This window comes from Oncorhynchus clarkii, chromosome 29 (genome assembly GCF_045791955.1).
Source record: "Oncorhynchus clarkii lewisi isolate Uvic-CL-2024 chromosome 29, UVic_Ocla_1.0, whole genome shotgun sequence".
Taxonomy (NCBI): Eukaryota; Metazoa; Chordata; class Actinopteri; order Salmoniformes; family Salmonidae; genus Oncorhynchus; species Oncorhynchus clarkii.
In genome coordinates this window covers 20207949-20279708 of record NC_092175.1, presented here as the reverse complement: position 1 = coordinate 20279708, position 71760 = coordinate 20207949, and the positions used below count along the sequence as shown (strand labels likewise).

Here is a 71760-nt window from a genome sequence, read left to right as displayed (position 1 = left end):
CGGATTTCAATGGGAGCCGCACTTTCCCAGTCAGCGCATTAGATCAAAGATCATTACCTGTTAATCACAACACATGAGCGCGAGGGTTTCTGTTCCCTTCCCTTGGCTTCGCTACTCTATTCTGGGCTTAGTCCGGCTTTACAGGAGGCAGCTACCGGATTGGCCGGACAAACCTCCACGGCCTCCCTGAGAACTGGAGGATGCCCTCCACTCACCCATTCCACCCGCCCTGTTTCCCTCCCTTGTGATGGGAGACAACTGCTAGCTTGAGAATAGTATTTGAGCTGTTGTTGCTTTAGCTTGTCTGAAATGACTCCACAGTCTGATCAGTCAAATACTAATAGCCCTTTTTTAAATTTGTCTTTATAAAGAGAGTTTCAAGGCTACCTAGTCTTCTATATGGCCCACTATGTTTAATACTGCTACAGTGTGTCTATGTAATAGAAATGGGAGCAGCCTTGAGGATATGCTGAGGGTCTTTACTGTGATGTTGTGCAGTGTCTCTCCCCAGAGCCAAGGGTCAGGCCAGCTAGGTCCAGCAGAGCCATGGTCTAATAACCCCTCTCTAATCCCATTTCGTGCTGCACCACGTTAGGTCACATCCTCCACCCGAGCGTGGCCAAACAACGTTGAGCTCCTGCTCTCCACGAGGGATGGAGACAACACTCTTAAGGCTGGATGGAGACTGGCTGGATGAGGGAGACCTTATATCCTCTTCTGTTCCGACGCCAGACAACGGCGCCCTGATGTCAGGACACCCATCCGGACCATCATTTGTGGATGAGGTTAATAACGTGCAATGGCAGGAAGTATGTAGTGAGGATGATCCTGAAATTGCATTGTGTTTGTGAAAGTATTTTTGATAAGCATGCCCCACTAAGAAAATATACTGTGTGGTCATGTGTGCCCCATGGATCGATGATGAGCTAAGAAATCTAGTGACCAAGATAAAGAAAGGATATTATCGTCACTTTTTTTTTTTTTTTTTTTTAATTTGACCTTTATTTAACCAGGCAAGTCAGTTAAGAACAAATTCTTATTTTCAATGACGGCCTAGGAACAGTGGGTTAACTGCCTGTTCAGGGGCAGAACGACAGATTTGTACCTTGTCATACTCGATGAAGTCAAGAGCGATGGGGGGAAAAAAACGATGAAGAACTTTGAATGTTATGTGTAGGATTTCAAACCTGTCTGCCTCTTGTTTAATCAGAGGGTATATTCATTAATATACGGTGCCAGTCAAAAGTTTGACACACCTACTCATTCAAAAAAGTGCTAAACAAATCAAAATATGTTTTAGATTTTAGATTCTTCAAAGTAGCCACCAATATTTTGCATAGCGGACTTGATAATATGTAAAAACATGATGTCAAACCAGATTAAAATGGTTCCACACAAAGAAATAGCATGCTGAAAGTCCTTGTAGTGAGCTGTAGCCTGTGTGAAGCCCATGTCAACCAAATGCGTTGTCATGACCTCTCAGTCTGGACCTTGATGACAGCTTTGCACACTCTTGGCATTCTCTCAACCAGCTTCACCTGGAATGCTTTTCCAACAGTTTTGAAGGAGTTCCCACATATGCTGGGCATTTGTTGGCTGCTTTTCCTTCACTCTGCGGTCCAACTCATCCCAAACCATCTCAATTGAGTTGAGGTCGGGTGATTGTGGAGACCAGGTCATCTGATGCAGTACTCCATCACTCTCCTTCTCAGTCAAATACCCTTACACAGCCTGAAGGTGTGTTGGTCATTGTTCTGGTAAAAAACAGATTGAAATAATGCTGCTGTCTCTTTCTGATGATAAGTCACCAGGTATAGATAATCTTGACGGAAAATTGCTTAGAGTTACAGCCAAGCACATATATTAATAGGTGCTTGATGTGTGGGGTGTGCCCAGAAGGAAAGAGTCAAAGGTCATTCCACTAAGGAAAATAAATCTGCCTTCACTGGTCCTAATAGTCGTCCTATAAGCTTGCTGCCTGTATTAAAGTGCAATTCTGCTACGTTTCAACCTCATATTAACAATGTCCAGCACCAAACCAGTGTTTACATATGTGACAACAGCACGTTTCTATTATCTGTAGTTGAATAAGATAAGAAGGTCCTAAACGCTTCTCTGTGACATCACAGGGTAGGATTTAATAGTAAAAAACTGTTTTCTAGCCCAAGTGAGGGTTTTTTGCTCTCCTCATCCCCGCGAATCCCATAGTGCTTGAAAATAATTGTTTTTAAAATGTTTCAAATTTATATATTTTGTAGAAATGTGTCATTTTCACATGTTGACACTGGTATTGTGTGGGAGATAATAATAAATAAGGTTGAAAAGTGTTGGAGTTACCATTTTTTCCATTCTACAAGTATGGCCTAAGCGCAAATGACAGATGATTGGCTAAAGAGTATAGATGACGGGAAGTTAGTGGGTGCTGTGTTTTTAGACTTTAGTGCTGTCTTTAAAGTAATTGATCATGAACTGTTATTAGCTAAACTCAAATATAATTGTTTTATGTCTGCTGCACTATCCTGGATGGAAAGCAATTTTATAAAATGATGCCAGGATGACTACACACGCACACACACACACACACACACACACACACACACACACACACACACACACACACACACACACACACACATGCATTCAATCTGGTCTTCTGATAGGTCCAGACTGAGAGGCCATGACAACGCATTTGGTTGACATGGGCTTCACACAGGCTACAGCTCAATGCAAGGACTTTCAACATGCTCATGATATTTCTTTGTGTGGAACCATTTTAATCTGGTTTGACATCATGTTTTTACATGTTATCAAGTCCGCTATGTAAAATATTGGCTACTGAAAACAGCTTCACAAAGTCCGAGCTCCATGGGGGTGAATCGCCATGGAGCTCGTATGGTATCTATCTGAAACAGCGCTGTCCTGAAATTAGTCCCATAGTACACAATGTCCTTGGGAAATGGCTGCTGTGGCATGGTAGCGTCGTCCACTCCTCTGTATTTACCCTGCTTGTTCAGGGGGCTCCACAAAACACAAAGCGGAGGGGGAGGAGTTGGCAAAAATACGTTGTTTCTGTGCAGTGTCCTGGGTCTTGAAATGCCAGCCTCTGTGCCCAGACCAGCATGGGAGTATGTGGACTGGAGGGAGAGGGTAGAGGAAAGAGGGGGGAAGAGAGAGAAAGGGAGTGAAATGGGGGGGCAGGGGGAAATGCTATACTGAAGGGTCCATGGCCCATTAATCGTTTGTTTGAGTTTCCGCCCTGGTGAGCATGTCATGTCTCCATTAGAAAGGGTTTGTTTCTTCTTCCTGTCCGCCTCTTGGCAGCAGGGGGCTCTCACACATCTCACTTGGCTGTGTGCTGCTGTCTGGTGCCAGGCAGACTATTCTCTCTGTATGTGTGTGCGTGCGTGCACGCGTTTGTAGAGGAGTGGGAATAGGGCATGGATTAATTGCGTTGACTAAGGATTGGGAAGATGAGAGGAGGGCTAGATAGCTGCTTGCTAATTCATTAATCCCAGGTTTTGATTTGTGCAGACATTGTGTCTCAAGTATTCATTTAACTTACTGTATATGTTGTTGATTTGAATTGTACTGTATACAGACTGAGTCAATAGGATATTAAATGATCAAACTGCTATTCCTCACATGAAGGCAAAATATCAATATGAACCAAATGGATAAGACTTCAAAATGGATAAGACTTCAAAATGGATAAGACTTTAACAATAGTATAATTTAAATAACTTGACTCTTCTAAAAGGTCAATTGAGGCTTGTTTTTACATTCGTCAACACAACATAGTGTAAACTAACTACCTGCTAATGCAACTACAACTATACCATAAAGCTGTATCACATACCGTAATATAATATAATGATGTGGTGTTATAACAGCCAGTCTGTGGGTCTAGCCAGTCACCCTGCTGGTCCGGGGAGGCTGACCTGCGCTGCCACCGCCTATCTTGATGTTAGTTTGACCTTTGACCCTGTGCTTTGCTGTAGACAGCGGCCTGTTGACCTGTTCAATGGGTTATTTTATTCCGCTGACCTGTTGAGCCTTCCTCTTTAACATAAAATATGGCCTCCAAGCCAGCAATAGCCAGCCAATTAGGGCCCAGACGGAGATCAGAGTGGCACAATGAGCCGAGACTAATGAAGAGTCTTTATCCGCCTGTCTGATTTAACCTAGCCTACTACCGCCACACAGCCATTCTGCAGATGGTCTGGTTGTATGCACACACACACACACACACACACACACACACACACACACACACACACACACACACACACACACACACACACACACACACACACACACACACACACACACACACACACACACACACACACACACACACACACACACACACACACACACACACACACACTGTCAGGACTGATCATTATTAGTGGCATACTCATTTAATTTATCTGTAATCTACGAGAGGATTGTGATTGTCTATGGTCATTAAGCAGATGCTTTATAAGCAACTTAAAGGGATTACACAAGTTCAATGTATGGTCCACTACTAAGGACTCATACACACTGATGTTCTCCTAACCAGCTGCTAAACTTCGTCAACCAAATCGAGATCACTTTCTTGACCTTATAGCGATATCTCAGAGTGTTTTGCATTTAAGCATGTCAACATAAAAACAGACAACATGAGGATAACACGTCAGCCTATGGTTCAGTTGGCTAGTGATGGGTGGAGAATTGCACCCTGCATTAAGTAAAACTGTCTGGCTATTGATTTCTGATATGTTGGTGGCTGCTGTGGTCTTACTGCTTGAGTGCCCCTTTCCCCCTCCACCTCTCATTCCATGTCGCTAACTCAGCCTGACCTAGTGTGTGTACGTGTATGAAGGACTATCTCCTTTCTCCGCTCATACTCATAATCCCTCCTTTTTCTCTTTCCCTCTCTTTTTCTTTGCACCCCTGACTGACCCTCAGTAACGTTTGTCATCTAGGGACACGGCCACAGCCGGACTAGACAATTGTCTCAGTTTAATAACAGCGGCAGCATCTCTAGAGGTGTTCTTTGACTGGCTCGCCACACATTTGAGGTCCTTGTCAAAAGACAACATCCTTTTCCCCTGCCTCCCGGAGGAGTCCAGAGAGTGCCACCAAGGCCGCAGAGTGTCCTGTGCCTTCCAAAAGCCGGGAACACAATCAATAGCTTACTAGAGTGGAACCATAGTGGGCTGTGAGCTTCCATTTGTCACCTTGTCACGGTGAAACCCAGCTAATGTTCCGCCATGTCTCTGCGTGCTGGATTGATATCTGTTGCGCTTCAAGGCTCGAGGCTGTTGTCATAGTTAACCTCTCAGGTTTGTCGATAGCAAGAATATACTGGCAGCCCTAGTCACCTTACAGTTTATACCTAACTATTGTGTCGATCAACTTGTAGCTATTGTTTAAAGCTTCTAGTTGCGTGAACAACAATCTTTCTAAGATGCTTGTGTACGTCCCCCATTTAATATTGTTTTTGATATGCAGATCTTTGAAATAACAAAATAGAAATGATATACAGTCACCTCCAAAATTATTGGCACCCTTGATAAAGATGAGCAAAAAATGTATTATACAAATACCAAGCTATATTGTATGCTCAATTGTTTTGTGAAAATTTTAATATTTTGTACTAATATAATAGAAAAATAGATTTTGTTTATCAAGTTTTAAAAAATGAGATTATTATAAGATGTTAAGGTTTTCTTCCGGTGAAAGAGAGGAGGACCAAAATGCAGCGTGGTTATATCGATACATCTTTAATAAAGATAATAACGAACAATACAAAACACTAAACGTAACGTGACAAACCGAAACAGCCCTATCTGGTGCAAACAAACACAGAGACAGGAACAATCACCCACGAAACACTCAAAGAATATGGCTGCCTAAATATGGTTCCCAATCAGAGACAACAATAAACACCTGATTGAGAACCACTCCAGGCAACCATAGACTTTCCTAGACTACTATACTACACCACAATCCCATAACCTACAAAAAACCCCAAGACAAAACACACCACATAAATAACCCACGTCACACCCTGGCCTGACCAAAATAATAAAGAAAACACAAAATACTAAGACCAGGGCGTGACAGAACCCCCCCCCCCAAGGTGTGGACTCCCGGCCGCACACCTAAACCCATAGGGGAGGGTCCGGGTGGGCGTCTGTCCACGGTGGCGGCTCCGGCGCGGGACGTGGACCCCACTCCAACAAAGTCTTAGTCCACTTAATTCGCGTCCTTAGATTGGCGACCCTCGCCGCCGACCTTGGCCTAGTAACCCTAACCAAGGGCCCCACTGGACTGAGGGGCAGCTCCGGACTGAGGGACAGCTCGGGACTGAGGGGAAGCTCGGGACTGAGGGGAAGGTTGGTTGATGACTCTGGCAGATCCTGGCTGACTGGTGGCTCTGGCAGATCCTGGCTGACTGGCGGCTCTGGCACATCCTGGCTGACTGGCGGTTCTGGCACATCCTGGCAGATCCTGGCTGACTGGCGGATCCTGGCTGAATGGCGGATCCTGGCTGCTCCATGCTGACTGGCGGCTCTGGGTGCTCCATGCTGACTGGCGGCTCTGGGTGCTCTATGCTGACTGGCGGCTCCATGCAGACTGGCGGCTCTGGGTGCTCCATGCAGACTGGCGGCTCTGGGTGCTCCATGCAGACTGCCGGCTCTGGGTGCTCCATGCAGACTGCCGGCTCTGGGTGCTCCATGCAGACTGCCGGCTCTGGGTGCTCCATGCAGACTGCCGGCTCTGGGTGCTCCATGCAGACTGCCGGCTCTGGGTGCTCCATGCAGACTGCCGGCTCTGGCGGCTCCTTGCAGACTGCCGGCTCTGGCGGCTCCTTGCAGACTGCCAGCTCTGGCGGCTCCTTGCAGAGCTCTGGCGGCTCCTTGCAGACTGCCAGCTCTGGCGGCTCCTTGCAGACTGCCAGCTCTGGCGGCTCCTTGCAGACTGCCAGCTCTGGCGGCTCCTTGCAGACTGCCAGCTCTGGCGGCTCCTTGCAGACTGCCAGCTCTGGCGGCTCCTTGCAGACTGCCAGCTCCTTGCAGACTGGCAGCTCCTTGCAGACTGGCAGCTCCTTGCAGACTGGCAGCTCCTTGCAGACTGGCAGCTCTGGCTGCTCCTTGCAGACTGGCAGCCCTGGCTGCTCCTTGCAGACTGGCAGCGCTGAACAGGCGGGAGACTCCGGCAGCGCTGGAGAGGAGGAAGGCTCTGGCAGCGCTGGACAGGCGAGGCGCACTGTAGGCCTGATGCGTGGTGCTGGCACTGGTGGTACTGGGCCGAGGACACGCACAGGAAGCCTGGTGCGGGGAGCTGCCACTGGAGGGCTGGTGCATGGAGGTGGTACTTGATAGACCGGACCGTGCAGGCGCACTGGTGCTCTTGACCACCGAGCCTGCCCAACCTTACCTGGTTGAATGCTCCCGGTCGCCCTGCCAGTGCGGCGAGGTGGAATAGCCCGCACAGGGCTATGCAGGCGAACCGGGGACACCGTGCGCAAGGCTGGTGCCATGTAAGCCAGCCCAAGGAGACGCACTGGAGACCAGATGCGTAGAGCCGGCTTCATGGCGCTTGGCTCGATGCCCACTCTAGCCCGGGCCGATACGAGGAGCTGGTATGTACCGCACCCGGCTATGCACCCGCACTGGAGACACCGTGCGCTCCACAGCATAACACAGTGCCTGCCTGGTCTCTCGGTAAGTACAGGAAGTTGGCGCCGGTCTCCTACCTGGCTTCGCCATACTCCCTGTGTGCCCCCCCAAGACATTTTTGGGGCTGACTCTAAGGCTTCCATCCACGCCGCCGTGCTCGTCTCTTCAACTCCATTCTCCTATAACCCCCCTCGCACTGCTCCAGCGAATCCCAGGCGGGCTCCGGCACTCTCCCTGGGTCGACCGCCCACCTGTCTATTTCCTCCCAAGTCGTATAGTCCATACTTCGCTGCTCCTGATGCCGCTGCCTGTCACCACACCGCTTGGTCCTGTTGTGGTGGGTGATTCTGTTAAGGTTTTCTTCCGGTGAAAGAGAGGAGGACCAAAATGCAGCATGGTTATCTCGATACATCTTTAATAAAGATAATAACGAACAATACAAAACACTAAATGTAACGTGACAAACCGAAACAGCCCTATCTGGTGCAAACAAAACACAGAGACAGGAACAATCACCCACGAAACACTCAAAGAATATGGCTGCCTAAATATGGCTCCCAATCAGAGACAACAATAAACACCTGCCTCTGATTGAGAACCACTCCAGGTAACCATAGACTTTCCTAGACTACTATACTATAAAACAATCCCATAACCTACAAAAAACCCCAAGACAAAACACACCACATAATAAACCCATGTCACACCCTGGCCTGACCAAAATAATAAAGAAAACACAAATTACTAAGACCAGGGCGTGACAAGATTATTATAAATAAAAACAAACAAAATAAAATCTGCATCAACATTATACTTTTTTAAGTTAGTCTCAGTTTAAGGAACTGTATTGTGGCCTTCCATGGCTTCCTGTCTCGCTGGGGTATAAAAATGAGGTAACACGCATGTACAATCCCTTTGTCATCCATCACCATGGCAAAAGGCAAAGAACTCACAAATAGAATGGGTACAAAAATGGGTACAAAAACAATAGAAACATCTAATACAGTATACAACTTGCCACTATTAGGGAAACAATTAAGAAGTTTAAAACCACTGGAACAGTGGCAAACTTGCCTAGTAGAGGACTTTTGTGTATCTTGTCCCCACTCACAGTGAGGAAGATGGTTCAAGAGACAAAGAAAAGTCCAATGGTCACAGTTGGAGAATTACAGAACTTGGTCTCAAACTCCACCTTCATGCCAATAGGCTATTTGTATTGGTTGCCATTAAAAAGCCTTTATTGAGAGCAACCAACAAATGTAAATGCCTGGAGTTTGCTAAACAGCATTGGCACTTGGATTGGAACTAGTGCTATGGTCAGATGACATGAATATAAAGCTCTTTGGCTGCACACACAGCATTGGTGGGTTTGGCCTGGAAAGAAGGATGCATATGCAGAAAATAACCTCACAACTGTTGTAAAATATGGTGGTGGTTGATGTTATACGGTCCTGTGTGGCTCAGTTGGTAGAGCATGGTGCTTGCAATGGCAGGGTTGTGAGTTGGATTCCCACGGGGGACAAGTAGGCAAATGTAGGCACTCACTACTGTAAGTTGCTCTGGATAAGAGATCCTGGTAAAATGGGGCCACTGGTCCTGGGGCCCATGTTAAGATCAACAGCATCATGAACTTTACCAAGTACCAGGATTTATTTTTACAAAAACCGTGTTGCCTCTGCCAGGAGGCTGAAACTTGGCCTCAAGTGGATCTTTCAGCAAGACAATGACCCCCATCACACATCAAAATCTACAAAGAAATGGCTAACTGAACATTTTGCCATGGCCATCTCAGTCTCCGGACATGAACAACATTGAAACCCTGTAGTTTGAATTGAAGAGGGCAGTTCATAAGAGCAGAGTAGACCAAATAATATCATGGATCTGAAAGATTCTGTGTGGAGGAATGGTCTAATATTCCTCCCAATGAGTTCTCCCATTTCATAAAACATTATAGAAAAAGGCTAAGTGACGGTATCCTCACAAGACTAGGGAGCACAAAGTATTGAAAACGGGGTGCCAATCATTTTGACACCTATCTTTTTTACATTTGTTTGTATTACTTTTTTTCTGTGAGCAATTGAATTAGTATAAAAGTATTTCCCCATTTTTTGAGCCTACAATATACTGTAGCTCAATATTTTCATGATTTATTTTCTATAGTCTCTTTTGCTCATCTTTATCCAGGGTGACAAGAATTTTGGAAGTGAGTTCACAATACTAACCACACTCTCAAACAGAGAGATGCTGAAACACGACGGCAACATGGGAGCCATCCATTATTGTCTCTGATGTCTCTCTCTCGAACTGATTTTCAAATGCTGAGATAAGCCCTTCACGCAGACGAGAAGCAGGCCTGGGTATTTTTACCCAAGGATCCACTTCTGTCCATGGGCTCAGATAATAAAGATGGTCCCAGAGCAAAGATTACCACCGATCCATGCCAGCCCCCCTCATTTTTCACAGCACTTTATTCGGGCAGAAGCTACTTGGTTAAGTACTTGTTAAGTGTGTTATGTACACACAAACATCGCCCTGGTGATGGTCCATTCTAAGTGTGCCTGTCATGTCTGGTGGAGGAGGAATGAAGGAGAACGTGTGGGAGGAGACCAGATCAGATCAGACAACATAATTCACCACTTGGTCACTTTGATCACAAGGGAACATTAACTTTCCCTCAAGAGGCCTTGTGTATTACAATGAGAGCCAGTATTCTCATTATGAACATATCTCTATGATTACTACTCATTTAACCCCTGACGTGCCAACACTTCACTTAGGACAAGTGCGAACAGCCAGAGACACTACTCAGTGGGATGTGTCGTTAAGATACGGTCTCGGTCATGTACTCTAGCTGGAACGGATGTGTGCATATGGATGCATGATGAATAAAACAAAGTCCCTTGTCTTGGGATATGACTATAAACCCATTTGAACATGTCTACAGCAATGTTTTCACTCAGGATTCATCTTTTGTAATATCTCCACACAACTGGATGGGAACTCTTTCGGTTCTAATAACATATTTAGCTTGTTTACTTCTTTCATTGTAAACATGTCACTGAAGTCTATCTTCAAAGGCTCCTTGAACCAGACTGATGGTGGAAGATCTTTGTGCAAGCCGTGCTGAGAACCTTCTTCTGTACACAAGAATGGGGTCAGAGGGGAATGTAATCTCCTCAGATATCTACCTGTCCAGAAGACATCAAACATTTGCCACCAAAGATGATGATGTAGAGACAATAAAGCTGCTGCTGATGATAATGGCTAAGACGAAGATCATCGCCCCCACACTTTGATCTGATAACAAGTTCCTTAAGAAGTCCCCCACCCCCACCCCAATAACCGCTCTTCCATAGACATAAAAGACAAACCATACTTTGAACATTCCACTTTTCTTTCCATGATCTCGGCACCCCTCACGTCATCACAATAACTCCCCTGCAGATGCATGCACCACTGAGAGAAGGGTTAAGAGGGAAAGGGGGCCCTGAAAGAAAGCACTGCTTAACCTTGACCCGTCTGGGGGGATGGGGGGATTCTCCAACGTGTCTGTGTGTGACTACAGCTGCCCCCCTCACCACTTTACACAGTGTTTACATTCTGGGAGAAGTCTTTATCTCCCCTGGGCCTGGGGTCCCTCTGGGTGAGTTTACATAGCGAACACACTGCTGGCCGGGCCAGCAGCAGACGGAGCCTCCCTGGGAAAGAGAGGGGAGAGCGCTGTCACACACTCATCCATCTGCATTCTGGGCCAGCAGCACCGGTCCGAGAAAAGCGGAGCGGACTGGCCTTCTCCAAGACTAAAACACTGCAGAAGTAAGTTACCTGGAGTCTAGGGGCTGGAAGAGCTGGAAGCTGAGCTAGAAAACCTGTATAAACTCCAGCAAGTGGATGTGTTGTCTATGTGCAAGTGGAGATGTTTGAACAGACCCTTTTTTCTTTGTGATCCTGTTGTAGCTGACATTTTGTTATATTATAACTCTAACAGCTGTATGTAAAATAAATAAAATGATAAGGTGCAGGAATTTACTCTGCTGACCCTTGAATGATAGTGAGATTGGAGGGAAGAAGATGAACATACAGTTTCCATTAAAAGGCCCTTTTGCCATAATGAGGAATAGGAGCTACTCTTGGTAGGATCTTGAAGATGTACACATTGAGACAACATGATTGGCATAACGGTGATGTGTGTATGGGTGGTATCCAGACTCCTGCCTATCATTGCTGATGTCTGTCTGCCTGTTTGTTTTCCTATCAATCACATTCTAGCTATCCACTATCCAGCCAAGCCTATCTAGGGCTCTCAGTTAAGATATGGGGCTGTGGCCTCTGTTGCACATTGTTATTGTCACCTGTCAAGTGTTAGTTTAATAACACTAACTATCAGTCAATGCTGCTAACTAATAGGATTATAGAAGTAGGATCAACCTAGACATACTACAGTACAGTGAGAGAACAAGATGTCATGTAGCTGTCACTGAGACAAATGGGGCCTCTTAAACCGCTATCTTTTATAAGAAAGAAAAAACAGTCAAAGTAATGCATAGGTTACAATAGCTATTGTTATGATGATGATCATTTGTTTTTACACAGAACAATCATTTATCTTGACTCAGGGCCCATTTGTTTTACACAGAACAGTCATTTATCTTGACTCAGGGCCCATTTGTTTTACACAGAACAGTCATTTATCTTGACTCAGGGCCCATTTGTTTTACACAGAACAATCATTCATCTTGACTCAGGGCCCATTTGTTTTACACAGAACAGTCATTTATCTTGACTCAGGGCCCATTTGTTTTACACAGAACAGTCATTTATCTTGACTCAGGGCCCATTTGTTTTACACAGAACAGTCATTTATCTTGACTCAGGGCCCATTTGTTTTACACAGAACAATCATTCATCTTGACTCAGGGCCCATTTGTTTTACACAGAACAGTCATTGATCTTGACTCAGGGCCCATTTGTTTTACACAGAACAATCATTCATCTTGACTCAGGGCCCATTTGTTTTACACAGAACAATCATTTATCTTGACTCAGGGCCCATTTGTTTTCGAAGTGCATGGAAGAATCAGACCACTAACAAGATAAAATAGACCCTTCAACCCCCTCTAGAGAATGTTATACACACACACACACACACACGCATGCATGCGCACATACACACATGTCCAAATGCACACCTAGTCTATACACGTTGAGGCTGAGAAGAAGAAAATGACTTTTCTGTTCGAGGCGATAGCTAAGCTGTTAGAAAAGTCAAACAACCTGTCACAAATGAGATAAAAGGAGCAGCTGATTCACTGCCCTGCTTTGGAGATTCCCACTAATGATCTTTGTGATACTATGAAGCACACTGTAGCAAACACCTTTATATGTGGAGTGTAGAGCTAATATTCTGAAATAAACACTCCCCTATGTATTTGCATTTGGCCAGTGAAGCTAAAACGTTTAATTTGGTTCTATACTCCAGCATTTTGGATTTGAGATTGAATGTTTCATATGAGGCGACAGTACAGAATGTCACCTTTTACTTGAGGGTATTTTCATACTTATCTGTTCTACTATTTAGAAATGAGAGCACTTTATGTATGTATTCCCCCCATATGAATTTACCCTCACATAAAAGTGACATCTTGTACTGTCACCCCTTATGAAACATTTCATCTCAAATCTGAAATGCTGGAGTATAGGGCCAAATTGACCAACTTTAGCTTCATCGTCCAAATAAATACGTAGGGGAATGTATGTACACTGCATCCAACAAGTTTACAGAGTCTCAATAACAGAATTTTGGAGTTGAAATCAAATGTTTTATGAGGGGACAGTACAGAATGTCACTTTTTATTGGAGGATATTTTCATATCTGTTTTACCGTTTAGAAATGAAAGTACTTTATGGATCTAGTCCCTCCATTTGAAGGTGTCATAAGTATTTGGACAAATTCACTTATAGTGTATTACAGTAACCAAATGTTTAGTATTTGATCCCATATTACTAGCACGCAGTGACTATATCAACCTTGTGAGTCTACAAACTTGTTGGATGCATTTGTAGTTTGTTATGGTTGTGTTCCAGATTATGTTGTGCCCAATAGAAAGTAATGTTAAATAATGTATTGTGTCATTTTGGAGTCACTTTTATTGTAAATAAGAATATAATGTTTTTGAAAATTTCTACGTTAATGCCGATTCTACCATGATTATGGATCCTCATGAATGAATCGTGAGTAATGATCCGTGAGGAAGTTACATACAGTGCCTAATTTTGCACGCCCAATTTTTCAGTTTTTGATTTGTTAAAAAAGTTTGAAATATCCAATAAATGTCGTTCCACTTCATGATTGTGTCCCACTTGTTGTTGATTCTTCACAAAAAAATACAGTTTTATATCTTTATGTTTGAAGCCTGAAATGTGGCAAAAGGTCGCAAAGTTCAAGGGGGCCGAATACTTTCGCAAGGCACTGTATGCACAAAGATCATGCCCCCAAAACATGCTAAACTCTCGCCATTACCAATAATAGGGGAGGTTAGCATTTTTGGGGAGGTATGATGTTTATGCCTCTGTAATTTTCTCACTCATTATTCACGATTTATTCACGACTTTCCATAATCATGGTAGCATCCACAATGATGTAGAAGTGTTCAGAAACATATTATATTCTTATTTACAATAAAAGTGACTTTAAAATGACACAACACAACGCATCCAACAAGTTTACAGAGTCTCAATAATATATAACAATATGCAGCACCTTCAGAAGTATTCATGCCCCTTGACCTATTCCACATTGTTGTGTTACAGACGGAATTCAAAATGGATGAAATCTTTTTTTCTCTCACCCACCTACACACCCCATAATGACAGTGACAAGATGTTTTTAAAAAGGTTTGCACATTTATTGAGAATGAAATAAAGAAATATCTCATTTACATACACTATCATTCAAAGGTTAGGGTTCACTTAGAAATGTCCTTGTTTTTGAAAGAAAATCACTTTTTTTGTCCATTAAAATAACATCAAATTGATCAGAAATACAGTGTAGACATGGTTAATGTTGTAAATGACTATTGTAGCTGGAAAAGGCTGATTTTTAATGGAAAGCCTTTTAAAATGATAAACTTGGATTAGCTAACACAACGTGCCATTGGTACACAGGAGTGATGGTTGCTGATAATGGGCCTCTGTACTCCTATGTAGATATTCCATTAAAAATCAGCTGTTTTCAGCTACAATAGTCATTTACAACATTAACAATGTCTACACTGTATTTCTGATAAATTGTATGTTATTTTAATGGTAAAAAATATGTGCTTTTCTTTAAAAAACAAATACATTTCTAAGTGACCCCAAACTTTTGAACTCCCGTACGGACTCGGGATAGGCGAAGGTCGAGAGCCGCGTGTCCCCCGAAACACAACCTAGCCAAGCTGCACTGCTTCTTGACACAATGCCCGCTTAACCCGGAAGCCAGCCGCACCAATGTGTCAGAGGAAACACTGTACACCTGGCGACCATTTGGTGGGCCGGGCGCAATGCACGCTGACAAGAGTCGCTAGAGCTCGAAGGGACATGAACACCACTGCCAGCCAAACCCTCCCCTAATCCGGACGACGCAGGGCCAATTGTGCACCGCCCCATGGGTCTCCCGGTTGAGGCTGGCTGCGACAGAGACTGGACTCAAACCAGGATCTCTAGTGGCACAGCTAGCACTGCGATGTAATGCCTTAAAACGCAGCGCCACTTGGGAGACCGGGCCTTGTTTTTTTTAAACAATGTATCCATTTTCAGGCAAACGGGCAGCAGCTGCGTTTTAGAGAATTTTTAGGGCCTTCCTCTAACACCGTCTGGTTTAATCATGGATGGCAGGGAGCTCGGCTCCAGTGCCGTATGCATTGCCCTTTGTAGCGCCTTGCGTCAGATGTTAAGCAGTTACCGTACTAAGCGGTGATGCAGCCAGTCAACATGCTCTCAATGCTGCAGCTGTAGAACGTTTTGAGGATCTGAGGGCCCATGCCAAATCTTTTCAGCCTCCTGAGGGGGAAAGGGCATTGTCGTGCCTTCTTCATGACATTGTTGGTGTGTGTGGACCATCTTAATTCCTTCATGATGTGGACACTGAGGAACTTGAAGCTCTCAACCAGTCGATGTGGATTGGGGTGTGCTCGGCCCTCCGTTTCCTGTAGTCCATGATCCACTCCTTTGACTTGTTGACTTTGAGAGAGACGTTGTTGTCCTGGCACCACACTGCCAGGCCTCTAACCTCCTCCCTTTAGGCTGCCTCATTGTCATCAGTGATCAGGCCTACCACCGTTGTGTCGTCAGAAAACTTAATGATGGTGCTGGAGTCGTGGGCGGCCACACAGTCGTGCATGAAGAAGGAATACAGGAGGGGACTAAGCAGGCACTCCTGACGGGCCCGCGTGTTGAGGGTTAGCGTGGCGGATGTGTTGTTGCCTACGGTCACCACCTGGGGGTGACCTATCAGGAAGACCGAGTTGCATAATGAGGTGTGCAGTGTCAGGGACCTGATCTTAGTGATGAACTTGGAGGCCATTACGGTGTTGAACACTGAGCTGTAGTCAATTAACAGAATTCTCACATACAGTACCAGTCAAAAGTTTGGACACACCTACTAATTTCAGGGTTTTTCTTTATTATTTTTTACTATTTTCTACATTGTATAATAATAGGTGAAGACTTCGAAACTATGAAATAACACAGATGGAATCACGTAGTAACCAAAAAAGTATTAAACAAGCAAAACAGATTATATATTAGAGATTAGTCACCCTTTGTCTTGATCACAGCTTTGCACACTCTTGGCATTCTCTCAACCAGCTTCATGAGGTAGTCACCTGGAATGCATTTCAATTAACAGGTGTGCCTTGTTAAAAGTACATTTGTGGAATTTCTTTCCTTCTTAATGCGTTTGAGCCCATCAGTTGTGTTGTGGCAAGGTAGGGGTGGTATACAAAAGATAGCCCTATTTGGTTAAAAGCCAAGCCCATATTATGACAATAACAGCTCAAATTAGCTAAGAGAAAGGACAGTCCATCATTACTTTAAGACCTGAAGGTCAGACCTGGAGTTACCTCTGCTGCAGAGGATAAGTTTGAGTTACCAGTCTCAGAAATTGCAGCTCAAATAAATGCTTCACAGAGTTCAAGTAACAGGCACATCTTAACATCAACTGTTCAGAGGAAACTATGTGAATCAGGCCTTCATGGTTGAATTGCTGAAAAGAAACCACTACTTAAGGACACCAAAAAGAAGAATAGACTTGTTTGGGCCAAGAAACACGAGCAATAGACATTAGTCTGATGAGTCCAACTTTTAGATTTTTGGTTCCAACTGCCGTGTTTTTGTGAGACGCAGAGTAGGTGAATGGATGATCATGGAGGAGGTGTGAGGAGGAGGAGGTGTGGGGGTGCTTTGAGGAGGAGGTGTGGGGGTGCTTTGCTGATGACACTGTCAGTGATTTATTTACAATTCATGGCACACTTAACTAGCACGGCTACCACAGCATTCTGCAGCAATACGTCATCTCATCTGGTTTGTGCTTAGTCCCACGATCATTTGTTTTTCAACTGGACAATGACCCAAAACACCTCCAGGCTGTGTAAGGACTATTTGACCAAGAAGGAGAGTGATGGAGTGCTGCATCAGATGACTTGGCCTCCACAATCACCCGACCTCAACTCAATTGAGATGGTTTGGGATGAATTGGACCGCAGAGTGAAGGAAAAGCAGCCAACAAGTGCTTAGCATATGTGGGAACTCCTTCAAGACTGTTGGAAAAGCTTTCCAGGTGAAGCTGGTTGAGAGAATACCAAGAGTGTGCAAAGCTCTCATAAAGGCAAAGGGTGGTTACTTTGAAGAATCTAAAATATATTTTGGATTTGCTTATCACTTTTTTGGTTACTACATGATTCCATATGTGTTATTTCATAGTTTTGATGTCTTCACTATTATTCAAAAATAAAGAAAAATAAAGAAAAATAAAGAAAAATAAAGAAAAACTGAGTAGGTATATCCAAATGTTTGACTAGTGCTGTACATGTTCCTCTTGTCCAGGTGGGAGAAGGCAGTGTGGAGTCCACTAGAGATTGTGTCATCTGTGGATCTGTTGGGGTTGTATGCGAATTGGAATGGGTCCAGGGTGTCTGAGATGATGATGTTGACGTGAGCCATGACCAGCCTTCAAAACATTTTATGACTATAGATGTGAGTAATTTAGATCCGTTACCTTGGTGTTCTTGGGCACAGGTACAATGGTGGTCTGCTTGAAATATGTAGGTATTACATACTGGGTTAGGGAGAGGTGGAAAATGTTTGAGTCCTGGTAATCTGTCTGGCCCAGCATCCTTATGAATGTTAATCTGTTTAAAGGTCTCACTCACATCGGCTACGAAAAGCGAGATCACACAGTCATCCGGAATAACTGATGCTCTCATGCTGGTTCAGTGTTGCTTGCCTCGAAGCGAGCATAGAAGGAATTTAGCTCGTTAGGTAGGCTCGCATCACTGGACAGCTCGTGACTGGGTTTCCTTTTGTAGTTCATGATAGTTTGCAAGCCCTGCCATGTCGGAGGTCATTGCGGGATTTCTTATTAGCATCCAGATTAGTGTCCCGCTCCTTGAAACGGCAGCGCTAACCTTTAGTTCAGTGCGGTTGTTGCCTGTAATTCATGGCTTCTGGTTGGGACATGTACGTACAGTCACTGTGGAAATGTCATCGTTGATGCACTTATTAATGATGCCGGTGACTGATGTGGTAAACTCCTCAATGTTATCGTATGAATCCCGAAACATATTCCAGTCTGTGCTAGCGAAACAGTCCTGCAGCTTAGCATCCGCTTCATCTGACTCTTGTTTGAGTTTTTGCTTGTATACAGGAATCAGGTGGATAGAATTATGGTCAGATTTGCCAAAGGGAGGGTGAGGGAGAGCCTTGTATGAATTTCTGTGTATGGAGGAAAGGTAATCAAGAGTTTTGTTGCCTCTAGTTGCAAAGGTGACATGCTGGTAAAAATGAGGAAAGGCGGATGGATATACAGTGCCTTGCGAAAGTATTCGGCCCCCTTGAACTTTGCGACCTTTTGCCACATTTCAGGCTTCAAACATAAAGATATAAAACTGTATTTTTTTGTGAAGAATCAACAACAAGTGGGACACAATCATGAAGTGGAACGACATTTATTGGATATTTCAAACTTTTTTAACAAATCAAAAACTGAAAAATTGGGCGTGCAAAATTATTCAGCCCCCTTAAATTAATACTTTGTAGCGCCACCTTTTGCTGCGATTACAGCTGTAAGTCGCTTGGGGTATGTCTCTATCAGTTTTGCACATCGAGAGACTGAATTTTTTTCCCATTCCTCCTTGCAAAACAGCTCGAGCTCAGTGAGGTTGGATGGAGAGCATTTGTGAACAGCAGTTTTCAGTTCTTTCCACAGATTCTCGATTGGATTCAGGTCTGGACTTTGACTTGGCCATTCTAACAACTGAAAATGTTTATTTTTGAACCATTCCATTGTAGATTTTGCTTTATGTTTTGGATCATTGTCTTGTTGGAAGACAAATCTCCGTCCCAGTCTCAGGTCTTTTGCAGACTCCATCAGGTTTTCTTCCAGAATGGTCCTGTGTTTGGCTCCATCCATCTTCCCATCAATTTTAACCATCTTCCCTGTCCCTGCTGAGGAAAAGCAGGCCCAAACCATGATGCTGCCACCACCATGTTTGACAGTGGGGATGGTGTGTTCAGCTGTGTTGCTTTTACGCCAAACATAACGTTTTGCATTGTTGCCAAAAAGTTCAATTTTGGTTTCATCTGACCAGAGCACCTTCTTCCACATGTTTGGTGTGTCTCCCAGGTGGCTTGTGGCAAACTTTAAACAACACTTTTTATGGATATCTTTAAGAAATGGCTTTCTTCTTCCCACTCTTCCATAAAGGCCAGATTTGTGCAATATACGACTGATTGTTGTCCTATGGACAGAGTCTCCCACCTCAGCTGTAGATCTCTGCAGTTCATCCAGAGTGATCATGGGCCTCTTGGCTGCATCTCTGATCAGTCTTCTCCTTGTATGAGCTGAAAGTTTAGAGGGACGGCCAGGTCTTGGTAGATTTGCAGTGGTCTGATACTCCTTCCATTTCAATATTATCGCTTGCACAGTGCTCCTTGGGATGTTTAAAGCTTGGGAAATCTTTTTGTATCCAAATCCGGCTTTAAACTTCTTCACAACAGTATCTCGGACCTGCCTGGTGTGTTCCTTGTTCTTCATGATGCTCTCTGCGCTTTTAACGGACCTCTGAGACTATCACAGTGCAGGTGCATTTATACGGAGACTTGATTACACACAGGTGGATTGTATTTATCATCATTAGTCATTTAGGTCAACATTGGATCATTCAGAGATCCTCACTGAACTTCTGGAGAGAGTTTGCTGCACTGAAAGTAAAGGGGCTGAATAATTTTGCACGCCCAATTTTTCAGTTTTTGATTTGTTAAAAAAGTTTGAAATATCCAATAAATGTCATTCCACTTCATGATTGTGTCCCACTTGTTGTTGATTCTTCACAAAAAATACAGTTTTACAACTTTATGTTTGAAGCCTGAAATGTGGCAAAAGGTCGCAAAGTTCAAGGGGGCCGAATACTTTCGCAAGGCACTGTATGGCCCTATACAGCTTGTTGAGTGTGGCCTCAGTGCCAGCATCAGTTTGTGGTGGTAAATAGACAGCTACAATTTGTTTTAATTAAAACTCTCTTGGTAACTAGTATGGTCTGCAGCTTATCACGAGGTATTCTAACTCAGGCAAGCAAAAACATGAGACTTCCTTTAACATTAGAGACACAACCCTCCCCCTCGCCTTACCCGAGGGTGCTGTCCGGTCTAGACAATGTATGGAAAAACCAGCAAGATATATTGTATATTATCCTTGTTCAGCCACATCTCAGAGAAACATAGAATATTACAGTTCTTCAGGTCCTGTCGAGTATGTTCTCTAGTGATTGTACCTTCGCCAATAGAATGGAGAGTGGAGGCGGTTTATTTGCTTGCCGATGTAGTCCCGTTAGGATGCCGGCTCGTTTGCCTCTCTTGCTCCGTTTTTTCTTTTTTCGAGTCCTGGGGATTAGGGCCTAGTCCAGAGGAAGCAGAATGCCCAGAGCAGACTCATTCAAATAGAATTTCTCATTCAAATCGAGGTTAGTGATCGCTGTTCTGATGTCTAGAAGCTGTTTTCGGGCATAGGAAATGATGGCGGAGACATTACGTACAAAAAAAGTTTCAATCAGTGTAAAAACAACACAAAATAGCAGAATTGGTCAGGGGCCCATAAAACGGCTGCTATCCACTGCAGTGCCATCCAAATAAATATGTAGGGGAGTGTATAGTGAGATATTTCTAAGTCTGTTGTACCTCTCTTTAGACTTTTTTCTGGCTATTTCTCTCCATCCCGTACCTCTCTTGCCCTGTCTCTCCTACCTCCCATAGCTCAACTTGGACTCACATAGTTCCAGTTCCAGTGTTCATCCTATCTAAGTGCCGCCAAGCACTATCCCAAACCCTGAAGACCCAGCACACAAGGTGGGAAAAACAGAGACATGAACTTGTATGGATCTGGGAGGACAGACCTACCGGGGAGATATTGAGTGTTTGTATCCTAGAGGGCGGGCCTCCATTGAGGTGAGCCGCAACAGAGAGCCTTTCTTACTGTGCAGGGACGCGACCGAGGTCCAGCTCAGGCTGTAGTTTTATCGATGGCATCAAGTCACACGTTGGCCTCTGTGGAGGTGGAGAGGGCTCTGGCTGGCCCTGGTTGTGTGCTGGGGCAGAGGGAAAGAGGGAGAAGGAAAGAGAAGGAGAGAGGCAGAGGTAGCCAGAGCAAAGCGTTGTTCCCCCTCAGAGGTCTGCACGGAGGCCCCTGCATTTACGGAGATCAATACCCCTCAACTAACAGCTCAGGGCCTCCCAGGAGACCGGCACGGATCGACTGAGCACGGGTGTTAATAGAATGAGCATGACCTGATATAGTCCACTCTGTAGGTTCTTTGCTTTAATACCTCCAACCCAATACATGTTTTAAATTCTAAATAAAACAGCAGCTAGTAAGATGGGTTAAGAGTAGAGCTTTTTGTACCGCATTTTATTCAGTGTTCAATATTAAATGTTCATCATTTTCACACTTAAACAGATTTCTTGAAAATACTCGCCTTGAAAATAATAACTTTTATGGATCACATTTGATTCCAAAATAATCGTGGTCTCTTTTTTATGAGTCCTAAAATGTTGTGATTGTTTTTACAAAAAGTCAAAAAAGTCTTGAAAGGAAAACATTTATATAGGAAGCACAAACTTCAACATTGTAAACAAAACTTAACCAAAAGGTATTGCAAGGCTAAATTAAAAGTATTTTTTGCAATTCTGAAATGTAAATTACCAAACTATAAACCTAGCTAGCCAGCTATGGGTAACTGTAGCTAGCAACTTGACAGGAGTGCTAGCTAGATACGTTAGATTACTAGGTACATGAATAGCTTTAGGCTGGTTGTTTTTAAGCTCAACTTCAAGATTTCCACCAAGGACGTTGCGCCTCCGATCATCACTCTCCCTTGCTTGGGCAAGTGACATTTGGTACACTCAGATGTGACGATGTAAAACATCATTCAAGGGCTGAGGGTTTAGGGCCCCAGGGCTGTTGACTTTGAGCCAATGTTGATGTGGGGTTTAGAAAGGGGGGAGGGGCGATGTTGCTTACTATTGGTCAATACATTTGTTTACAGTATTTACAGTATTTGTTTCTTCTCAGTATTTTTTGGACTAGAATATATTCATTTTTTTATTTAAAAATGAAAAGTTTGACTCATGAAAAATAAAAATAAATATTTTTTAAATCTATTGCCATATATTTACTAATTGAACTGGGGCATTGTCTGTGTAGGATTAGAGGGTCAGGTGAGATTGTGCCCTCCCCTGGGCAACTCCACTCTATTGATCCCCAGGCGGGGGTTATGGGGCTCCATGTAGAGCTCCCCTATCCTCAGCTGGGCTTTTCCAATAGCCTGGTGGCCCCTTTTTGACCTTTGCAAGAGGGCACCGTCTACACCTGTCACAATTGTGCCCCATCAACATACAGCTTTACGTGACCAGATTACTTCCATCCAGTGTGTCCTGCTGGCATCGGATTAGATGTGATCAGTGGCCTGATAGTTATACCTATGTACATGTGTATTGACAGCTTATTCGATACAGGCCCCTTGAATTAATTATGTCAATTCAAATGACATGAAATCAGTGCCCCTTAATCAAAATACAATGGAAGTTCATATGTTGTACCTTTGTCAATAGTGGTTATTGAACTGCTGTTGTCATAAATGCACACCGAATCCGACGAGAAAAAAGGATGAGTACATTTGAATGGAAATGATAGGCATCCCTGTCAAGTGATAAGGCTGATTCCCACAGCAGACAATTATTTGACCCCAGTTGACCCCTGTTTGTTTACTTGTTCTGAGACTGAACAGTCACTTCCAGACAAAACAGACCCAGTAACAAAAGGCTTGAAGGAAATAGATGATAATGTAAAAAGTAGTGAACATAGATTTTACCTCAGTCTTTACCAGGAAAATGTAAAAACCTGGGGGAAAAGTAGGAAAAGTGACACTGACAGAAAGTAATGAGTAAGTAATTATCCAAAAAAACAAGCAGCACCCTCACAAACTCAATGGGGCAGTGGAATGTGTGGTGGAGAGTGGTGGAGAGATATAATCTATTGTACTGTATGTGGCCCTTACCTCAGGACTTCACCTCAAATCCCATAGATTTACGAAACGTACTGTTATGTGCTCAATGTTGGCCCTTATGTAAAGACTCTTATTTAAATCTTAGCCCTTAATCCCCCCACACCCTGCCCCACAGGAGGCCTCTTGCCAGGCTGTCATTGTAAATAAGAATTAGTTCTTAATTGACCTGCCTGGTAAAATAAAGGTAAAATAAAATAATCAAAAACGTCAGTACTCTAGGCCTTTTAATTTCCAACAGACTTACATGGGACTGTACTCTGCTGTGTGTTGTCCCTTACCTCAGGAGTCTCTACCTTTACTTCCCAACAGACTGACAGTGGGCTGTGCCGTGCTGTCTTGTGTGGGGCCCCTTACCTCACGATTGTAGACCTTCCTTTACTTCCCAACAGACTGACAGTGGGCTCTGCCGTGCTGTGTGGGGCCCCTTACCTCACGATTCTACCTTTAATTCCTACCTCTGACAGAGAGAGAGTGGAGGGAGCAAGGGTGCCTTATCAGCTCTAATGATGAGACAGCTGGAAGCCATTTTACAGCCTGGCCCAGATTAAGCTTTGAAACCCCCATGGCCTAGCCTACCTACTCTCCCCATGACAAGGATGGATGAGACCGCTCTGACATTAGCCATACATTAAAATCTGATATGATTTCCTTTATGCACAAATGCCATTATTTCACTCATTCTTGGTTATCTCTTTGTTGTAGACAGAGCTTTCACTGTCGGAGCCAAGCGCTGCCCATTTAAAAACATCTGTCATGGCAAGTCTTTGAAAATCCTTTTTGTAAGATAAAAGCATCATGGTCAAATTAAATAAACATCTATTGTGATATTAGTGGGAAAAGAAATCATTAGTATGATGCCACTAAGTAAATGATAAATCGATATGTCCCTTTTTCCTTTTTCAACCAAACGCTTTACAGTTCAAATGAGATTCTATATAATATTACAGTTGGGCATTCCACTGATGTAGCTGATTACGATAATAAATAGCTAAGTTGCGTGAATAGCAATGTCAAGAAAAAAGCTCTCAAGGGACCACAAGCTTCACAGACTTGTTTCAAGTAGCTGACGCTGTCCCAACTCTGAACAGGTCTTCTCACAAAAACATCTGTCAAGTCTTAACGGTTTGAGCTACAAATGAACATGACCCCACCATCAAAAGCTGAGACTCTCACAAACACGAATGGGTTCTCCGTTTGCTCTATGATTCCCACAAGACTTGTCTAAAGGGTCCTAAAATTCTAAATCAAATAGCTAAATGATCCATGGTACAGTATGACCATGTTAAAACAATTCCCAAGGCTTAGATGCTTAGGTAGGCTTTTATACTAGTACCTGTATAGGGGTTGAAAATGACAGATTTGGGCACTGATAAATGCCTAAATTGGCTGTAAAGTGGCTGTAAAGTAACATGCTATACATGACGTCAGAGCTCTGTCTCTGCGCTTCACAGTTCTATGGGTTTTGACTGATGGACATTCTGAACCTGAGCACCCATCCCTCCCACTAATTGGGCAACTTTAGCAAATATTGATGAGATATTTGAGACGTTGAGGATTACAATAAATCCGGCTTTGATGTCTGTCACACAATCAAGCCAAACACCCATATGTGCACTTCACATTTATATATAATAAAACTAATGTCATAGACAGTGTCAATGTTTACAATCACTATGTTTGAGGTACAGTTAGTTACAAGATGACATGTCGTCATACCCTGAGTTGTTCTGAACAGAATGAGCCTATGTTTGTCTATTGTGAAGAAATTTCACTGCGGCACACACACCTGACTCCTTTCTATGTGAACCAAAATGATGGTCTGTTTCCCTGAAATGCATTGTGAAAGCCTAACAGTGTAATATCATATTTTAGAACGTAGCTAGTCATGTTGGCAATATAACAGACTTTCAAATGATGCCCACCTGACCCAGATTGTGACTTAAAATGGACAGTGTTTGGATTGCATAGTTAGTCCTCCCACTCAAACCCTTGTAATTCTTTTGTCTTGTGTTGCACCTAACCCACATTTTCCAATATTGTTATCATGTGACAGAATGTATCCAGAATATTTTCAGATTTCATTATGAACAAATGCGGCAAAAAGTACAGTAAATGTAAAATACACATAAAATCAACCGTGTAATGTTTGGATTCAGTCTTGTGTCAGGTGAAATGTTGTCCTTACCTTTGGACTAATAATTTTCACATAATCTCCAAACTGTTCCTTTTCGATTTCTAGCATTGTTATGCATATGCTTTTCATATTTCTTCTGTAAGAAACTTTTCAATTTAAACCTATTCATATAGGCCAATTCCCATGAGTGTAAAGGGTTAAATACAGTCATGTTCAGATTCCCATAATATGGTCTTTCTATTAATAGGAATTTTAGTGATAACAACACATTTTCCAACATAGATATAAAAGTAGAATAGAATTCACTTCACCTTCTTCTTTTTCTAACCATTCCCGCTACTGTATTCCCCTACATTCTATATTCTGTCAGTACTGTATTGCAATGTGTTAGTGTTCAGATTCTGCCATGTACTGGAGGAAAACACCCTGACAGGAGTTTAATTGAAAGCTCTACGCTACTGTACGGGCAGGCTTAGCAGCTTTATCCCACTTTCTTAACGCTGTGACACTCTCTGGTTCTCACCCTATCAACACCCCACCTCCCTCCCCGGTCTCCCCCAGAGAAGGACTCTGGCCAGGGCTGGTGCTGAAAGACTGAATGGTTGGAGCTGGAGGGCCTCCGCTCCCATCTCAGCACTGGCTGGCCACAGAGCCAGAGCCCAAGGCCCTGTGCAGATGATGAAGCCCCATCAGGGTGATGCATGTCTCTGTTGATACGCCCGACATCTTTACATGAACCAGAAAACATGTTATCTGATATAGGGCTCTCTCCAGACCCCACTCCCACCCAACATATGCCCTGGGATCCTGCCAAGGAGAGCTCGCAACTCGCCTCTCTCTTACCTGCCTGCTCAGAGTGGAGTAGAATATAATAGAACAGAATGAGGCCTCGCCTTCGTGAAGCCCAGATTCAGGTACAAATAGAGGCACAGAACCTAGGTGTGAGAGTGCTTCTCTCTCTTCACTGGCAGGGAGAGCCCTTTTGATACTGTGGTCAGACAAGGAATAGCTCCCCGTTTCTAAAAATCATAATCTCCCTCATTTTTTCCCCAGTAGGAATGCTCTTGTGCTCCTCTGCTTTGTCACGTGGAGCACTCCAACTATGATTTTGGTTTCACATTATGGTGCAGACACAATTATCCAAAGAACTTACAGGACTAATTAGGCTTAGGTGCCTCGCTCAAGGGCACATCAACAGATTTTTTTGCCTAGTTGGCTCTGGGGTTTGAACCAGTGACTTTTCATTTACTGGCCCAATGCTCTTAACCACAATGCTACCTGCTGCCTTGGCTGAGGCAGTGACTCATCATGACTCTATGTGAACTCTGCTTTTTTAACCTGTCTGCTGGTTCGCCAGTGTTGTGGGTTTCTCTACTGTACTGCATTTCTCTAATTCTACGACCAATACCAGTATAATTACCTGAGCGTATTGAAGAGACGCTAAGCCTGAGCAACCAGTGGGCATTGTTTTCTCTTTCATTTTCTTTATACTTTCGCTCCCTTATCTCCAAACCTATATGTTTATCATCTAAGTAAACCAGCTGCGTTCCTGTGTGAGGATACATGAATCATTCAGTCTTTCAGTTCATTAGACATTCATTCCTTCTCCCGCCAACGTATCTCTCTCCTTTCAACCACTGACCTATGATAACTGAACCAGTGGCCAAAGGTTCTGGTTCCCCCTTTGAAGCTGACCTCCTTTAAATGTTTAAAAAACCTCTTGCATCATCCTCTCTGGCTTGGGCCCGCCCACTCGTGCATGTTTGGGTGAATGAGAGGATGATGCGTGGGCCGTGGGGTGGCGGGTGGGCATCCCGATACATCATGTGGATGCAACAGAGTGGAGGCCAGGGGCTGCGGGGTTAATGACTCTGTGTTGCAGTGGGACGCGCTGAGGCTCTCAGGGAGGATAAGGCTGGCTGTGTAGGGGCAGGTAGTGAGCAGGGGTCACATCACTCACATCAAAGGAGGCCAGGGTCAGGGTGGTTGGCCATTGGACTGCCCTCAGGGAGACAGGGAGGAAGGAGAAAGAAAGAGGGGAGAGGTATATGAGAGATGGGGGGGCAGAGAAAGAGAGAGTGAGGGTGGAGAGAGACTGAGACAGGGTCAGTGAGAGGGGAGGGATAGAGTGCAGCGTCTATACTTTCCACTTCGTTTGAACATATGAATTAATCTCCCACAGTGGCGGAAAATATCTGCTCTGAGCTCCTGTGGACTGTCAAGGGAAAACACTGTGTGTCTGTCTATCAGTGTCCTGTATGTACACATTCACATTCACAGGAGTTGCACCAATCAATGGAATAACAGGTAGCAGAAAAATTAATTCCAGGCTAAGATAATGGGTCTAGACTGTTTTCGTCACTGAAATTTCAGTTCTCACACTGTCTGCCTGCATGTGTGTGAGTTAAAGAGATCACACATCATCTTGTGATATCCTGTGGTACTGAATGACACATATGTGTGCTGGAATGTGAAATGAACTGTTATATTTCCACTAACCCTCCAAGAAAACCATTTCACATTGATTGATGGAGCTTTACCACTCCCTGCGCTGCATCTCATTCTATATGCGTTGCAACATCAAACTTGTCCATATGCCCATCCACATTATTACAGAAACCGTTAGTTCGTAGCAGAGTGAGTTGATATACAGCGGGGTCCGGAATTATTGGATCCCTTGATAAAGATGAACAAAAAAGACTGTATAAAATAAATAATACAAATAATGAGTTATATTGTATTGTACTTTTTATTTTATTTTTTAATTACACTATTAGTTATTGTCCTGCTGGAAGATTCACTTGCTGCCTTCTGTTACAGCCTTCTGGCAGAGGCAACCAGGTTTTTGGCATAAAACGTCCTGGTACTTGGTAAAGTTCATGATGCCATTTACCTTAACAACAGCCCCAGGAGAAGTGAAAGCTAAATAGCCCCATAACATCAAAGATCCACCACCCTATTTTACAGTAGTGATGAGGTATTTTCTGCATATGCATTGTTCTTTCGAATAGCCAACGCCACCGTTGTTGTGCGTGGCCAAAGAGCTCTATTTTCATGTAATCTGACCATAGCACCGCCTGGAGTTTGTAAACAGCATTGGCACTTGGATTCGAATCGATGTTATGGTAAAATAGAGGACTTTGGCTGCCGCACCAGCGGTGGATTTGTCCTTCGAAAGACCAGTGCTAACGTCCAATCCCTACTGTAAAATATGGTGGTGGATGTCAAGGATATGGAAAGATTCTGTATGGAGGAATGGTCTAAAATGTATGCTCCAATCTCTTTTTGGGGAGGGTGCTGGAGTATTGAAAACAGGGGAAACAATATTTTATTACTTCTTTTAAAAAAGCTCTTTCTCTTAGCAATTCTATTAGTATAAAATTATATATTTACTGATCAAAAATATAAACGCAACATCTAAAGTATTAGTCACATGTTTCATGAGCTGAAATAAAAAATGCCAGAAATGTTGCATACACACAAAAATCTTATTTCTATAAAATTCTGTGCACAAATTTGTTTACATCCCTGTTAGTGAGCATTTCTCCTTTGCCATGATAATCCATCCACCTGACAGGTGTGGCATATCAAAAAGCCGAATAAACCGAATGATCCTTACACAGGTGCACCTTGTGCTGGGGACAATAAAATACCATTCTAAAATTAGCAATTTTGTCACACAACATAATGCCACAGGTGTCTCAAGTTTTGAGGGAGTGTGCAAGCTGTTGCCAGAGAATTGAATGTTAATTTCCCTAACATAAACCGCCTCCAACGTTGTTTTGGAGAATTTGGCAGTACGTCCAACTGGCCTCACAACCACAGACCGTGTGTACCCACGCCAGCCCAGGACCTACACATCGGAATTCTTCAAATGGGGGATTGTCTGAGACCAGCAGCCCAGACAGCTGATGAAACTGTGGATTTGCACAACCGAAGAATTTCTGCACAAACTGTCAGAAACCATCTCAGGGAAGCTCATCTTGCATGCTCGTCTTTCTCACCAGGGTCTTGCAGTTCGGTGTCGTAACTGACAAATGCTCACCTTCGATGCCCGCTGGCACGATGGAAAAGTGTGCTCTTCACGGATTAATCCCAGTTTCAGTTGCACCGGGCAAACAGAGTGTATGGTGTTGTGTGGGCAAGCGGTTTGCTGATGTCAATGTTGTGAACAGAGTGCCCCATGGTGGCGGTGGGGTTATGGTATGGGCAGGGATAAGCTATGGACAATGAACACAATTGCTTTTTATTGATGGCAATTTGAATGCACCAAGGTACCTTATATGAACTGTAACTCAGTAAAATCTTTGAAATTGTTGCATGTTGCATTTATATTTTGGTCAATGTGTGTGTGTGTGTGTGTGTGTGTGTGTGTGTGTGTGTGTGTGTGCGTGTGTGTGTGTATATGTAGGTATATATATAAAGCTCAGAATTTGAATTACTTATTTTATACAGTCTTTTTTCTCTACTCTATCAAGGCATCCAATAATTCTGGACCCAACTGTAGCTTCCCATTAGATCATTTAAAAAATGGTGTGTTATGTTAGGGAGAACACTTCATCATAAATGGTCCCGATCATGAAGTGATTCATATGAGATTCTGAGGACCTTCTAAACTTCATTAAGCTGATCAACAACACGCTCTTCTGTAAAAGAACACAATGTGAGCATCAGGCTGTGGTTGGAAACAGTGATCAAGGAGTGGTCAACTCTGGTCAATATGTCTTCTAAGGTAACCAATCAACTGCACCAAGGGGCAAAACCAGCACAACACATGTAGACAGACAGACAGAAGATTTATGAGGGGCTTCAGAGGGGTTGGCCAGACAGCAGACCTTTAATCCTCAGGATTATCTATTGAATAAAGAGAAACTGGGGACAAGTTTGTATAATTAGTTACTGCTGCCTACATTGGGATGACAAGATTTAACATTTGTTGCAATTAACAAAAATTATGTGGATACAAACAAAGGAGCAAAAAGTCTATGGTCAGAGTTTTTGTCCATTACCCCACACTTTGGTGTATCACATTAGTGTCTCTTATGGTTTTGCATAGCTGTCTGTATCTATGTAGAGTTGTAGTCAAACATCTTATCTCTGTACAGAGTCCTATAGATCCCAAATGATGAATTCAATGTTTCATGTTTAAGTAGTTTTGTTAGGTGTCACAACAGTAAGCGTCATCAAAATAAAAGACAGGTCAAATCATAAAATACAGAATCCTCTTTTAAATTTATTGCAAGCATTCCGTATTCTATATACACCTGTGTTTATTTACACCACAGTAATTAATCTCTGTCTTTCTTAGACTTTTGACAACTGTAAATGAATGTCCTGATTTCTAAAGCAGGATGATTAAAAAATAAAATACATTTAGCCTAAATGACAAAGTAACAAAAAGAACGGGACCGACTAACACATTTCGTTGTCGATACAACAGGAACAAGTTGATTTACAATACAGGAAAAAAATAAATACTATCGACAAGTAACGTTCTATCAACTACTAGCATTTTAAAAATAAGTCTTTGTCCATACATAAAAACTGACCTTTAACATATAACATGACTTCCATATGTTGGCAGAAATTACGTGTATTTTGACTGTCTTGTATAATCTCTGAAGTGACCATGATTTCATATTATCATTATTTGTCTATATCAATCTTTGCCTCTGGTTCTTTGCATTCTACATTGTTAAAGGCGTCACACACCAGACATATCTTTGTTTGCTCTAGTTGAGTTCATGACTGTAGTCGTGGGAGAAGTGCCAATTGTAGGAGCATAAATGAAAATATTGAGAAACAACACACATTTACTGGGTACAACATAGACTAATAAAAATGGTGTTTTCAATTACCCAAATAAAAATATGCAATCAACTTTTCACCGGTTCTAGCTTATATCTCTTATAAGGGCAGTGTCTGAATGAGAACCACTATGTCAGAAGGTTTCTTGTGTCTTAGCTTTCGTTGCAGGTACATTTTTTCACACACCTTCCCCAGACAAACGGTAAATCACATCCAAATATTTCCAGGTCAAAGTGTGTGTTGTACATGCCAGAGTTAGAGAGGATATCAATACACACTTCCTCTACAGAACACACTGTCAGCTTATTGACCTGTCAACTGCCTATGACCTCACCGTTATGTCGACCCGTATCCATGGATATGGTGGTCATGTATTCAAGTTTAATGCCGAGCAATACAATGTCTTTCATGTAAGTATCGAATGTTTTCTGCCCTTTGTCATTTTGATTGACGAATCTGGCCAGCAACTCACCGAGTATGTTTTCAAAATAGCCACAGAATAAGAATCACATCTTCTGAATTTCTGTAGAATGCTTTTTAGAAAGTAAGCGTTTCACTACAAAAGCCCCAAACAGAATGAAAACACAAAATCTAAAGCATGTAAAGGTCGACAGGGTAAAGGTCGACAGGGTAAAGGTCGACAGGGTAAAGGTCAACAAGATTTCAACTTGAAGCAGAAAAAAGAAGAAAACATAACCTTCAAGCACCAAGATGTATAATACACTGTCAAAACAGGACATTTTAAACATGGGAGTCTCTTGATAAAGTCACTTCTGTCCCTCCTTTAAAAGCATTGGCTTTTAAACTCGTATTTAGTTGTCCTAACAAGACTCCTAAAAACTCTATGGTTAATGCTTGTCTCCACCTTGTTTTGATCATCCTCATGATGTTTGCCCATAGGCGCAGTAACTGCAAAGACATTCCCACTTCCTCTGAGTCCAATGTCCAATGTCCAATTGCTTGAGGCATTCATGGGTCACCCACTAATCTCACGAGACTGCACCGCCATACTGTATATAGCTTAAAAAATATAAATATAGATGTATCTAAAGTCCCACCTTCTCACTGTCCTTTTTTCTATAACTTCTTCATCGTTCCTATGAAGAAATCCCTTTTAGCTGCTCTCATTCCACTCTGGCATGATGCTGGCGCTGTGCACCGCGTGGTACTGATGAGGCGACAGAGTGCGCGGGATCCCGTGTGAGTACAGGTACTCGCTGCCTTGGAGACCTGCAGTGGGTGACTGCATGCCTGCCCCGGGGCTGCACTGGCGGCCAAGAGTCTGATGGGCCATGGGGCCCTGGTACATGGCGTGGTGGGCGTCACCCAGCTGCGGAGAGGCGTGGCCTGCCACCCCACTCAGTCTGGACACCAGGGGCCCTGAGGTGAAGTGGGCAGAGAAGTGCTGGTAGGGCAGCCGCTCCATTGGCTGCATGGTGGTGACGGAGCAGCTGCCGTAGGGCGAGACGCCGGCCCAGGTGTTGCAGCTGATGTCCTCCAGGCTGGGGACAGGCTCGGCCCCCTGGGAGGCGCTAGCGTACATACAGGCCTGCCTCTGGCTGGACTCGGTCCTGTAGGGCCCCCCGGGCAGACCCAGGCCCTGTGGGTAGCTGACGGGACGGTAGTAATGGTCGTCCTCGCTGGAGGAACTCTCCAGGTAAGCCTTCTTGTAGGTGTGCTCTCCTGAGTGACAGTCATCCTCCACTATGGACCGACAGGAAACAGTTACAGTTACAGTATGTATACATACTGTAGACTCCTATCAGCTGAACAAAACATTGTACATATTTTTACTTTAGTAATCAACTATGCTTCCCTTTTTTCATGCTTCCTAACAATCAATCCCATCTCATATATCATGATAGCCTGGCCCACCTTTTCTCTTGATGCAGTGGTAGTCCTGGCTGTGCTCGTGTGGGAGAGGGTAGGAGCCAGACTGGGGCAGGAGATCCTGTGAGGTGCTGGTGGCCCCGTTCTCACACTGGGTGTACTGGGAGGCCAGGCCACTGGGGTTGGCAATACCCTGCACCTCCCCACTGAACGGACTCTGGCTGGTGCCCACCCTCTGGCGCACCGTACTGCGAGGGACCACCGGGTACTCCTTAGTGCTGCAGACATACATACAGAGACAGGGTTAGGAAATGATGATAACATTTACTGTACTGTATGCTTCTTCAACTAATATTACCACCACTAATACTACTACTACTACTATCATTGCCATTAGTATTTAATCATCACCTAAGTATCCTAGATCAATAATCCTAATTATCCTCGTCATAGTATTTGTTCATTTATTTGCATTCATAATGCATTTTCACATGCAAAAGAAGAAGATAAATATATTACTTGACAGCCTGGTATCAATTTGAGGACTGCGTCTGACCTCAGTCATTAACCATGGCTGACTTATATTCACACTCTCTTTCGTCCAATGATCGGACACTATACCCTTCTCAATGCTAACAAACCACACTGACCATCAATGAGACAAACCCACTTAGGATTCACAGAGAGACAATGTTCCAGAGGATCAGTTTCTAGTGGAAAGACAGGGATTTATTCCAGTCACATTAATCTAGAGGATCCATGAATGGACCATTCTTGCCTCTTCTGTTTCTTTGATTTCTTTGACTGTTACCTTTGAACCAGTGACCTGGTTTTGCAATAAGCTCTCCCTTGGAAATACTAACCAAGACCAGACGTGCTGAGCTTACTGTACTTGGCAAGACAGGACAGTGGCACTTAGGAGTGATAGTCTGGTTTGGCCTTTGGCCAATTAAAATCAATTTACAAATGTCTATAAAAAAATAACTATTCCACTTACGTATTATCTTGTGACATGAACCAACTTAATCAATGTCTGACTTAGATAATCCAAAATAAAATTTGCAATATCAATTTGTTAAAAAAGTCCTGCTGGCTTACTAGAGAGAATGTTCTGTTCTCCCATTCAAAAATTCATGGGAGACAAAGTTTCACTGCAGCATTGGAAAACAAGGCTCCTTTCCCATGTTTCACTGATTTTGGAATGCTCTGTTTGAAAGGCCATGCAACATCTTAATTGGCGACCTAGGCAAGTCTCAAACCAGATTTCCTCCTTTTAAAATGTGTGGACGCATGCGTAAAGCACTCATCTGGAATTAATAAAGGGGAGGGGCATGTGGTTGATGCCGCTGCTGGACCAGCCATATCATCAATGCACAGATGACTGGTAGGAATATCGGGTAAAGATGGATTTCACTGGTTCAGAAGGCCCTGCCAGATAAGCCATAAAAGCCCTGGGACATAGAGACTGGCCTCTGCTCAAGAACTACACTAAAATCACAGCTGGGGAGAGAGGAGCAGGGGGCGGTGGGGCTCACTGAAAATAACACTCATATCTGGTTTGCATTTCACTGACTGAAGGATTACAACGGTGCTTGTGAAGTGACACTGATGACAATGTTAGTAATCCTTATCTACTGTAATATTGGTTACATTGTCTAATGTCTGTTTCCAGTTTATCATCTTACAGTATAGTGTGCTAAACAACTGCTAATGATGGTAATTTTGGATTATTTCTAGTAGGCTGAGATAGAAAAGATAGGCAACTGAACCAAAGCTTGGCCATTGGCTATGCGTCTGTTTGAGACTGTGATAGGTTTCTACAGATGTAGGTTCTTCATTTGACCAGTATTGTCATAGAAAGAGAATCGTGCAGCAAGAGGATTTGAACGTTTAGTCCATAAAGTTGCTTGATCGGTGGTTGGGCTATTAGCTGGACAAAATAGGCTATATGACAAGTGCAATACTGTTAATATAACTGTGTTAGTGCAGGTTTTCAGTGAATTTAAGTAAATCACAAAGCTCATATGCATTTCCTGTGGTGCAGGAAACTTTTCAACAACAAAAGTGTGATCAAATTAAGATCCTAGTTCTGTACCTTTGCATTCTGGACATCCGATGGAGCTCCATGTCATCACTCCCACGGAAGCCTTTTGCAAATGGGTTGTTCTCTATCTTCAACTGGGTTATCTGTAAAACAGCATGCAGATTTGTAAGTTGTTACACCATTCAACCGTCAGTTACAACAATATGTAAAAAGATAACTTAATATCACAATGCTATACTTGTGTTTCCTTTCCTCTATATTCTGTGAGGACTTATTGTGTCCTTTGAGGCCTATAGCAGGATATGTTCACTTAAAACTAGCGTGTTTACCCTCCCATGTGGAACATTAGCCTCATGATGCTTTTGGGATGAGACACTTTCCATAGGTCCACATGCGCTGTGGTCAGTCTCGTGACAAACTGAACCTGTCAAATAAGCACCTGGGGAGAAACCTCACAAAACCTGTGGTTTGAAGTCTGCTATTTAACAGTGTTGGGGAAGCTACTCTGGAAATCTAGTTTACCAAGCTACCAATTACTTCACATTGGAAGAAGTTAAACTACACTAAAGCTACCCTCTAGAAAATACAGTTAACTTAACTAAAGTTACTTTGAAAAAGTAGTTCACTACATCCAAACTACATGGTGAAAAAAATCTGAAATGCCATATAAGACAAATTGCAAGAACCAGTCACATTGCGGTCATATGTTCACAAAATTTGTAATTTACCCTATTAAACACAAAACAATGTTTCAAGTGATAATTAGACAGGTCTGATGGCAAAAAAGAATGCAGTATTGCCTACTTCACCCATATATATATATTTTTTAAACAAACTAGCCTGTAGTTCCGGTAGTTAGCTACATGGCAAAGAAGTAATTAACTTCTGAAAACGCTACCTAGATTTGAATTTAGTTAAACCACCACCAATTAACACAAAATGTAGTTAAATTACTAGTTGAACTACATGTAGTTCACTACTCCTCAACACTGCTATTTAAAGTACTTGGATGATAGGCCTACTGTACTACTTGGTTGATGTGCTCCTGTTTTGGTATTACCATTTAGATGAATTGACCATGTGCTCAGTGTAAGCACACAATCTTATCCCGAAAAACAACATTCATTCATTAATTCTAAATATGAACACTTTCTATCATAAAAGTATAGCTGGACCACACAACTCTATAAATATTCGAGTGGATCAGGCTACAGCTCTAAAGTTGACGCCAAAAATGTAATTTTCCATGGACTGTCCCCATAGGAAAGCCCTTTAAGGGTTCCAAGTAGAACACTTCCGTGTTCCATGTATAACCCCCTGTGGAAAGGGTTCTACCTGGAACCCAAAAGGTTTCTACGAACGGTTATCATAAGGGGACAGCCGAAGAACCATTTTAGGTTCTAGATTGCACCTTTTTTTCTAAGTGTAGTAACGACTCCGAGGTTAAACAGAATGCAGGGATCACCCTCTCGCAATGGCCACTGTTTCTGGCAGTTAGGCCCTAATTAGTTGGCGGGTCGAGTGCTTACCGCCTCACAACAAGAATGGATTTTTGTCCACGCACTGGCTCTCACTTTCTACGAAACCTTGAACATCTCTTGTTGAGAAAAAAACACGTTTTTAGCTTCTCGTTAATGTATGGTGCGTTTTGGCACCATGTAGATTTTCATTGAGAAGCAAATGTAGAAAATAAAGTGTGGACAATAAAGAAGTTAAAGGAATTCAATCTTTAAAAAAAAAAATGAATCGTTTTCCAACAACATAATGATTCTCAATGTTAGTTATCTATTTAAAAAATAACAACTTTTGTAAATAACTGTTGGTGGTACAAAATGTTTGCAAAAATAACTTGTAACACACCCTCAACAAAATAGCATATCCAAACGCCGAAGTAATCGCTTAGGCCTGCCATGCATATTTAATTGCAAGCCTAATATGCAGGATAATTCAGGTGAAATATTACATTAGGCGGGCAAGGATAGCATAGTAAATGTTAATGTTAATGAAACGAAACCTAATTCACTAATGAAACTTTGATGAAAAGTTTATATTACTGAGCGTCAATCAGGTTGCATCACTTATCACTTGGACGAATTCCCACCAGACTATACAAATATAAGACTATTTCCAAACGTATATTATAAATATTGAATAGTGTGCTGTTGGTTGTATCAAAGAAAGCGCCCTGAATTAACACTGATAGTATGAAAGAATTAGACAAGCCTGGGGTAACAGAGTTTCCTAACAATTCTGGAAACATTTATAGGCTTATACACCCCGTTAAATACAAAGCAAGTTGTTACCAACTCGTTAGATATACTTGTCTTTACCACAGATAGCAACCATGACAAACATTCATTCATAATACAGTAGGATACTGCATTTGTTTATATCATGCATTGCATGTGATATTTGGCTATGGTATTTACTATAATGCAATTATAATTCGTTAGAGGCAGTCAATTAGCTGGTACAATTATACGTTCAGATTCAACATGCCTAGGACCAAAGCTTTTCTGTAGCCTATTTGCCTATTGATTTGAGAACAGAAGATGTGAAAACGCGAGTTGTTTTCAAAATAGCTTACTAAGAAGGAAATTGCTATATTTGTTCAATTCAAGCCTATAGTATGGTCAAGTTTGACCGTTTTGACGGCAGATGGCTGCGTCTGCTCATGCATGGCATGATTACTTTCTCTAGTTTAATTGGCAGATGTAACCTTCTTGGATTATGTATTTGATGAAAAAGTTACGGTAATCAGACATCTATCTGGAAGTCTGGCAGGCTCTGGTAATAATAATTAGCCCATGTTGTATTCTCAGGTCCCCTCAATAAACTCCCTGAATATAATGAATGGTTTCTCCAGAGTTTCAGTCATTTGAATTTCCTGTTTCTCAGAGTCTTTGGGAATTCGGATTGGCTCAGGACACATTAAGGGTCCTCGCCCCCTTGCATATTCCCTCTGTTCCACACTAAAATCTGACTCCGACATAGTTAAAAACGGATGTTAAACAGACGCAGAAACGATAGGACAGCACTCCTAAGATTATGAGTCGTCAGAACTTGAGAAAAACGAATTCTTTAATATTATTTCGATGTCTTCTATAAACGCTCCAAATCGCAATCAAAATAAAGCGCATTCAACAAGTGGATGTAAATGTTTTCAAGTTCATATAGAAAAATATCACAATAAATATATGTATGCCTAGATATGGTAGTGTACATGAAAGAAAATATACTCATGTTTTAATCTAGAATTTACATATTTAAGTATAACTAAAATTGTAATACTTGCAAGCTCGAGTCCATGCGTAATAGTCTATGTGCCTGTGAATTATCACATTTCAATAAGAAACAAAAATAAATGCATACATTAATTAATTGTTTATGATTAAAATAATCACAATATGGACTATTTCGATATTTACTGCAGCTTCAGTATCCTATGGAGCACATTGGTGACAATAAAACAATCTGTTGCTTTATTTCTTACAGGATATAGGCTACTACATTTTCTCTAGTAATATACAATAGCCTATCAATAAAGCGCAAACATAATAAAGAACATACACTCACAGGCCAGTAATACAACTTTCAAAATGTATGAGGAGTACCTGTAATTCGTATCGTTGAGTTTAAAGTTTAATGAAACAGAACCAGTCACTGAAATGACCAAAAGTCTCTTGAGGTCGTGCCTTATCCAATATTTTGGACATTCGGTTTCCCCGGACCATAGGACAGCTTACTCAATTCTGCCAATGACTGAATATGATATCGGTGATTATCAGACGTGGGTCTTATGTTCTGCCACTGCTCATGGGGACATATAATTACATCGGACTCCATTTCTTGCGAAAGGATACACCCTATCCGTTTTATTATTCAAGCTTTGATAATGAGCTCATTCGTCGGCTGTATGTTTTACCGTCAGGTCTTTAGCAGCAATAAAGCCTACAGCATGAGCAACTTTCTGATGCTAATGAACTGTTTTCGATTATTCCATGAATTTTTTTCCTATGTGTTGTGACGTTTTGTGTCACTTTCAATTGACAAGGCGATGCAAAAAGGCGTTTTTTTCTCTATGCTTATAAGTCAAAAAGTTTGTATTAGTTATAAACTCTGTGTAATTAATTACTAATCTATGATACACTGACAAATTCACAACAATTTAGGCTATTCACGCGTACAATACAATGACTTAAATATGTCCAAAATCGAAGACTTACCTTATGGTTCTGGTAGGACGTAACCGCAATGAAGGCAGTCTCTGGGAAGACGTGGGTACAAAACGCCGTGTTCTTGGAGCCAAAGCCGTTATTTTCATCCGCTTTCACGATGTGAATCCTGGGTTGGTATTTATGCATGGAGTTCAGGATAATCTGAAGAGAGAAATGTATGCCTATTTGTATTTTGACAATTTCTGTTTTCTCCTGACAAATAGGACACATAAGCTTACCAAAACACAAAGTCTGATATTATCAAAATCACATTCAGATAAATCTAAACCAGTGTTTTTTTTGTTGAGTTTGCCCTAGTACTACACAACTGATTCTACAAATCAACTCATCAACAAACCTTTGATTAGTGGAATCAATCTGGTGTGTAGTGCCGGGGCAAATGTGTAGCCATTTGGGTCCCCAGCACCAAGAAACATAGTTCTAAACCCATTCAGAAAATTCAGATCAACTCAAAATACTATTGCTAGTGCTTTGAATAAAACATACAAATATACTGAACAAAAATATAAACTCAATGACTGAGTTACAGTTCATATAAGGAAATCAGCCAATTGAAATACATTCATTAGGCAGTAATCTATGGATTTCACATGACTGGGAATACAGATATGCATCTGTTGGTCACAGATACCTTAAAAAACAAGGTAGGTGTGTGGATCAGAAAACTAGACAGTACTGTATCTGCCTTATGCAGCGTGACACATCTCCTTCTCATAGAGTTGATCAGGCTATTGATTGTGGCCTGTGGAATGTTGTCCCACTCCTCTTCAACAGCTGTGCGAAGTTGATGGATATTTGGTGTGAACTGGAGCACGCTGATGTACACGTTAATCCAGAGCATCCCAAACATGCTCGATGGGTGACATGTCTGGTGAGGATGCAGACCTTGGAAGAATTGGGACATTTTCAGCGTCCAGGAATTGTGTACAGATCCTTGCGATATGGGGATGTGCATTATCATACTGAAACATGAGGTGATGGTGGCGGATGAATGGCACAACAATGGGCCTCAGGATCTGATCACGTTATCTCTGTGCAGTCAAATTGACATCGATAAAATACAATTGTGTTCATTGTCCATAGCTTATGCCTGCCCATACCATAACCCCACCACCATGGGGCACCCAGTTCACAACGTTGATATCAGCAAACTGCTCGCCCACACGATGCCACACACATGGTATGCGGTTTAATGGCTGTTTGGATGTACTGCCAAATTCTCTAAAATGACGTTGGTGGCGGCTTATGGTAGAGAAATTAACATCAAATTCTCTGGCAAAAGCTCTGGTGGACATTTCTGCAGTCAGCATGCCAATTGCACACACATTTTAGAGTGGACTTTTATTGTCCCCAGCACAAGGTGCACCTGTTTAATGATCATGCTGTTTAAGCAGATTCTTGATTTGCCACAACTATCAGGTGGATAGATTATTTTGGCAAAAGAGAAATGCTCATTAATAGGGATATTAACACATTTGTACACAAATGAGAGAAATAAGCTTTTTATGAATATGGAACATTTCTGGGATCTTTTATTCCAGCTCATGAAACATGAGACCAACACTTTACATGTTGCATTTATATTTTTGTTCAGTGTATATAAAACACACAAAATATTTATTAAAACCAAGAATACTCATATAGCAATTCACTTTACCTTTATTTAACTAGGCAAGTAAGTTAAGAACACATTCTTATTTACAATGACGGCCTACCCTGGCAATTGTGTTCCGCCCTATGGGACTCCCAATCACAGCCGGATGTGATGCAGTCTGGATATGAACCAGCGACTGCAGCAACACCTCTTGCACTAAGATGCAGTGCCTTAGACCGCTGTGCCTTAGACCGCTGTGCCTTAGACCGCTGTGCCTTAGACCGCTGTGCCTTAGACCGCTGTGCTAATCGGGAGCCCAAGATACAGTATATGTACATTTATTTGACCATATAATTTAAAGTACAGTCAAAATCAAAATGTGAGCATAGCTTATATGTAACTCTACAAACACATCACTGAAGGGCATGACAGTAATACATTCAGTAATACATTACAATGCTCTTTACATCCCATGAAAATGCACATATGTCAAAAAAGACGAGTTCCCATTGTAACACGTGAACATCTTCTCTTTCCCTGCATTTGCCCTGACTCCTCCGGTCTAGTAACGCTAAGTGATGACTACTACCATTGGCGACGTTAAGATGCGGTCCACCCAGCTGAACTTGAGCCCTGAACTCTTCTCATGAGGCCATCTCATCCGCAGGCTTTAGTCTAATTGGTCTGACATACTGTGGAGTCATGGGCATCAACCATGAACAATCTAATGATTTTTAATTTCATTAAATCCACTTACATTTGCAGATAACAAAACAGGGTTTTTTTTCTCCATTGCCCCCTCAGGAACCCCCTGCACCCCTGCCTCTGGGCATTCCACCTATTTCTTATCTGTAGGGTTGTTTTAGTACTTTCCTTTCAATTGCCATGCTGCAGAGAAAAGGGAGAGGATGCCCTGACCTCCTAGACTGCTGGGGAATTACAAAGACATGAACTCGGTGGATTCTCACAGCTGATTGAACAGTTCACCCTCAGAATAGAGAGTAAATAGTTATCCACTGTGAATTTTCCAAAAGCACTTTGATAGTAGGTTAGTGTACAATGCATTTGATTGTCTTCGAAACCAAAAAGGGGTGACTGTACTAACAGCCAACACTGGAAATGCATTGTGACTCACATTGATGTTACCCATTAAAAATACAATGGGTCAAAGCTGAAGTATTTTTGAAGTATTTTAAAACACTGAATTAGATAAAAGCTGTGGGAGAAAACAGAATGTATGCTCACATTCACCAATCCCACCACAAAGCCTTCAGAGGAGGTTGGTTAGGGACTTGTAAATAATTTATGAACAACAGCCTATATCACTGCAAATGTCAAAGTTATCTGTCTTACAGATTCACTATGATACAAACCATGGGGATGCTTTGATTTAACACATGCAGATGGCCGCAACCTTGTTTTCTAACTCCTGAAGACATCTATGTGCCATGTGACCTACACCAAGAGTCTTGTGTTCATTTTCTACAGACAACAACATGAACCACAGACAGGGTCGGGGTTCCCTTCGTGTCTGTCAGTCTGTGAACGGGTGACCACAGAGCACAGCAGACCACCCACTAGGCCTCCAGCACACGCCTTGTCTCCCTGCCCATTTGGCCTTGCTCTCTGCATCTCCATTCTCCCCGACTCTGTGTGATAGTATTTAATGATAGTGGGGGATCAGCCTGGGTCCCCAGCGGCTGCCCTCTGCTTTCAAGTTCCTCCACATCAGAGGGCTTTCTGAAGCCTTTGGATTAACAGGCTTTGTACACCATCATCTATTGCTCATCTCACACTGCCATTGGAACATAAACAGTGGGATATCCACACTCCACCCTCCTGGCTAAAACATGTGTGGGGAGGACAGAACGAGTGCACCAGCACCAGCAAATCGGGGGAGAATATGAATAACATTGAGAAATGTTTCTCAAGTTGAGATGGAGATCAAAGCCCTAGCTGAGGCTTGTGATAAAACGTAGGCCATAAACTGAAAATGGGTAATCATATGTTAATATGCATACTATTGGTATTAGATAGAAACTAACGCCTCAATTAGCAACCTAACCCAAATAACTGAGATTATACCATCTATATGATTGAGAGTCAACAAACATCTATCTATATATTGTCAATAAGATGTACTGTAAACTTTAACAATAGCAAAATTAACTGTAAAAATCAAACCAAATATCAGAAATCCCTTCAATAAACTCACATTCACATTCAATTACAAACATACACAGTCATAAAAACATTCATTTCAACCTTCTGAAACCTACAGGAGTCACTGGTTTATCCCAGCATGCTCTCTGGCTGGGGAGGGGAGGCCCTGCTCTGTTCTGCCTAATTACCAAACAATTGTAAAGAATTGTACTGTTTCCTCCTAACTGTCTACAACCTACCTCACTGACATGTTTCAACTCCATGTCTGATGCTAGTAATTATAAATTGTCTCAAAGTTATTTCAACCAGCTGGACAAACAAGCTGATAGAATCGTTTTTTGGCCTAGCACCAGTATTTCATTTATGAATCCTATGGAACTTTCTGAGCACGAAAGAGGGCATGCCAGGAACCACTGCAACCAATTAAAAATGCATTCTGGCCCGAAATTTACAACACTGCTCACAATCCAACTGAACTGAGCTCCAATTTCATTCTACCAGCTGGGATTTGGCAAGGCAACAATCACTATAAATTCTCACACACTGCCAAAGGAGTCATGTGATCAGGCAGAAGATAGATAGTGCTGTGTGTGCTGTAGGTGCTTTGGTCAATGGTTAAAGAGAGTACAATCTGTCATATTGCTGACTTCAAAATCACACGCATTGTGCTGTAGATTTGCAGTGAGCCAATACTTTTACACATGCAAACAATGCAAAATGGTTTCCAATCAACATACTCCCTACTACGGCTATCATCAATGATGGCAAATTGCTGTTAAATCTGTGACCATATGATTATATGCTGACCTTTATAGTGTTATGGTTTGCATCCAGTTTGATATTTGCTTATAGCAGAAAGAATAGGCTCAACCAATTGCAATTCTAATCAGCTTCATACATGTAGAAGCAACAAGCAGGTGACCAATATTGACACATTCCTTCATGCCATAATTCAAGAGATGGATAGAGTAAGTTTATCACTTAACTTTCTAGAATTGTTGTAGTTTTCTCACTTTTTTCTTATTGCCTATTTTGTGCATAATCCACTTCCTTGTTTCAATTTCTTTAACAACCAATATTGTTCTTGTGATTGTCAATTAACAAAATATTAATAATTGCATAGGGCAGTTTGTATGTCCTATAAAGGATATAACTATTGTATCGTAATCAGTCCTATCCTGTATTCTCTGTTTAGGTGTCTAATTTGGACACAATGTCACCCAAACCTGGACCCACATGAACCACATCTCTAGCCCAGAGCACAATTTTTAACATCGAAGAAAATCGATTATGTAAGTGATATTTGTGTTTGCTATATTGTTTCAGACATGGATCACAAAATCTAGGGTCTTGGGAGTTCATAATGAGAGCGTCGTTAAAAGGAAAGAAACGGATGCCATCTGACTTCTAATCTTTACTAATGCATGCAGATGTTGTGTTGATAATTATAAGCCACAGTATTCCTTTACGAAAATCATTATGCGATTTACAGACCAACACATAAATTATGAAGAACCGTAAACATACATGTCCAAAAGGATCCAGGTGGTTGTTTGTCAGTTTCAGCTTCTGGAAAGAGACTAGCTGCCTCATCCAATGCGCCCCAGTCGCAGGAGAGTCCGGGTGAACGTAGAGCCTCCCGGGCATGGCAGGTTCGGCCTTCCCGGTCACAGACCTGAATCACACCACCAAAGTCAGCGTTTAAAAAATACTTTCCCTACTTCCCCATAGTTTCCCACTGCTGTTTATGAAAATGCCTCAGACACAATTCACTTTTAATCAGAAATACAGGTTTAGCCTAATTTGTCGCCAAAGCTTCTTCGAAATAAATTAATTTAAGCTATTTGGTAGTAGGCCTAGGGTTTGTTCCAAAACTGGAGATTTTACCAAGGTTATCCCATTATAGGCCAATAGTTCGTGAAATTGAAGGTTCGACAAATACCTTTAGTTTGTAGTTTTTAATACTGTCCACGTATAGCCTATTTGTGTTTAGCCTACTCTCACCCCAAAGTAATACGAATGGCACATTTTTGGGAAAAAGGCTATTGTGTGACAATAAATGCAAACTGAACACATGTTTTTATATAATATCCTACATTAAGCCTATAGTCTTGTGTCCTATGGCGTGCTATACCTTGACCAACAACAAATAACCTGCAATTTGGCACGGGGGAACATTATTATCTTAGTTGACCAAGAGCGGATTAGTTCCACAACATGCGCTGAACAGGTCATTATCAGCGTTATTTGCATGTGATTATACTCTTTAAAAACTCTCAATAGAAAACCACTGACCCCAAAAAGGCATTGTTGACCAGATGGACATGGCAGATTGTGTTTAAGCTACGTTTCACGGACGGCAAAGAGAATGCCTCAGAGGTGTCAGAAGAGAGCTACACCCTCACCATACGAAACATCAACGCTATATTAAATTCGCATAAAACACAAAAATAGCCTAAGCCTCCATTCCGTAGTCAGCACAACTCCGCAGCACTTTCCAAGGATCCCCCAACTCAATTGCCTTACTCCACCCGAAAGCCATTTCTTCTTCTTCGGATTTGGTAAAATTGTATTTTAAACTACAATAGGCTGCACAGCCTACAGCAAGCAACATGTTTATACATTTGAGACATAAGGAATAGTTTGCTAAAGATTGCCTACTAGGCCTACGAAATGCATGGGAAAATAATTTGAGGCATAAACCGTAGGCCTAACCTTACAAATTCAATAAAACATGTTTTTAGTCCCAAGACTGATTATGAATCTCATTCCATAGCGTGAAGTATTAGGCAATTTATTGACATAAACTGGATACATTCTTATAGGCCTACTGGGATAATTTATTGCACATTGACTACAGTTTCCATATATCGATGTATGCAATAGTAGTAGCCTGAGGGCATAGGCCCATATGCTACTGAACTGCACTGTGCAGCTATTAAAACTCGCAAACAGAAAACGCCTCATTATAGGGTTGTGAAACATCCTGGAGCAGAAAATACGTATCATAATGTGTTCACGTGATCATGTTGCATACAGGTAGTTGTGATACGGTTTTGGAAATAGCCTGGAACGATCCAAGAGGCACTTGTTTTGAAAAAGTCCTACATACCATTTATTATCGGCGAACTTGTAGCGATGGTCGTCCGCAGGCACGACATCCATCAGGAGTATGTATTTTGTTTTAGGGTTCAATCCAGTGACCTTCACTTTGAAGCTGGGAAACATTCTTCTGCAAATGAAGCACGATGAAATAGTTACACAATGCAAGTGCAAATGTCTCCCATGAATAAAGTATGACTGCTATCATTGATTGAAGTGACCATTTGCTTAAGGGAATGTAGGATTATTGACACATTTATGGAATAGTCGATATTGTTCAACTCTACATGATGTCCTGCCTGTCATATAAATTGATTACAGTTCCGAAATCATACTGTTAAAATTAATGAACTTCTACAACCTTGACACAGACCTTGCATAGAAGCCCACAACTTGTTCCAAATTTAGCAAGCTTAAACAAATATACGAATGACCTACACTCCACGTCTTTAGGGGTGGGTGTAAACCCCACTGGTTCAAAATGAATATCAACGTCAGACATATACAACCAAATGAAGCTTAGAACATCAATCAATAAAACAAAATAAAATAAATTGAAACTAAAAGTAGCCAAATATATATTTTGTTCGTTTGGAAGCGACTGCATACTTTTACGCATGCAACAAAAGAAAACAGGCTATTCTGCGAAGGAATGGGCCTATTGTTTCTCGGTTTAAGGAAGCTTATTTTAAATCAAATGCCCCACTAAAACCAGATGCATGTGTGACGCGTGCACATATATTTCCAGATGTGCCAATTTCCACAAGTAAAACGTCAGCAATGGTATAGAAATTGCTAAAGAAAATAAGTCGTACGCTGAAGTGGCGATTTGTTTTACTAATCCTTTATTTAACTAGGCAAGTCAGTGAAGAACAAATTCTTATTTACAATTACGGCCTAGGAACAGTGGGTTTGCCTTGTTCAGGAGCAGAAGGACAGATTTTTACCTTGACAGGGATTCGAGGTATCAACCTTTCCGTTACTGGCCAAAAGCTATAACCACTAGGTTACCTGCCGCGCCGGATGATGGGAAGGAGTAAGGGCTGAGCAGGGATGGTTAATAAAGTCTTAAACCAAAAAGGGGGAATGAATGGACATTATATAAAGACGGCTTTATGCAGCCATGAGAAAAAACATGAACCTAATGCACCTAAGAAGGCTATTGAGACATCACTGAAATGAATAATAAATACCTAAAAGCCACAAGACGATTTGTTAACATGAGCAGAGACCACCGACCATCATGCATATTGAAGTTCACAGGTACAAGAATATCTCAACCATATTCCTTGAGAGTTTCTAAACAGGCCAGTTAGACGGAATTGCTAAACGGATTTACACTCCGCCCCCCTACTTTTTGTCTTGAAAAGTCATTCGACAATGTTTTCAATATGGCAAACGTGACGAACAACTAGGGTAGAATGAAAAGACGTATTCAACTTGGAAAAATACACCTCAAAAATAAAATGGATGGAGAATGTGAGAGAGGATTACAAGAATGGAGGTGATATAACGTGTAATATATGTCACGTGTTGTTTATTTGACTTGTATCTAGCCAAGGGTCTGTCTTAAAATGACTGCCTATATAGATGTATTTATGGCGCTATCTCTTGGCCTATTGAGAAAAGTGAAAGTAGGCCTCCTTCCAGAAACGAATACAGCATTAATTTCACTATCGCATTATTGAATAGTAAAACCTCTCATCTCTGTGCTCATACATCAAACATAACATGGACGGATTCACTTTTTCAGACACAGAGCTGTCTAAATTAGTACCACTAAATGTTGACAATTTTTGTCAACAAATAATTATTCAAACTTAACCTCACATGTATGCCTAAGCGTATGGCATACATGGATAATTCATATAATTAAAGCATACACACATGACATAACTAATTTCAGTAATATATTGGTGTATGTATGTATATATTGACCATGGCAACAATATTTAAATAATTGTATGTTCCTAAAATGTATCTGCATAGCCCATAATGCCCGTTTATGCAGGCGTTGCCCTCTTACCTTCCTGCTTTGGTGATAATCATCTCCGTCCCCACCTCGTGAAACTTCTCCCACAGTTCCCTCTCGTGCAGGTACACTTTTATCCCCTCCATTCCCTTCACAATTAGACAAGTCAAACGAATATCAATATCACTTTTCCTTGCAGTTGACATCATTCTGCAAGCTTAATTAGCCCAATCATTATACAACTAATATATACTTCTCTATGTCATGTAATTCATACCGGGACAATGTTGTAGTGTACTATACATTCCATCATAGTTTAACTAAAACCTATAGATATTAATATCATATTAACCTACTATTCACATGTGACTACTCTGCAGTAATACTATAGATAGGCATATAGGTCTAGAGCAACCTCTAGGCAGTGACTTGAGGCTCTCGACCTGAAGTGCATAGGTTCAAAACAGTTAGTAACGCTGACCTGTTGAATATATGTCGTCTGGGAGGATGGAGATTTGCCCGACGTTCCATGTGGTTTATCTGCTTTACTCTCGGAGTGCAATTCCTTTGACTCTGAACCGCTTGTCGAATTTTGGAGCCCAACGGTTTCATCCTGGTCCGCCATGTCTGGAGCTCCGGAGACCAAGGCCTCAACTGTCAGATCGAAACAAAAGCACATTTTAAGGTCACATTCTCAGTCCTGAATAGACAGACCTATGCGCATAACTTTTTTTCCAATACATTTTTGATGTGACATTAGTCAATTGAAATTCCAGTTCGACTGAAACGACTTGTAGGTCAAAATAAAATACCAATGACATGCTCAACACACGCAGTCTTCATACTTTTAATACATTTCAGCTTGCGACTCTTTCATTGAAGAAAGATTGAGCATGTAATGATTCGCAACTGCTATACGTCTATGGCTTTCATTATAATTGATATAATAACGAAGAAAATAAAGACAGCAATAATTGTAGCAGAAATGATTACAATAAGAAATAAGTATGTTGGCTACTAGTATTAATAAGCATAGCAATGGTGATACATGCTTAGCAAGGACACCACTCATAACGTGTCTAAACTCGATAATGCTGGCTTTGCTAGTAGACTATTTTTTAATACTAGGGAAGTCAGTTAAGAACAAATTCTTATTTACAATGACGGCCTAATGGGGAACAGTGGGTTAACTGCCTTGCTCAGGGGCAGAAGGACAGACTTTTACCTTGTCAGCTCGGGGATTCGATTCAGCAACCTTTCGGTTACTGGCCCAACACTTTAAGCACTAGGCTACCTGCCGGCGTGATGTTTATTGTAGGGAATCTAGACAAATTATTACAAAAACCTTAAATTCGGGACAAAACCTATAGGCTATGTATTCCTTGGATGCTAGATGGCGATGGTAACAACTACCACCACTCCAAATAGTAAGATATATGTATTTGTATAAACAGAGAGCACGACGTATAGTCAAAATGGTCTAATGCACGGCTTCTGTATCCAAACGCGTCCCCAGCTCCTTGCAAAAACAGACGTGATGTTTTCCCCAATACGAGGGCCTAAACTGACATGACCTGCGATAACAATTACCATAATGAACCACTAACCACGATGACACCGGGTAGCCTACTCCGTACAGTAAAAACGGATTTACCTTGTAACCAGAAACGTCACTTTCAATCTTGTGAAGCTATGGAACAGCCGAGGTAGTTACTTCAAAAAATGTTTGCTAAGAGTTTCCACCCAATTCAATGTATAATCCCAATGTGTAGCCAGAAAAGGCTATCCAGTATCTCCATGGATTGTCTCTATCTTCAGATTGACTGCGCCCTAGCGACCAAGACCATTCAAGAGTCTTGCAAAGATGGCTAAAATAACGCGCGCGGTGTTACTTTATTGTACATCTTATAGTCGAGATGTTCGGGAAGCCTTCCCTGGTGATAGCACATAGCAATATAGCAGTGTTCCAGAGGAGCAAGTCCTTCACCAAGCTTCTTTCCTCCCTCCTCTCTCTCTCTCCCTCCCTTCACACACCAACGATCCACAGTAGTACGCGTTACGAAGCGGAAGCGCTGAGTCTGTGACGAGCTAGTTTGGGTTGTCCTCTCTGCCTATCCAGTGCCTGAACAGGAATGGTCACCCTCAAGTATAGTCTTCTTCAGGTCCAGTCTCCCACGTCCCTCAACCCCCTCCAAAACCTCTCATTTGCTGCTAAATCTGCTGGAGATATTTTCCCATTGCGCAAACTCAGTAACGTTTGCAATTGTGATTTTGTTTACAGAAATAACTCGTCACGATTAATTAAGAGACAAACACCGATAAAGGCATGTGTTAGAATACATTCATCATATTTAAAAAAAAAAATGTATACTTACAAATTTAGCCTAGGCTATATGCGTCATGCATCAGAGAACTGAACAAATAAACCTTTGAATATAATTATATGGGCAGATCTGAGAACAATAGTCAACAAAAGCATATAAGAAAATAGGACTGCATGTGCAGTGTAGGCAACAATAAGTAAATTGTAGCCTACAGAAAATATCAATGCAATGTGTGAATGAGCTGCGTCTGACCCTTCATCTCGCCTCGTCAACATTATTTGGAGCATTAAGTGTGGGCCACGGCCGCATAACTTTACAATGAGTGAATAACCATTACAAGATAACACAACACAATTGTATAGGCCATCATTTCCATGACGATATGCCTGCAATGTAAATTGAAGGCCAGATATCGTACATATCTGTATTTACGTGTGAATTCAAAATCACACCACATGGAAGATTCTCCATTGCGCGCAGGGAGGTTGACATACTGAGCTTGGTCGTTGAAGTCTTTGGCAGTCTACTGTATATAGGGAACACAAAATGACTGAATAATCCTCAATTCTAGTATTAAACAGACGTTCTTCTTATGTGGACAACGCAGACATTTCTGTTTTATGGCTTCATGATGGTGGGAATCCTCCACCGTGCACACGACATTAGGTTTGTTTCACCCGAGGCTATTATTCTGATAAAACCACATTTGGCTTTCAGACCATTTCCTATATGATTTAATTCAGTGAGGTGTGACACGTCGAACGGGAAGAACCGTGTGACAGAAACTATACAGAGCTGGTACTAAAGACACCTCACACGGCGTGGTATGACCCCATAGGCTGTTGGTCTATGTTCATTCAGTGGCACGATGTCAATATTTAGACTTCTAAGATGTCAGTTGTTCTTATGCCAATTACCATAACCCCTACCATAACCCCTGTAGCCCACCCTGCCCCACACCACATATGTGACGACTGACCGCTATGACTCATCATCACAAACAGCATTTCTATTCACGTGTCAAAATATTACACATCACCAAAGAAGAAAGTAGACCTACCTCCAAAAGGACAATGTTTATAAATAAATAAACGACATTTAGACTAAACGAACTCATCAGCTTTAGGCCTAGGGGGAGACAAGTCCGTGCCAAATTTGGTATCAAAATATCGGTTTATCTTGTCTGACGTTTGTGCCTGGTGCGTCTAGGAATTCTTGCTCCTCATTGTGTGAAATGTTAGCCTATAGATAGATATACCACATACACCAACAGGACAAACTGGACTGCGCTATATAGCAAATAATAACCCGTAGGCTCACACTGAAGATCATGGGAACCGGTTCTTTGCAATGATAAAATGCTAATCCAGCAAACTCATGATAAAGTATTGCCACATTCTTGGCCACCGGGGGCCACACAAGAGCTCCTCAATATATGCACTGAACTCTTACGCACCAAAGCATTCCTCTTTCGATAATTTTGAGGAGGAAAATAAAGTAGCAAATCTGAGTGAGTGAGATAGGCTGACCTAGCAAAACAGCTAAGGATTGTATGCGTCGAAAGATAAAGAAATTGTCAAAGGCTACATTTGGGTAAATCGTTGTATAGGTCTAATTGCTACTACTAATAAAATATTTTAGTCTTCCACAAAAATAATACTCTAAATATGGAAGACCTTCGGGAAGTGAGACTCAAGCGTTGAATGAAACATACATAATAAATAAATTAGCATACCTGAGGATATATAACGTTAGGCTAGTCTGCTCAATGCATTATTCTGTAAAAATAAATATGGACAAAACGCAGGTAACAGCGGGAGTAATGTATTTAGGAAAAATAACATTTAGGGTTAAAGAGAGACTTTCCAAATACTAGAAGCGCAAATAGCCTATCACACAAAGGGGTGGACTTTTTTGTTGTTGTCAAAGACAATATTCCCATTTAAATTCATAGTTCTTAATTGCATGTGCGTGAGACAAAACAAATAATCATTATTACCAACTCCCTAAATGAGACGTAGCTTTTGAATTGTGTATATGGATGGCTACATTACTTTTTAAGGGTGATGCAGCTTACTGGATTGTGTCAACATTACACCCGACTGGTCACTGAAATGGATAGGCCTACTATGTAAACTCTCATAATGCATTGTTTAGCATGGTGGTGATATGGGGCTAATCCTAAAACAAATTGGGTCATTCCAGTTTGGTGCCGAATACACAAGCATGTTCATGATGTTGTTTTTTCACTCCAAAATATTAAACAAAACGTTCACTTCTTCGAGGACATCTGACGCAACTGGTGGAACCATAACCTACTAGAATAACCATAGTCTTCCTCATCATAATCATCGGTATCATCATCATCATCGTCATCATCGTCAACAACAGGTAAACATTTGCGTAACGGGACTCAACCCTTCATTTTTCCAAATAGGTATGAGGCTCCATTATCAATATGAAGACTGAAATCGTTTTACAGATCAAAAGTTATCGTTGAATGTTAATGGGAAATTATTGTCAATTGGGAAAATATCAAATTATCAGAGATTATAGCCTAATACTTAAACCAATTTACTTTCAACATAGATTTGCCCACATTTTGATTCCTGCTATGTAATGAAGTAAAAACGAAAAACAACAACAAAACACCAATCACTTTAGCTGTGTAAAGGGACTGCTTCTGTAATTCGTTTCAAAATAACTTTTGGACGTGAACTTTAGAAAGTCAAACTGTTATTACTTAACTTAATATTTTATTGCAATTAATGATATAGACATTTAAACAACATGTACATTTCTCTTGATTGGTCCATATCCATAGCCTAACGCATGAACAACACTAACGTTAGAGTTAAAATGTCTCACCATTACACGGCCAAGTCCAGAAACGCAAAAAGGTCGAGTAGATCAAAATCAAGGATAAAGTGTCAAACCTGTATTAGGTTGCCTTTATAGTTAGGCTCCTCTAAAGCCTAACTACGTTAATAACAATAATGTTGTTATGTAACTCAGCTAGGCCTTGTGTAGATAGCCTACAATCGATAATTATGAATTGTAATACAGGTACACTGTAAAAACGTATTATAGTTAGTCCTACTAAGTATTTACATGTACCAGCATCGAGGTATTATAACAAGGAATTGAGCAGCATGGCACTGTAGCTTATCTTTCAAATTGATGTTAAAGCTGGAATCCTTAATTGAAACAATAACACTGCATGTGTTTCGCAAAAAAAATCTGAGGGATGGGCCTGGAGAAATTGAACAATTCTCAAATTCAAAGCGTGAGGACTGACCATCCATGATATAAACATTCGAGTTTTAACCATGTTTTGAGGCTAGAAAGTATTTGTTTACATTTACTTTGTTTACAAATGTTGAAATATAACAAGCGTATGGCGCTGATGGGGTACGACAGCCTTTATTTTGAAGTTATATTCTTCAACAGTCAATGGTTCAATATCGTTAATTTATAAGCCCAAACATTGATGCAGCAACTAAGGATTCTTTAAGGGATTAGGAGAGAGCACTCTTTATTTTGACCTTAATTTAACTAGGAAAGTCCGTCAAGATCACATTCTTATTTACGGTGACGGCAGACCCGGACCAATTGTACGTAGCCCTATGGGACTGTCCTATGGGACTGGCCCAATGACGGCCGGATGTGATACAGCCTGGATTCGAACCAGGGACTGTCGTTACGGCTCTTACACTGAGCTGCAGCGCTTTAGACTGCTGCGCCACTCGGGAGCCAGATACAAAAACAAAAACAAGAGCACTAAATGTATGCTGTTAAACTTAGTTCTGAGCATAAATCCTAATTTCGAAATTATGTTTTAACAGTGGCCTACACTAGGATAATTTTATCATGATGAATTTGTATATGGCTATATTTTAGAATTTGTTTAAATACACTGTAATTCCGGTGTATTCATCGAAGTCTGTGTTTTTACAAATTTACATTTAAAATCCCTTTGCAATCCAAGGGTGCACGTGAACAAAACTGACAAATGAATTAATGGAAATGGAAAAGTACGACACGTGAATTATTATAACAATACTACTAAATTGTATTTGTCAGACGCCTTTCAAGACACTCAAGGACATCTTACATGAAAAGTAGGCTAACATAAAATGTAGTGCAGTACATAAAATCAAGTGCATCAATCAATAGTGAAGTATAAAATCAAGCGAAACAGGACCAGGCGAAACAGGACAGATCACATAGGGATACTGGGAATTAAGGCACAGAAGTGTGGGTAGGACAAAGTCAATCAGAGGCTATAGGCCATCAAACGCTTTTGTGCATAACACAATCTCAAAGATTTAGGGCTGGATTAAATTCTTATCGCGGAAGTATCGCGAAAGATTGCGTTAAAATGCAAAGGTAATTTCCGATTGAGCTGACACATGCAGCATACATGGAAACATTGCCTTTCAATTTCAATCGCGCTTTTACAAAACTTCTGCGATGAGAAAACATATTTGTATTCATTAGTGAATAAAGGCACTGCCCCTAATTTGCACTTTCCTTTGCCCAATAATTGTGGTTATATGTTCATAGACATTGCCATAGTCCTACAACTTTTATATAACATGTAATTACTCATAAACCTGATCGGAAAACATTTTAATGTTAACATTAGCCTATACATCACATTTTTTTTCAAGGACGTTCATTATAGAGCTCGCCAGTTTGTAGTCTTACAAACCGGAAATTAGTTACCTCTGGTTAGTTCGGATAGAATCGGGTTTTGGATTAACGCCAACAACAAGGTCTGAGGTTAACACAGGTTGGGGAGATGTTATACCTTTTGTTCTATGAGATAATATCAGTCAGTTAACATGACCTTTATGAATCATGAAGCCTTTATGTGCTTTTTTTTATTGCATAGATGCTTCAAAATTCACAAAAAGCTAAATTAGTTTATGAAGATTATTTCATAGAACAAAACGTAAGATATACGATCTCCTAAGCCTGTTTACCACAGACGTTATTATCAGCGTTTATCCCAAAACTCCATTCATTTCCCCATAGGCTTTGACCAACAAGCTGTGCACTTTAAAACCGGAAAAATTCTCAAACATTTTGAGGAAAACGATTATCTAAAAAAAATTAAGTTAAGAAACTTAAATAGTTGAAGTGAGCAGTATTACATTCATATGAGTAATACAACTGCAGTTTTTTTGTGTGAGGTATACTTACATTTAACTCCCCCACTAAGCCACACCTCCAATAATTTCCCAGTGTACCTTGCCTTTTCAATTGAATTGCACAGTTTACCACCCATGACTATATTTGTTAGTGAAAGAGATTTGGTTGTTCAATTCGTTCATTTTCAGTACTGAGACCTTCACCAAGTGAGTTGCTAGGCAAATATTATCAACATAATTGAAACAAACTATACACTTCATGACCAAAAGTATGTGGACACCTGCTCATTGAACATCTCATTCCAAAATCATGAGTATTTATATGGAGTTGGTCCCCCTTTGCTACTATAATAGCCTACAATCTTCTGGGAAGGCTTTCCATTAGATGCTGTAACATTACTGCAGGGTCTTGCTTCCATTCAGCCACAAGAGCATTAGTGAGGTCGGGCACTGATGTTGGGTGATTAGGCCTGGCTCGCATTAGGAGTTCCAATTTATCCCAAAGGTGTTCAATGGGGTTGAGGTTAGGGCTCTGTGCAGGCCAGTCAAGTTCTTCCACACCGATCTCGACAAACCATTTCTGTATTTACCTCACTTTGTGCAGGGGGAGGGGGGCATTGTCATGCTGAAACAGGAAAGGTCCTTCCCCAAACTGTTGCCACAAAGTTGGAAGCACAGAATCGTCTAGAATGTAATTGTATGATGTGGCGTTCCCTTCACTAGAACAAAGTGGCCTAGCCTGAACCATGAAAAATAGCCCCAGACCATTATTCCCCCACCAAACTTTACAGTTGGCACTATGCATTTGGGCAGGTAGCGTTCTCAGGGCATCCACCAAACCCATATTCGTCTGTCGGACTGCCAGATGGTGAAGCGAGATTCATCACTCCAAAGAACGCGTTGCCACTGCTTTAGAGTCCAATAGTGGTGAGCTTTACACCACTCCAGCAGACGCTTGGCATTGTGCATGGTGACCTTAGGCTTGTGTGTGGCTGCTCGGCCTTGGAAACCCATTTCATTAAGTTCCCGAAGAACAGTTATTGTGCTGACGTTGCTTCCAGAAGCAGTTTGGAACTCGTTAGGGAGTGTTGTAACCGAGGACAGACTTTGTGCTTCAGCGCTCAGCGGGCCCATTCTGTGAGCTTGTGTGGCCTACCACTTCACTGCTGAGCCGTTGTTGCTCCTAGACGTTTCCACTTCACAATAACAGCACTTACACTGCCCTGCATCTCTAGCAGTGCAGAAATTTGACAAGCATACTTGTTGGAAAGGTGGCATCCTATGCCGGTGACATGTTGAAAGTCATTCATTGAGCTCTTCAGTAAGGCCATTCTACTGCCAATGTCTATGGAGATTGCATGGCTGTGTGCTTGATTTTACACACCTATCAGCAATGGAGCTGACTGAAATAGCCGAATCCACTAATTTGAAGGGATGTCAACATACTTTTGTAGATATAGTGTATATTGTAAGGCCTTCAACAGAGGCTTGAAACTCATAGTTTACAAGGCCACATCAGGCCTGCAAGTAGGGTTGAAAAATTCTACAAACTTTCCAAATTCTTCCAAACAGGATTCCTGCAAATCCTGGGAAATTTACCGGAGTTTTGCAACCCAAACTGTAAATCACATTATGCTGGATTGCAAAATGATGCCTAGTCAGTGTCTGCTCCCGCTCCCTTTCTCTGGCGCTCGAGGGCGCCAGGCGGCAACATATTTACGCACACCTGTCACCATCGTTACGCGCATCAGCGCTTCATCAGACCCACCTGGACTCTTTTACCTTATTGATTGCCTCCACTATATCTGTCACTTCCTCAGTTTAATCCCTTTGTCTGTATTAATGTAGTTTTGTTCCACTTGTCCAGACACTGTCCCTGTTTTGTTTCTTGTTCATTATTTATTAAATATTCACTCCCTGTACTTGCTTCTTGTCTCCCAGCGTCTGTCCTCATAGAATGCAGACACCATTATTGGAAGCATCAGGGATTTTTGTTGTTGTTCTTGTTGGGGTTGATACGGGTGCCTCAGCTGGCTCGTCGGGCTTCCATGCCGTAGCTGCCCCAAGAGAGTTTCTTGCCTCGGTTGCTTCGGCAGGCTCCCAACCCATGTCACACCTCAGCCGTCTCGTCGGGCTCCCACGCCTCAGCTGGCTTATCAGGCTCCCATCCCACATCATGCCTCAGCCGGCTCGTCGGGCTTCCACACCCGGCTCCCATGCCTCAGCCGGGTAGAAATGTTTTACTCACGTGGGTCGAGGGGAAGGAGAGCCCACAGGTTTTGATAGCGGGCCATCTGCACATGCTGCACATGCTCAAAGCGAGCAAAGTAGTTGTTTAATTTGTCTGGGAGCAAGAGGTCGGTGTCAGTGCCCGGGGCTGGTTTTATTGGCGAGTAGTATACTCGGGAGCGGTGAGCGATGTGCCCGTCTACAGAGCCTGACCAGAAGACCGCTCCGTTTGCCCCTTCTGCTGCGCCATTGTTTTTGGTTGCCTACTGGGATCAGATCCATTGTCCTGGGTGGTGATCCGAACAGGGGATCCGCTTTGGGAAAGTCGTAATCCTGGTCGTAATGTTGGTAAGTTGACGTTGCTCTTATATCCAATAGTTATTCCCAGCTGTATGTAATAAGACTTAAGATTTTCTGGGGTAACAATGTAAGATATAATACATAAAAAAATAAGAGCTGTCGTGAGAGAGCTGTTATGGTATCGGCTTAAGGGGGAATATACACAGCTGTGACAATGACTGAAGAGAATTCTCTCAGTAGGTAATGCAGTCGGCATTTGATTGTGAGGTATTCTAGGTCAGGTGAACAAAAGGACTTGAGTTCTTCTACTGGGAATCCAGCTGGCTGTATGGACAGGGACAGTATATCCGGAGAAAGCAAAATGTCAATAGAATCAAGTGGGGTGAATACTTTCTGAAGGCCCTGTCTGAAACTGCCATCCTATAAGTATTTTGAGTGACTTCAAAATTAGGGATATGGTGTTACTGATGATTTGTTGCCACAGATGGTTTGTTTACATAGCAGGTTAGGATCATTAACTTGGCAGGTTGGGATAATTAACGTGGCAGGTTGGGTGAATTAACACAACAGGTTAGGAGAATGAAGTTAAAGTTAGGAAAATGATTGAGGCTTAGCTACAATGCTACAGTTGTCAACAACTGTTGTCCCCGACACAATCAATTTATGGAGCTGAAGGCTTACTCCATCTAGTCACAATAGAAGAAATGCAAATAAACTAACTGTGGCGGACAAATCATCAGTATCATAACATCGGAGCCAGTGGTGTATTGCAGGCATTGTGTATTCTCACTTCTTAATCCTCAAAATGTGTATCAAAGTAGTGTAGTGGAGGTATATGCTGTATCAATTAATAAGGCTGATGGAACAGATCAAAATATTTAGTTTAAAATGTAGATAAACTATTTTTCTTTACTTCTGGGCACATGGTAAACCTACAGACAGATGTTCAAAAATGCAATTCGCAGGAAAACACCTTTCTAAAATGCACACCGTGCACATGCCAGCAGTTTCATGGACAGAGATGGAAATATCAAATCAAATCAAATGTATTCATATAGCCCTTCTTACATCAGCTGATATATCAAAGTGCTGTACAGAAACCCAGCCTAAAACCCCAAACAGCAAGCAATGCAGGTGTAGAAGCACGGTGGCTAGGAAAAACTCCCTAGAAATGCCAAAACTTAGGAAGAAACCTAGAGAGGAACCAGGCTATGAGGGGTGGCCAGTCCTCTTCTGGCTGTGCCAGATGGAGATTATAACAGAGCATGGCCAAGATGTTCAAATGTTCATAAATGACCAGCATGGTCAAATAATAATAATCACAGTAGTTGTTGAGGGTGCAACAAGTCAGCACCTCAGGAGTAAATGTCAGTTGGCTTTTCATAGCCGATATCAGTTAGACGTTTAGAAAGAAGATCTAAAGATGCTGCAACCATCATGGGTTGCTACTGTGACTAGGATAATGCCTTTGGCTGCTAGAAAATTAAAGAAAGTTGAATGAAAACCAATAGAACAGGAGAACACATAAAATAATTGCTTCCATGTTTCTATGGTGGGATTTTGGCTATGGGCTACTTTGAAGCAAGGTAAGACATGCCTCATAATATGAAGTAAAACGTCCAGGTGTCAAACAATTAAGGAACAGGAAAAAATATAGTGATGCTAATGATACGCCTAACCTTCTTCTGGTAGATGGAAAGGCTTTCCCAAAAGCCTTCAACAATTAAATGTTAACTCTCTATAAAGCATCCTTTGCCTACCTAGCAGAATGATATCATGACTACTTGCATCAATCCAGTGGCCATTTGTTTTGCAAACTCCATCTCACGTGCTACAGAAACATCACTAACAAAACAACAGTGCTAGGTGCCTGTGCACTTGAATTAAAGGGTAAGTACACTAAAACCTCAGACCTCAAAAGTGGTCTCCTGATTTGTTTAAGCATTGTTATGGACTTAGAAAATCCAATGTTGTAGTTTTTCTAATAACAAAGTGTGACTTTGAGAGCAAAAACCTATGAATTTCTGACTCAGTTGAAAGATTAATTTATCTGTTTCAATAGTAGGCCTACTATTAGCTTACTTGCACAGTACAGAGTTGGCTTGACTGTGAAAGACCAATATGATCAGCACTACATCTGTCCCCTATAATTTTGACATGAATGGGGCACTGCTACCACATACCAGTTAAATTGGTACAGCATTCTCACTAACGGATGCAAAAAATGAGGCATGACTCAAAATATGTTAATGAAGCAGAAAGCACCTTACGATGCACCCACTAGTGGCCAATAAGATGGCGCTGATAGACATGGTCACCCTGTTCATGGCTCCTAAACAACTTTGCAGTATTTTCTTGTTTTGTTAATTCTCACATTATTAGCTCAGAACGTCTTTTGCACAATTAGATACAGCCGGAAATAACTTTTGAATATTAGAGCGGTGGTAACTCACCAGCATTTCAACCAAAAATAAGACTTTCCTGAATTGGACCCTTTGTTTGTACCCCCCAAGGCAATTGTACTTATCCCAGAGACTGCTCCAAGATGCCGTCAGTGGAGAAGAGGTATTTGGAGTGCACACCATCCACTGCTTCCGAGTATATTACCTGATAATGTTCAGTCTCTGGACAATAAAGTAGACGAACTCAAATCGAGGTTCTCCTTCCAGAGAGACATCAGGGAGTGTAACATACTCTGTTTCACGGAATCAAGGACATCAAACACCCATCACCCAACCTTGAGATAGAAGCTGTTTTTCAATCTCTCAGTCCCTGCTTTGATGCACCTGTACTGACCTCGTCTTCTGGATGATAGCGGGGTGAACAGGCCAATTCTAGGGTGGTGGATGTCCTTGACTATCTTTTTGGCCTTCCGTTGACATTGGGTGCTGTAGGTGTCCTGGAGGGAAGGCATTGTGCCCCTGGTGATGCGTTGGGTAGACCTTACCACCCTCTGGAGAGCCCTGTGGTTGCTGGTTGGTGCAGTTGCCATAACAGGTGATACAGCTGGTCAGGATGCTCTCAATTGTGCATCTGTAAAGGTTTTTGAGCGTCTTAGGGGCCAAGCCAAATTTCTTTAGCCTCCTGAAGTTGAAGAGGTGCTATTGTATCTTCTACACCACACTGTCTGTGTGGGTGGACCATTTCAGATTGTCAGTGATGTGTATGCCGAGGAACTTTAAGCTTTCCACCTTCTCCACTGCGGTACGGTCGATGCTCCCTCTGCTGTTTCCTGAAGTCCATGATCAGCTCCATCATTTTGTTTACATTGAGAGTGAGGTTATTTTCCTGTTCCCACTCTGCCAGGGCCCTCACCTCCACCCCTGTAGGCTATCTTGTCATTGTTGGTAATCAGTCCTACTACTGTTGTGTGGTCTGCGAACTTTGTCATTGATTTGGATGCGTGCGTGGCCATGCAGTCATGGGTGAACAGGGAGTACAGGAGGGCGCTGAGCCAGCACCTTGTGGGGCCCCTGTGTCGAGGATCAGCGAGGTGGAGGGGTTGTTTCCTACCTTCACCACCTGGGGGCGGTCTGTCAGGAAGTCCAGGACCAAGTTGCACAGGGTTCAGAACCAGGGCCCTGAGCTTAATGATGAGTTTGGAGGGTACTATGGTGTGGAAGGCTGAACTAAAGTCAATGAACAGCATTTTGACGTAGGTATTCATCTTGTTCAGATGGGATAGGGCAGTGTGCAGTGCAATGGTGATTGCATGATCTGTGGATCTATTGCAGTGGTAAGCAAATTGAAGTGGGTTTAGGGTGTCAGGTAAGGTAGAGGTGATATGATCCTTAACTAGCCTCTCAAAGCATGTCATGATGACAGAAGTGAGTGCTACAGTTATCTTTGCTTTCTTGGGTACAGGAACAATGGTGGACATCTTGAAACAAGTGGGGACAGCAGACTGGGATAGGGAGAGATTGAATATGTCTGTAAACACTCCAGCCAGCTGGTCTGCGCATGCTCTGAGGAAGCGGCTAGGTATGCTGTCTGGGTCGGCAGCCTTCCAAGGGTTAACACGCTGAAATGACTTACTCACTTCAGCCACGGAAAATGAGAAACCACAGTCCTTGGGAGCAGTCTGCGTCGGTGGCACTGTGTTATCCTCAAAGCGGGTGAAGAAGGTGTTTAGCTTGTCTGGGAGCATGACTTCGGTGTCCGTGACATGGCTGGTTTTCCCTTTGTAATCCGTGATTGTCTGTAGGGCGGGGGAGGGCCTTGTAGGCAGCTCGAAAAGGCGAGTAGCAGTGATCCCTAAATTTGTGTTTTCTATAAACGAGTACTACAGTCAATGTGTTGATAGAACTTCAGTCGCATTATCCTCGAATTTGCTTTGTTAAAATCCCCTCCTACAATAAATGCAGCCTCAGGATATGTGGTTTGCATAAAGTCCAGTTTAGTTCCTTGAAGGCTACACTGTAGTTTCAGTATAGTTCATGTAGTAGGTAGGCTTGTAATCGTTAAGGACTGGGGAGTTTTTGGGATAAAAAATAAAAGGAATGGAGCTAAGCTCAGGCAAAATCCTAGAGGAAAACCTGGTTCAGTCTGCTTTCCATCAGACACTGTGTTATGGCTGTTGTCGGAATGAGACCAAGGTGCAGCGTGGTAAGCGTTCATGATTTTTAATAAACTGAACACCACAACAAAATAACAAAGTAGAAAAAACGAAAGCGCACAGTTCTGTCAGGCAACAAAACAGCTAAACAGAAAATAACTCCCCACAAAACCCAAACGGAAAATCACAATTTATATATGATCCCTAATCAGAGACAACAATAGACAGCTGCCTCTGATTGGGAACCACACTAGACAAAAACAACAAAGAAATAGAAAACATAGATTCTCCCACTCGAGTCACACCCTGACCTAACCAAACATAGAGAATACATAAGGATCTCTAAGGTCAGGGCGTGGCAGTACCCCCCCCAAAGGTGCGGACTCCAGCCGCAAACCTGAACCTATAGGGCAGGGTCCGGGTGGGCATCTACTCTCGGTGGCTCCTCAGGTGCAGGGATCGTCGCCGGGACCTCCGGACCGTAGATCATCGCCGGAGGCTCTGGACTGCAGACTGCCGCTGGGGGCTCGGGACTGGGGATCACCGCTGGAGGCTCGGGACTGCGGATCGCCGCTGGAGGCTCCGGTTTGGGGACCGTCGCTGGAGGCTCCGGACTGGGGACCATCGCTGGAGGCTCCGGACTGGGGACCGTCGCTGCAGGCTCCGGACTGTGGACCGTCTCTGCAGGCTCCGGACTGGGGACAGTCGCTGGAGGCTCGTTGCCGTGGATCATCGCTGGAGGCTTCGTGCCATGGGCCATCACTGGAGGTTCTGTGCCATGGATCCTCACTGGAGGCTCCGGGCCATGGATCATCACTGGAGGCTGCTGACCATGGATCATCACTGGAGGCTTTGGGCCATGGATCATCACTGGAGGCTTCGTGCCATGGATCATCACTGGAGGCTCCGGGACATGGATCATCACTGGAGGCTTCTGGCCATGGATCATCACTGGAGGCTTAGTGCCATGGATTATCCCTGGAGGCTTCGTACGTGGAGCCGGAACAGTTCTCACCGGACTGAGGAGACGTACTGGAAGCCTGGTGCATGGAGCTGCCACAGGGCTTATTAGGCTGGGGAGACATACTGGAGGCCTGGTACGTGGAACCGGAACAGGTCTCACCGGACTCGGGAGATGCACTGGAAGCCTGGTGCGTGGAGCAGGCACCGGATATACTGGGCTCTGGAGGAGCACTGGAGGTCTCAAGCGTAGAGCCTGCACAACTCGTCCTGGCTGGATGGTTACTTTCGCCCGGCAAATGCAGGGCGCTAGCACAGGACGCACTGGGCTGTGCAGACGCACCGGAGACACAGTGCGCAGAGCCGGTGCAGGATATCCTGGGCCGAAAAGACGCACTGGAGGCCAGGAGGGCTGAGCCGGCACCATCCGTCCTGGCTGGATGCCCACTCTAGCCCGGCCAATGCGAGGAGCTGGAATATAGCGCACCGGGCTGTGACTGCGCACTGGAGACATGGTGCGCATAACACGGTGATCGACCTATCATATGCTCCCCACGGTAAGCATGAGGAGTTGGCTCAACCCTGACTCTGCCAATCTCCCCGTGTGTCCCCCCCCAAAAGTTTTTGGAGCTGCCTCTTGGGCTTCCGTACTAGCTGTGACCACTTGTATAGTTGCTCCCACCTTGCTGCCTCTGTCTGCTCCCATGGGAGGCGATCCCTCCCAGCCAGCATCTCCTCCCACGTCCAGGATCCTTTACCATTCAGAATGTCCTCCCACGTCCATTCCTCCTGACCACGCTGCTTGGTCTTTTTGTGGTGGGGAGTTCTGTTACGTCCGTCGTTAGTGGTAGAATGACCGGACCAAGGTGCAGCGTGGTAGGCCGTCCATGATTTTTAATAAACTGAACACCGCAGCAAAATAACAAAGTCGAAAAAACGAAAGCGCAGTTCTGTCAGGCAACAAAACAGCTAAACAGAAAATAACTCCCCACAAAACCCAAACGGAAAATCACAATTTATATATGATCCCCAATCAGAGACAACGATAGACAGCTGCCTCTGATTGGGAAGCAGACTAGGCAAAATCAACAAAGAAATAGAAAACATAGATTCTCCCACCCGAGTCACACCCTGACCTAACCAAACATAGAGAATAAATAAGGATCTCTAAGGTCAGGGCATGACACACTGGGAGATTAACTAACCTTTCAGCAGGACATTAACTTAAAACACAAGAACAAATCTACACTGGAGTTGCTTACCAAGAAGACAGCGAAAGATCCTGCATGCCGGAGTTACAGTTTTGACATAAATCTGCTTGAAAATCTATGGCAAGACCTGAAAATGGTTGTTTAGCTAGGATCAACAACCAGTTTGACAGAGCTTTAATCATTCTGAAAAGAGTAACGGGCAAATATTGTACAATCCAATTTTTCAAAGCTCTTAGAGACTTACCCAGAAAGACTCATAGCTGTAATCGCTGCCAAATGTGATTCTAACATGTAGTGACTCAGGGTGTGAATACTTACGTAAATGAGATATTTCTGTGTTTCATTTTCAAGAGATTTGCTGACATTTCAACAATTCTTCAGGTTGTCATTATGGGGTATTGTGTGTAGATGGATAATATATATTTTTTTTAAATCATTTGAATTCAGTCTGTAACACAACAGAATGTGGAATAAGTCAAGGGCTATGAAGGGACTGTACATAGTGAAGGGACTGTACATAGTGAGTCTTTCTGGGTACTGTACATAGTGATCGATATAGCAGCGGAAATAAATTCAGGGTGAGTCGTAAGGAAAAATTGGATTTTGCCACGTCGTTTTGGTCTGTTTTGCTCTGTAGTCACGGACAGTTTGGAAGCCTTTGTTAAGGCCTATAGATGTGCAAGTGATAAAAAACACCAAATATTAACTTATATGCTGCAATGTGTAAACACATTACCAAGCAGCCAAGCAGCTCGCACCAATCACATTACGGTAAAATACTGTGAAATACAAACCCCATCTCCCCTCTATTAATGTAATTCGCTCATCCATTAATTAATACATTTTTTACTGTATATTACAGTCCATTCTCTGCTATTTTACTGTGTGCCATCATGACAAAGTACTTGCTTTAATTCTGTGTTTAGATTACAGTAGTGCAATATGAAATACAGTAACTTACTTAGCACTAGCTGCCTGTAAGTTGCAGTCACATTCACAGCAACCCCTTTACAGTTTAACGCAGGTATATTTACCATGTTATTGCCTGCAGAAGAGACCACGGGGAGCTGAAAATGCAACTTAATCAAAGCATTATGTCTAGGTATGTTCTGAATGTTGTATTAACAAATGTTGTATCAATTCCCTTTTAAATGTTCTTTCTAGTGCATTGATGATTTCTAACGCACTGGTTATGGGATTGGTCATTATAGTAAAGGAATAGGGTCATCTACTGGTGGACGGAGTTAAGTGAAATTGAATCAATAAAATAACTGTAAAACTGTCAAGAAAGGAAACAAGTCAAGTGTAAAATGTGGTAGATCAGAAAGCACTTTGAGGTACCGGTGCTGCAAAGCAACAGATTGCATTTCAATGTGCATGTATTAACAACATTATTACTGTAATCTTATGCGCTCCAAACCTCAGATAATCATGTATAGCACAGTCAGAACAAAAAAGGTTGTTACATGTGTAATTACACTGTAATTAGTATTGTAGTTAATTGTAATACCTCATAGTTACACTGTAATAACAACATGTAACTAACTGGTGGTAATTGGTGGCTTGTTAGCGTTCTTGTTACAAATGGGAAAGTTTCCACAAAAATTCACCAATTTAGGGTTTTGTTTCTTCTCAGCTGCATCCAAATCAGTAACAACTGTCACAAGGTTGTAATCTCTCGTGGACAGATGCACTGGGTGTCCAAGATTAGCAAGGTTGGAGGCTCAATAGGCTTTAATTACCTACTTGTGAATGCGCAGAACACCAATCTCAACGTCAACAGTGAAGAGGCGACTCCGGGATGCTGGCTTTCTAGGCAGAGTTGCAAAGAAAAAGCCATATCTCAGACTGGCCAATACAAAGAAAAGATTAAGATGGGCAAAATAACACAGACACTGGACAGAGGAACTCTGCCTAGAAGGCCAGCATCCCGGAGTCGCCTCTTCACTATTGACATTGAGACTGGTGTTTTGCGGGTACTATTTAATGAAGCTGCCAGTTGAGGACTTGTGAGATGTCGGTTTCTCAAACTAGACACTCTAATGTGCTTTTCCTCTTGTTCAGTTGTGCACCGGGGCCTCTCACTCCTCTTTCTATTCTGGTTAGAGCCAGTTTGCGCTGTTCTGTGAAGGGAGTAGTACACAGCGTTGTACGAGATCCTCAGTTTCTTGGCAATTTCTCGCATGGAATAGCCTTCATTTCTCAGAACAAGAATAGACTGACAAGTTTCAGACAAAAGTCCTTTGTTTCTAGCCATTTTGAGCCTGTAACCGAACCCACAAATGCTGATGCTCCAGATACTCAACTAGTCTAAAGAAGGCCAGTTTTATAGCTTCTTTAATCAGAACAACAGTTTTCAGCTGTGCTAACGTAATTGAAAAAGGGTTTTCTAAATTCACAGAGGATGGTGGTCTTCCCCTTCCTCCTCACAATCCATTAGCCTTTTAAAATGATAAACTTGGATTAGCTAACAAGACTTGCCATTGGAACACAGGAGTGATGGTTGCTGATAATGGGCATCTGTACGCCTATGTATATATTCCATTAAAATCAGCCTTTTCCAGCTGCAATAGTCATTTACAACATTAACAATGTCTACACTGTATTTCTGATCAATTTGATGTTATTTTAAAGGACAAAAAATGTGCTTTTCTTTCAAAGACAAGGACTTTTCTAAATGACCCCAAACTTTTGAATGATAGTGTACTCTTTTGAAACCTAGTGTACTAGGTTTGATGACAGAATTAGCTAGCTAGCTTGGGTACCGTACGGATACCCTGAGAATAAGGATCAGAGAAGATAAGACCATCGAGCCCAGCTAGGTAGCTATTTGCCAGCTTTAAGTAGCTAGGTGGCTAATGTTAGCTGTCAAGGCATGGAGAGTCTATTCTGTACTGTAGATGCAGTGGTGCAAAGTACTTAGGAAAAAATAAATAAGTAGGCTTTTGGGGTATCTGTATTTTAGTTTACCATTTATATTTTTGACAACTTTTACTTTTACTCCGCTACATGCCTGAAGAAAATAATATACTTTTTACTCCATACATTTTCCCTGACACCCAAATGTACTCGTTAGATTTTGAATGCTTAGCAGTACAAGAAAATGGTTCAATTCATGCACTTATTAAGAGAACATCCCTGGTCATCCCTACTGCCTCTGATCTGGTGGACTCACTAAACACAAATACTTTGTTTGTAAATTATGTCTGAATGTTGTAGTGTGCCCCTGGCTATCCGTAAATTAAAAACACAAGAAGATCATGCCGTATTTATACTTTTACTTTTACTTTTGATAATTAAGTATATTCAAATAATCATATACTTTTAGACTTTTACTCTAGTAGCATTTTACTGGGCGACTTTCACTGTCACCAAGTCAGTGTTAACACAAATTGTGGGCATGTTCAAGGTCTTCGTTATTTTGAGTGAGTTTCATAGATGGGCAGATCTTGACGTGATGCCGCCTGGGATAAATAAATAAGTGCAACAGTGCGTCCCATCCAAAAGTGAGAATGCTGTTCAACCAGTAGACCTCTGCAAGGTTACATGACAATATAAGAGGTTGTCTTATGACCATTTTAAGTGCATTTATAAACCATTATTTAACCAACTTTAATAGGCCCCCTAATTTGGCAAGTACTGAATGACTATCTAATTTTAGCCATAACTGTTTACTAATTTGTAAATGCTTTGAGATTGATGCTTAATAAAGTCATCCACCCATTGTCAAGCCATGCCCTCCTTAGCTACTGTTGCTTTCCAGGTCAAATACACTGTTAAATGATTTAACAATAAAACATGTTTTTGCTATAGCGCTCATAAGCTCCCATGAATTTCAACAGCTGAACGAAGGCATCAGACTTTAGAGCCCTTTATAGCAGAGTTGTGTCAATGAGGTGGTTGGTTTTCAATTGGCTAACACTTATAAAATCTGAATCTTGAACATTTGTAACAAGCATGGTAACCAGCATTCGTTGTTACACCACTGTAATTAAAGACTGCAATTACCACCAGATAGATACATGTTGTTACTACAGTGTAACTATTAATTATTACAATTAATTACAATACTTGTTACAGTGTAATTACATATGTAAATTACATTGTAATAAGGTATATTTAGGTATGCAAAAGTTACAAAAACCAAACAAATCCGAGATACCAAAAATATGTTTTTATAGCTGCAAAGGTCAGAAACTACTCCAGCCTTAGACTATAACCCTGCATTATAAATAATTAAATCAAGCTGCTCCTGCCAAGCTGTTCATCAGAGCACCAAGCATTATTCAAAAACCAACGTGCCTCAAATCCTTAATTGATAACAAATGACGATAATGCAAGTTCCCTCCAAATACAGAACTACAAATCCCATCCACCCATGCAATTATCACGGGTTGGCGGGTTGGCCAAAATCTTATATCCTGTTAGGTTGAGGCTGTCATCTGCTTTCCCAGTGTTGAAAGGCACAAATAGGTACATGGAAAGTCTGGACAGAATGAAATACTGAATGGGATTGACTACATTAGAACAAATTCTTATTTACAATGACGGCCTAGGAACAGTGGGTTAATTGCCTTGTTCAGGGGCAAAACGACAGATTTTTACCTTGTCAGCTCGGGGATTCAATCTTGCAAACTTTCGGTTACTAGTCCAACACTCTAACCACTAATCTACCTGCTGCCCCAAATAATGTGTTAGACATAGTTTCATTGCCATATTGTCGCTCCAGTCGGTTTCAGTCTTGCATAATGACTGGAAAGTGATGTGTCCTAATTGATGCCTCATTTGTCTGTGGGCCTTATGCCTTCCTTCCTGATTAGATCCCATCACAGAGTCTCCTCCTGCCGCCAGGGTTCTTCCAGCTCCAGGCCTGTCTAAGGAAGGGGGTGACCCACCGAACCCTCCCCAGAATGGGTGGACCCTACATGGCCAAAGATGGCTCTATGCTCAGCCTTCCACTATGGCCCCTCTCTCCCCCCTCTTCCTCCTCCCGAGGGTTTACGGTTGTTCCACTGGAGACAGGGATGATAAGTTATCTGGGGCTGCACGGCACTGCAGCGTTCAGAGGCAGAGTCCCCCACACCTCCAGCCTGGCTCTGAGTCCTGCAGGCAGCATGGGGCCCTGGGCTCAAGGGTGGTTGGGGCTGGGCTGACACATTTCTGTTAACAATCACATCACACACAGGGACCCACATTCCGACTTCCTGATTCCTTTCTCTTCCCCATCTCTCCTTCACAGCCTTCCTCTTCCCCCAGCTGGCTCTCAGTGGAACTGTGCAGCCATAGGTCAGACATTGAGCAAATCAAAAATGTGGATTCCTGCATTAATAATGAAATAAGTATCATAATAATATTACTGGTAATTACAATATTATTAATTACTAGCACATTTTAAATTCACGGTTTCCTTATCATCATTTTGATTTATTTGATTGTATCTTCTGCCATGATGTCCCCCTTAATTATGTGACAGAATTGTCCATGTCATGTACTCTGCTGCTCTCTATTGGTCCTCCACTCTTAGTTCATTGGCTTGTGAAATAGAGAACAGACAGACCAAACAACAAATGTTGGCTGAGGACAGTACCAAAATGGACGTCAATAATTGAATCAAGAGAGCAAGCAGACATGGCACTGCAGACATCACAAAAGGTGTTCAGTTATCAAACTAGGGATCACAATGGAAATAAGTCAGACTTTTTTTGTGATCCCGCTGACCCTTTAAAAAAAATGTTTTTACTGGCAAATAAAATCAATCAATCAAGTAAGCAATAAATAGGCCAATACAACATGCATACTTGAAAACTATGAACACCTGAGACATGAGTTGGATGCAGCCCCTACCTGAATGATGTTTTGGAAGTTCTATCATATGGGCACTAAAGGGATCACTAGGAATAAGATATCCACTGCCAACCATACATTCTCTACTCTTCCCAAGTTTGGAAGTAGCAAATTAGACATCAGTGTGTACGGATGAGGGCTACTAGTGGGTGGCACACACACACAGAACACAGTTAGAGATGTGGTATGGGAAACTTCTGGTGTGGTCTGTCTGGTCTTGTCCAGTCTAGGCAGTCCTTACAGGGACTGGGGTCTGGGGGTCATCCTCTCTCACCTACCGCTAGGGTTCATCACTATTTGGACCCCACTGCACAACCTTTCACATTTCCAGAGCACAAATCATGACTGTCTGCAAGCCTCACTACCCCAAAACTCCAGGTAGGCCGAGATTTCACTTTGAACCATTGACATCAGATCAACTTAAACACCACAATCAATAGGCCAATAGGGTAGTTGAGGGGATCTTCCTTCTTCATCTAATCACTGTGGTCATGCTGATTTAATCAACTCATTTCCTGAATAAAGAAAGGGCAAGTGACATAGTGCTCGAGGAAATCTTCCTCCTCAGTTTAGAAAATGTAAACGAAACAATAGGCTACTCACCAGACAGGTGGTCTTGATCAGGGCCTTGTTTCCCAGTTGTGATGTAACTTAAACATTAGAATGATCATACCAGATGCATCGTTATTTAGGAGCCAATGTTTTAAGTGTTTCCCAAACAATGCTCATGGAGAGAATGTTCGCTGAGTGCGTCAGACCATGTGTAGATACTGATAGGATCGAAGGAAAAGCAGCGCTGCTCTCGAAC

General features: G+C 42.2%; 1 protein-coding gene across 1 annotated transcript; it reads right to left on the bottom strand.

Moving 5' to 3' along the window:
- Positions 1 to 30837: 30837 nt before the first annotated feature.
- LOC139388334 (T-box transcription factor TBX5-A-like) lies at positions 30838 to 50407 on the bottom strand. The gene is made up of 9 exons (XM_071134945.1): positions 50028 to 50407; positions 48855 to 49027; positions 48428 to 48522; positions 46412 to 46531; positions 44827 to 44974; positions 39531 to 39683; positions 35356 to 35447; positions 33306 to 33538; positions 30838 to 33134 (listed from the first exon to the last, which is right to left on the bottom strand). Exons 2-9 carry the CDS (start codon positions 48996 to 48998, stop codon positions 32545 to 32547), a joined length of 1575 nt encoding a protein of 524 aa, XP_070991046.1. The 5' UTR covers positions 48999 to 49027; positions 50028 to 50407; the 3' UTR covers positions 30838 to 32544.
- Between the last annotated feature and the right edge of the window lie 21353 nt (positions 50408 to 71760).

What these genes read in the sequence shown, in the direction of transcription:
- LOC139388334 (XM_071134945.1), bottom strand. Translation starts at nt 48,998, where the DNA reads ATGGCGGACCAGGATGAAACCGTTGGGCTCCAAAATTCGACAAGCGGT. An exon ending in AGACGACATATATTCAACAG is followed by an intron (nt 48,523 to 48,854) that starts GTCAGCGTTACT and finishes CTAATTGTGAAG; the next exon opens with GGAATGGAGGGGATAAAAGT. An exon ending in AAGTTCGCCGATAATAAATG is followed by an intron (nt 44,975 to 46,411) that starts GTATGTAGGACT and finishes GGTGTGATTCAG; the next exon opens with GTCTGTGACCGGGAAGGCCG.